This window comes from Protopterus annectens, chromosome 13.part0 (genome assembly GCF_019279795.1).
Source record: "Protopterus annectens isolate FY-2018-M chromosome 13.part0, PAN1.0, whole genome shotgun sequence".
Taxonomy (NCBI): Eukaryota; Metazoa; Chordata; order Ceratodontiformes; family Protopteridae; genus Protopterus; species Protopterus annectens.
The window spans coordinates 1,107,086,021-1,107,158,109 of NC_056747.1; positions in this window are offsets into that span (position 1 = coordinate 1,107,086,021).

Sequence of the window (72,089 nt, forward strand, 5' to 3'; positions counted from 1 at the left end):
TAGAAGAGTTGAATCTCCCCAAATCGTATCTAATTATAATAAGACAATTAAAAGACCTATCAATAAGTTACCTTAGTAAAGGGAATGACATAATTAAAGAAGAAGATTTAAACATGTGTCTGAACTTATGGCAAACCCTTACACAGGAATGTAAATATATAACTGCAGCATATGGTTTGATTAAAGAAATAAAATATAATAATCAAATATTAATTTCCAAATACTGGAGAGAAATTGTTGACAATTGAAGAAAGTAAAATACTAAAAGCAATTCACTTAACCATAAAATCTGTGTCCCTTCAGAAGCTATTATTTACCCAATTGATGATATTTAATAACGCCACATTATCTGCGTCTCACTCTACACAAATTTAACTCAAAGAACTCACCAAAATGCCCATATTGTATAGATCAAACAGCCGACCTCCTACATATGTTTTGGAGTTGTAAATGTATTTTCAAACTCTGGAATTCCTTGAAACTTCAACTACAAAAAATGGGATATCAACATTCCACACTCTCCTGGGAATTTACGATTTTGCATATTCCACCACCCAACTTGGAAAGAACCCAAAGAATTATACTAGTCAATATTTTTTTGTTGATGAAGTTATATATAGCTTCCAATTGGTTGAACCCTTTACAGGCATCATGGCAAAATTTCAAGATAGTAGCCACCAAACATATTCTAGCACATAAATTTCTAATTAGTGATTATAAGAAAAATGTAAACAATACAAAAATATGGGAACAAATCTTTAACATTGTATTAGCTTAAACTTCCATTCCACTATTCTCTGGGAAAAACTGAATAACTGTTGAATTTTATTGAGATAAGTCTTATATGGTTACTAGTTCTTTTTTCTTCATTATTTTTTTTTTTAGAAGTGTATAGGTATGTATAATGATTCTATGTAACTGTTGGAAGCATTCATGTACATATTGTAAGTAGTTGGTAGTACTGTATTAGTTGTTTGGAAAAAATAAAATAAAGAATTATTATTGAAAAAAAAAAGAAATTGTTACACCCAGTGGCTATAGTGTTTTACAAGCAGAGAGGTACAAAGTCATAAAACACCAGGATTTGCAGGCAGAAATGAGGGCAATGTGGAAGAAGGATACCCAGACAGTTCCAACAGCAATAGGACCAATACATACCTCTCAACTGTCCAGATTTTTGAACAATGTCCAGATTTTTGCCTTCTGTTTTATTTACTTATTTTACATTTGTTTACCGGGATAGTCCGACTGGACACATGTCCATTTTCAGCGGAGGCCCGGGGAGAAAAGCTCCACATAGTCAAACATACAAAAGGTTACACAAGAAATTAGAAAACAATTAGAATATATATAAAAAAGTGGTAATATACCTTATGTACATTGGTTTAGAAGTGTTCCCTAGTAGGGACTCACAGTTCTCATGGACAGACATACAAAGGTTACACAAGAATTTAGAAAATAATTATTATATATAAAAACAAAGTGGTGATATATCTTATGTACATTGGTTTAGTAATGTTCCCTAGTAGGGACTCACGATTCTCATGGACAGAGACAATTACAAGTAAAATTGTAACTCACAGTTAGTCCCTAGTAGGGACTCACAGTTCTCATGGACAGACGCAATTACAAGTAAGATTGGATACATAGCATGATGATGTAGTTAGATGTTATGACAATTACTAATTATGCTATGATAATTACTGATTATGTTATTGTTTTATAACTTAATCCGGGTTGGTACACGGGCATAGCCAGTTTTCAATTTCAGATACTGTTTGAGTTTTTTTTTAAAAGACTTTTGGAGGATTGTAGGGTTATATAGTTTGGCAAGGCATTCCAGGTTTTGCCAACAAAGTTGGTGAACAGGGATTCACCAGCTGAGTTATTAGCTTTGTGGGTTTGGACCAGTAATTTGTCTGCTGACTGTAGGGATCTCAGGTTGCTATATGGCTTAATAATATTTAAAAGAGAGGGAGTATCTTTAGGGTGGTACAGAACTTTGCGCGCTATTAAGAGTTGATTGAATTGAATTAAGCTGGGCAGTTCTAGCCATTCTAGTTGTTTCAGGTTCTGGCAGTGATGGGTTATATAGATGGAGCCAGTGGTGAATCTGGCAATATGGTTGTAGCTATGGGACAGCTTACTTAGTTTGGTTTTATTGAGGTTTGAGAGTACAGGTGAGGCATATCAAAAATTAGAGAGTAGGTGTGATCGGGCGATTTCAGTCCTAGCCAGTGGGGTTAAGAGTATCTTGTTTCTATACAGTGATCCAAGCTTCTTATTTATGGTCTGTATGGTTTTGTCGACCTGTAGGTCAAATTTGAGATTATTGTCTATGATAATCCCTATAAGTTTAGTGTGTTGATCTGGGGAGATAGTGGTGCCATTGTTAGACGTGACAGAGAATGAAAGTGTGGCAGATCTACTAGTGGGGGTGAAGAGTAGAAGTTTAGTTTTATTGAGGTTCGGTAGTAGGCATTGGTTAGTGAGCCAGTTCTCAATAGTGTTAAATGTATTTTGGGTTAAGATTTGTAGCTCGGATGGGGAGGTGGCTGAACAGATGAGAGTGAAATCATCTGCATATTGAATACAGGTAGCTTTAGGGATAGCAGTGTGAAGATTATTGATAAAAATAGAGAAGAGTAGTGGGCCTAGTATGGGGCCTTGAGGGACACCAAGTGTGAGAGGTAGCTGACTGGAGAGTTTGCCCTGCCATAGTACTTCCTGTTGTGTACCAGTTAGGTAGGACTGGAACCACTGGATAGTGTGCATGTTGAGGGAAATTAATTTTAGAGAAAGAATGAGAAGTTCATGGTTGACCATGTCAAAGGCTTTTGATAGGTCAAGAAAGAGGGCAGAGGTTAGCCTATTGTCATTCCTGTTTTGGTTTATGGCAGTAGTAAAGGAAAGGAGGGCTGAGGTGGTGCTGTAGTATGGCCTGAAACCAGGCTGGAAGTCAGATAATAAGTTATTCTGTTAAAGGTATTGCATTAGTTGCTTGTGTACACATTTCTCCATTATTTTGGCTAGTGGGGAAAGAATGGCAATGGGTCTATAGTTGGACATGTCTATTGAGCTACCACCTTTATGGAGTGGGATGACGTGGGATATTTTCCAGAGGGAGAGGATAGCATTTTTGGATAAGGTTCTGTTGATAAGGATAGATATGGAATATGCAATGGCATCTGCAGCTATTTGTAGGTACTTTGCAGGGAGGAGGTCAGCAGCGAGGGTGGAAGGTTTTAGTTTTGTTAGGAGAATTTTGATAAAACTGGTGGATATTGGTTGGAGGCTAAATTCGGGGTGATTTGTGGATAAATTAGGTGTGTGGTTTAAGTTTGTGGAGGTTAGGTGATTTGCTAGGGATTGGATTGTTTCGGTGAAAAAGTTATTATAAGTGCTAGCTATGATCTCTGGGGAACTATGGGTATGGTTAGCCAGGGTTGAGATGGTAGAATGTCTTAGATGAAGTAGTTGATTTAAGCCTGCCCAGATGTTTTGGGGGTTGTTTTGGTGTTTTTGTAGGAGATTATAGTAGAAGCTTTTTTTATCCAGTAAACTAGATTTTTTTGCGTCATTCCTGAGTTGACGGTATTTTAGATGGTCAAGTGGGGCTTTGGTTGTTCTCCAGCTGGCCCAGGCTCTCTTTCTAGCTTTGATTTTTAGATTTGGTCTCTTTTGTTAGCCTTGGTGCTGTGTTTGATCTAGATTTTATTGTACGTGCTGGAGCAAGGGAATCAAGGATACTTAGGAATTTAGTGTTAAAGTGAGCTACAGCCTCTTCTAATGGTAGATTTTTTAGTTTTGACCAGTTAACTGTTTGTAGTTTGCTTAGGAATATTGCAGTGTCAAAGTTTTTTCTGTTTCTCACTGTTTTATTTTGGTCTGGTGAGGGTTTCCTACCTTATGTTTTATGATATAGGTTAGAAAAGTGTCGCTAAGGTTGTCAGGGAGAATGCCAGCAGTCTACAGCTGGGGTTGGTTGTTAACTAGGATCCAGTCCAGGATACTTTCCCTGTTGATCAGTTTGTTTATCCTAGTGGGAGCGGTTATGGTCTGTTTAAACCCAGATAAGTTTATAGGAGTGATGGGGGGGGTCAGAGGAGCAGGGGTGCCAGTTGGTGTTAAAGTCACCAATAATTATGGTTTCTTGGGGATAAGTAGTGGATAACCAGTACAGGATATCCTCTAGGGTATTTAAGTTGTTGCCTGGTGAAATGTATCCACAGATGATGTTTAAACATTTGTACTGGTTAATCTGTAATTTGGTTATGAGGAGTTCAGCATTGTTGAATCGGGGTGGTTGAATGGTGTCCCTATTAACAGTTCGAGTGTTTTTCTAAAGGACTGCTATCCCACCTCCTTTCCTAGTAGCACAGTCTAACCGGTGTATATTATATCCTGGGGGTAGTATCTTATTGTCAGTAGACTAGGGTTTAGCCAGGTTTTAAAGACACATAATGTCTGGGGAGTGGGTTGCTAGGAGGGCGTGTAGGATGGGAATCTTATTGTTAATACTTCTAATATTTAGGTGAAATGCTAGGAGGGAACTAGTGGGAGTAAAAAGAGGTAGCTTGGCTGTGGGGGTTGTGGTAGGAGATTGGAGGTTATTAGGTGTGGGTGGGCCAGGGTTGGGATGAATATCTCCATGTTTTATAAGGTTATAGTGGCAGGATATTCTAAGCTTTAGGAGTTTATTAGTTTTATATAGTCTTTGTCTTTAGGATTGTGTTTTGAGGTTTTACAGGGGTGATATATTATTGAGGGTCGTATATTCGGTTTTCTGGGGATGGCACAGGGTTTGGTGTTATGTGTGTAGTCGTGGGGGTCTGTTTGACCTTGTGGGTAGTGAATACCATGGTCAAGTATTTGTTCGTAGGCAGTAAGATGGTAAAATTTATTTTATTTATTTTATTTTATTTTATTTTACATTTGTTAACCGGGGGTGTCTGACTGAGCTGAAAAGGCCCTTTTTCAGCAGAGGCCCAGGGAGAAAAGCTCCACAAAGAAAAATTACAGACACATTTAGTTATTTAGACATGATCAGTATACACACAAATTACAAGAGACATGTTTTTACAGTGGTATGTGGCACAAACAGTTACAGTGGAGAGAACAATCAAAAAAATATTAATTTTAAAAATAAAGGTAAGTAATAGATTTATGGTGTACGGCTGAACTTTGGAACGTAGGTAGAATACATACATAGTACACAGGTGCAGTACATACATTGTAGATTAGCCAGTGTTTGTGAGTAAGATTGAAAAACTATTATCAATTGCTCTAGATTTAGTATATATATGTTATCCGCTTTCACTAGCCTGGGGAGCAATCATGGCACTGCCAACTTAGCTTGAGATGTTGCCTGATGAGGTCTTTAAAGGAGGCTTTGGATGATGTGTTTTGAATGCTAGTAGGGACAGAGTTCCATTTTTTAGCCACCGAACTACTATATAGTGCATCTCCACAGCTATTGTAGCTGTTGGTGACTTCTAGTAGTAGTTTGCTTGATGATTTAAGAGGCCTTTTGGCTGAGTGATGTTGTACTAAGTTTTTGAGGGAAGGACACTTATTGGGGAGGTAATAGATAGAATGACAGAGGCAGAGCTGATTGTAGGTTAGGAGGTTGGGCAGTTCAAGCCAGTGGAGCTGTCTCAAAGCAGTACAGTGATGAGTTCTATATGAGCAATTTGCAGCAAAGCGGGCAATTCTGTTATAGCAAGCTTCCATTTTGCTTAGTTCAGTTTTGTTGAGATTAGTCAGAATGGGAGATGCATAGAGTAAGGTGGATAGAAGTTGGGAGCGAGCAATGGCTGATCTTGTGTTGTTGGTAAGAAATGGTTTGATACGGTAGAGTGACCCCAGTTTGGCATGTACTTTTTTAATAGTTAAGTTCAGATGACTATCAAATTTTAGGTGGGAGTCTATGGTTATTTCCAATAGCTTAGCCTGTGCCACTGGAGCAATTGGAGTAGCATTTGTGGAGTAGATAGTGAATTGACTGTTATAATCATAAGCTGAGTTTTCTTTGGATTGAGGATAAGTTGGGCTTTGATAAGGTAGTTTTCAACGTCAGAGAATGCTAGTTGAGTTGTTTGCAGGAGGGTGGGAATGTTTTGTGCAGCACAGATTAAGGTAGTGTCATCTGCATACTGAATTATAGATGCATGCTGTGTGGAGGTGTGGAGGTCATTTGTGAAGACTGTGAATAGTAGTGGTCCTAAGATAGAACCCTGTGGGACTCCTATAGTTATGGGCAGCTGAGGAGAGAGAGAATTTTCCCATTTCACAGCTTGGTACCTGTCAGTTAAGTAGCTTTGGAACCAGGTAAGAGTGGAATTAGATAGATGATATTGGTTTAGTTTGTTTAGCAGGATTTGGTGTGAGACTGTGTCAAATGCTTTGGACATATCCAAAAAAAGAGTTGACACTTGCAGGCCTTCATTTTTGAGATGGTTTACTGTGTCTGTGAAGCAGAAGAGAGCTGTAGTGGTACTATGGGCAGGTCTGAAACCATGCTGAGTAGGTGACAGGATGTTGCAGTCTAGGAGATAGTTTAGCATCTGGGTATGGATGCATTTTTCTAGGATTTTGGCCAGGGGGGAGAGTAAAGCAATGGGTCTGTAGTTATTAAGTTCAGTGGAGGTCCCGCCTTTATGTATGGGTGTAACATAGGATATTTTCCAGAGTTTGGGCACATAGTTTTCAACAATTGATCTGTTTATGAGAGTGGAGACTGGGATAGCAATAGCATCTGCTGTGAGTTAAGAAATAGCTGGGGAGTAGGTCGGCTGCTGCTGATGAGGTTTTTAGTTTGGAGAGCATGCTTTTGATTGAAGTGGTGGAAACTGTTTTGAGGGTAAAGCTTGTATTAGTGTTATTTGTGTTGGGGGGATAGTGAGGAAGGAACTGTCCTGTGATACTAAGGATAGAACTGAGTTCACAAAGTGGGAGTTGAATTGTGTTTCGATGGGAACTTTAGTGTCAGGGGTGGTTGGTTTGGGGTAGCCTTTTGGGTGGATTTTAGTAGCTGGTTTACATTTTTCCAAAATTTTTGCGGGTTGTGTTGGTATTTAGTTTGTAATGTTGTGTAGTAGGATTTTTGTCCAGCCTAATGCATTTTTTGCATGGTTGCGCAGTTCTTGGTACTTAGTTAAGCTTTGTGTTTCTTTGTTTTTTTGATAGTAATGCCAGGCAGTGTCTCTGGACTTGAGGATTTGTTTGGTTTCTTTACTACATATAAAGTATATTATGTTGTGGTCACTTAAGGTGTCTGGGAGACTGCCTGTGTGAGGGTACAATGTGGGGTTGCTAGTTAGGACCCAGTCAAGGATGGATTCCCTTTTAGATTTTTTATCACACCTAGTTGGAAGTTGGACTAGCTGCTGGTAGCCATGGAGATTTATTAGATTACTTGGTGGTTCTGATATACAGGTGAACCAATCTAGGTTGAAGTCCCCCAGAATAAGGGTTTCTTGTGGGTATGTGGAAGAACACCAGGATAAGAAGTCTTCAAGGCTAGCAGGTGTATTACCAGGTGGAATATAGATCACAATTGTGGTGATGACCTTTTTAGGGTGAAGTTGAAGTTGTGAGATAAGTATGTCCCAATTATTGGGGGAGGGGTAGGAGTTTGGTAATTGATGGACAGTTAAGTTGGACTTGTAGACTAAGGCAGTTCCACCCCCTTTACGAAGTGGTCTGTCTTGTCTAATGATATTGTAGCCTGTAGGGAGAACTTCTGAGTTAGCTATGTTTTTATTTAGCCAGGTTTCTGTTAAAGCAGCTATGTCTGGGGAGTAGTGTGCTATTGTGGCCTGGAGTTCAGGTATTTTATTTTTGATACTTCTAATATTAATATTTAGCATTAAAAGATGGTTGGTTTTGCTGCTGTTGTTGATATGCCCAGGGATGAAGAAAGTGGGGGTGTTATGTTCTGACATTTGTGTTGGAGCAGTTTGTGTTGGACAGGATGGATTTGGGCCTGAGTTGGGGTGGATATCCTCACTTATGGTGAGCCTGGAGTTAAATTGGTTATACAGATGTTGGAGTTTGGTGAGGAGTGTGAGAAAATATTGTGTTTTTTTGGAGTAGTAATGAGAGCATATGTGTTTAGTTCTGAATTGGTCTGTTATGTAGTTCTTGAATAAGTGTGGGCAGATATTATTATAATGTGTGGTGTCTGTGTATGAGAGTGCATAATGCAGTGTCGTGCTACTAAGTTTAGGGATATTGCTAGAGTGATAACTTGTGGTGTTGTAAAGAATTATGAGAAGACAGACTAGATTTAGTTGTGTAATAGTCATGGTTATAAAGTTTATGTTGTTTCTAGGTGGGGGATCTGAATAGGAATTATAGGGTTGCACTATATGTGGATGGGGAAATAGTGTGGGTGATGCAAAAAATGCCTAGTGGGAATGAGAATGATTGAGAGTATTTTGTGTGGAGCATGTTGGTGTGGTATAATGTGATATGACTTGAGGAGCTGTGATTGGTGGAGGTGATGTGAGGGTGAGCTGTGGGTGTGGCTATGATTACTATAAATGTAGAGGTAGTGGGGGCAGGAGGGAATAGGGGCAGGGCAGGGAGCGGAGAGAGCCCGAGCGTTAGCGGGCTTAACGGAGGGGCAGAGCCAGAGCCAACCAAGGCAAGAGAAAAAAGTAAGTATCACTTTACAAATCTGAACACTTTTAAAACAAATTCCTGAGGTCTAATGGCTTACTGGCTAGCAGAATGTAATTGCTGAAGAGCACTTGTGTCCTGGTGGGAGACTAGAAATTTAAAGATGGCTCCATGCTCAGCAGGATTCTAATATAGACTTTGTATTGGGGGAGGGAGATAGCACAAGGGGTGTAAACCAGGTGGAATGCAAAGACACCAGAGAGGCAATCAGTGGAAATCAGTGAAGGCCTCAGAGGGGGTAAGTAATAATTCAAACTACCTGTAAAGTGAAGGAGAGAAGAGACAGCAAAGTTTATTAAGGTTGGGAGTGTGTCTTTACATTGACTTGCTGATTAGTAACCAGTTTGTGCACAGATTAGAGTAGGGAGATACATTAGCAATGATAGAGATGCAAATAAACAGGTGATCCTCCAAGTGATACAAACTAAGGCAGAAAGAACTGAGAAGGCTGCTTGATGGTTAATTTAGTCACAGGGATGTGAATTAAATGTATACTGTCTATTGGACAGTTAGGATTACTGTACTATCGGGGGGGACACAAGAAAATAGAAACAGTATAGGCATTAGGGTAATCAGTATTTTTTTACTTGTTTGCATTTTGTTAGGGGGGTGGGCCAAATTTGATGGTTGATTGTACTAACAGGGTGTGGAAGAATGGAAGAGAAGAAAAATGGGTGTGGGGGGAGGACTGTTCAATGACTGGATCTTAGTATGAGGGGAGTGGCTGAACATAGTGTAAATGTAGGAGTAGTGGGGGCGGGTGGAAATTGGGGGCAAGGAGAGGAGCAGAGTGAGCCTGAGCGCAGCGAGGGCAAGCCGAGCGGGGCTAACACTGACTCCAAGTATTTCCCTGGGCTTATGGTATGTTAAGGTAATGTTTTGGCTGTATTTAGATTTGTTTCATTTTACACCAAATTTTTAGGCTATTTTTAATCTATAGGTTATACACTTGCAGGATAAATTAATAGCTGCAGGGTATAATTTTCTGGGCTATGTGAGGGAGTGCAGGGTGAAATTACTGTTGTAGCAGTTTAACCTGTTTGAGGAAAAATGGGGGTGGGGAAAGAGAGAAGGCAGTAGGAGTGGTTAGAGGGGGACCTTGATTGACTCAAGACACCACAGCAGAGGTAAGTTTACTTTAAGGGCCTAAAACCTGCACTCAGCACTTAATGTTATTTATGTTTAGCACTTTTAGTCTGTTCTCATACAATGTTGTTTTTTGGGCAAGTTATTAAGGATTAAAGTCATTAAATAATGACAGACATTTGAGTTTCAGACTTCATATCCATCAGGAGATGCATGCTAACACAACCCCTTTTATTCTAAAGTTTATAAGAGCAATATTTAAAATTTGTCCCTACTTTGGGGCCTTTGTCCCCCCATTATTTTTGGCTTTGTCCAGATTTCTTGTGCTAAGAGGTTGAGAGGTAGGGACCAATAGGTCTCATAAAAAGTACTTACAGTCTTAATTAGTTATGCTACCAATACATGAAACTCCATATGACTTGCAGAAGTCAGTTCTGGGCAAACTGCAGATTCTGCAAAGAGCACTTTTGGCTAACATCAAAGATTGAAACAATACTAATTTCACTTACTTTAATCATATCCTGACTTAGTAATGGGGTCAATTTCTGTGATAACTTTAGATCCCAAAAGACTTGAAGAAATTAAAGGAGAAACAGCACATTTGCCACTGATTATTGATTAAGCATTTGCCGTTTTGGATTTAACTATATTGCTTACAACTGTTTATAAATGAATGGCTTGCAGGATGTTTTTGTGCCTGCTACCTGATACGAATTACAGCATCTTCAAACTGGCAGCACTACGGAGGTGAAACGGCAGCTCTAGAACTGTTAAAGGGTAGAAGGATGGGAGGAGAATATTAGCGAATCTGCAGCATAAAGGGGTGCACTAATGTGGGTCACGATGATAGAACTGCAACTATTTAGGAGGGAAAGGGACTTAAAATTCAATAAAGAAAAAAAAACTTAGTATAGGGAAATCAAATCTTGTATGATGTGGAGGCAAAAGTGAGCAATGTAAAATGTTAGATGGGTCTCACTCAGGAACAGTCATGCTCCTAGACATAACGATTTGTTTACTGCCAGATGATGATCTCTGACTTAATTTTTAGTGGAACTACAGGACTTTCAGAAAGACAAAAGCTTGTCATTTGGCAATTAGCCAATACCCAATTGCTCATGTACAGAAGTAAATCAACTCATGTTTGCATATGAACCATATACATATATGCCTGCATTTTTTTTGTATGAGCGCAATCTCTTTTGTTGAATAGACTATGTTTGCTATGAGGGGGCATGGATATCCAGTGTCCATACAAATAAGCAAGGTTACAACTAGCTAGCTAATACCAAGAAAGCTCTAAAGGAGGAAACATGTATTTGTTAGTAAAATGTGGGTGACAGAATTGAAGGGCATTGCATGATCAGTAAGCAAATATTACACAAATGTAACACCTCTGTGTTCTAATATTATGTTCTTCTGAAATAATTGGAAAACTAATTTGTAGAACCAGTTATCCTAAAACCTAACTAAAAAAAGGCAGAATGCTTCAAAAGCTAAGCGAGCTCCATTAAAATGGGCACATAATTCTAGCAAACAAGCTGTTATGAGGAGTGGGGTTACTGAGTCATAGTTGCTACTGGTAAGAGTGCCTTTCTTTTGAAATGGAGTAAAATGTGAGCTATAATTAGACTTGAGATACAGTAGAGTCAGTCAAGAATAATTTTAGGATGTAAATGCTAAGGAAAAAGAACAGGTGAGAATGTTTATGAAGCGAAAATCACATAAATCTGAGGTGCATTCATGAGCAACCAAAGACATAAGGTTATGTAAAATGTTTTGGACAACCAAAGACATAAGGTTATGTAAAATGTTTTGGACAACCAAAGACATAAGGTTATGTAAAATGTTTTGGACAACCAAAGACATAAGGTTATGTAAAATGTTTTGGACAACCAAAGACATAAGGTTATGTAAAATGTTTTGGACATCCAAAGACATAAGGTTATGTAAAATGTTTTGGACAAACTCTTTGGAAGAGTAGAATGGGAACAGGTACATGACAGAGAGGTAGAAGAGGACTAGGGTGGGATTCAGGGGAAGGGAGATGCTTAACCTAGAAAAATAAAATCCCCCAGCCACTTAAGCACTCAAGCAAACTCTAAAATGGCTTTATAATTTAAAAGCAGACTATGGATAGAAAAGTAAGAGGTCTGGAAGGGAATTAAGGAACAAAACTTTTTAAAAAAGAGGCTGCAAAATAAGTAGTGATTCTGGTTGTAAAATAAAGAGTGTTGTCTAATGTCATTGTTTTAAAAATGCATGAAAGTTTGCATTGGATCGAGTAAGAAAGATTTCAGAGGAACGTTCCCTTTTGCCTGAATACTGTTAGCAGCACCACATTGGGGGTGGTGAATGCCCTGTGTTTGCTATGAGGGTGTAATATTTCCATATTGTGGAAGTAAAGTATAAACAGTGAGCATGGTTAAGTAGGTGATAACATGCCAGGTAAGTGACAGCATAGTTTGTTGGTATTGTATACATGGCTTACTAAGGGAGGCCGTGAGGAGACATAGCCAGCTGTAACAGCTGAAGGGATGGCTATTAAATGCTGCAAGATAAATTTTCTGCAGGGAAGATTCTGAATGGGTTGATGGCAATATCCTGATAATTTTATACGTGGTTAGTATCTGTGGATGTTGGTCAGTAATTGTATTTATATAAATTACATGCAGCTTGTATCTCAGAAGCGCAGCAGGGCAAAAAGAGCCACAATCTTTTTTTTTGCCCTCCATGACACTGACTAGTGGACAAATCTCAGAACTCCTCCTTCTCACTTCCTTGACCTGCTTACTGCCCCATAACGGGGCCACCATTTTGGTGCAGACTGACAGGTTGGAGGGAAATCCTGGGGGTTGACTTGCAAATCAACTTTAGGGTAATGTGAAGAGAACTTCAGGGAGTACCAGTGTAGTGTCCCCCTAGCAGATGTAAGGACTTGTTTGCTATTTCCTAATCCTCTCTCCCACTATCTGGCTCTGATGGATGCAGAAACAAAGTAAATGCCTATAACACTGGGCCTGTAATGTGAGTGTTATTCACAAACCCACACCCAAGCCAGAGTACAGGGTACTGCTTTAGCAGGCATACTGTCTTTGCAAGACCTTAGGCCTTGAGTCATTAGCTGACTACCTGCCAAGTGCCTTTCCAGTAGTGGAATTCAGATTGCATCCCTCTTCTTAGGATGGATAGGTGGGCCTTGACTGGATGCTTGCACCTGTCCCTGCTAGTCAGCTTTTATGGCACCTAACCCTCTAGACTAATTTAGGTTTTGGGGCTATAGTCAGGGCCCTTTCTCTGACTGCCTCACACAGCAGTTTATAATTGCTTCACAGGGATAGCATCAACAAGTTTACAAATATTCAAGTAGCGCAGACTGTAAGTGCTTTACCAAATACCATTGTTATTTCTTAAATAGTGCTATCAAATCACAAATGCTTAACCTAACTTTGATGACCCCAGAATGTTCCATATTAAGATGAAACAGATTGGCTGTCTTTCTTGGATAAACCCCTTTATAGCAAGCTCCACATTCAGAAGCGCAAAAATAGTTTGGGGTAATGGCATGGCCTCCTTATCTCTGTCTTTGCGAATTGGAACTATTGGTGCTTGTCTCCATTTAATATGTTTATTTGTCTAATTCTGTCTAGAAAACTAATGAGTATATTATTAGAGTCCATCACACTAACATTTCTTATTTTATTTATGGCACCTGTGATATAGTCTTTGATTTATGCATTTGTTTGTCTGCTTTATTTACTTACTAGGTAGGTGAAATGGTCCAATAATGCTTTTCAGTAGTGACTTGGCCTGAGGGCAGATGGTTTAGAAAAAAATATTAAAAATCATATTAACTCACGAATAATAATAATAATAATAATAATAATAATAATAATAATAATAATAATAGATACTGACATTGGGGAATGTGCTTGATGGTGGAACACTGGTCTAATTGAAGCAGAAACGTATCAGTTGCTGCATTTTCCAGTTATACAGGTATTGCAGTTACGTGTCTGGTTAAGAAAGTAATGAGCTATGAATAAAAGTGCGACAAAGACACAAAAATAGGGACAATTTTTAAATATTGCTCTTACAAATTTAAACATTTCATAGAATAACAGGTTTTCCATTAGCATGAATTTTCTGATGGGTATGAAGTCTGAAACCCAAATGTCTGTCATTATTTTCTAATTTCAATCTTTAATGATTTGCCACTAATTTGCCAGAAAAAACACAATTTTATGAAAAACAGATAAAAAATATGGGGCAAAACTCTGGACATTCTGTGACGATCTGTACAGTTGAGAGGTGTAATGTATGACTAGTTGCAGTAGGTTGTGAACATTTTGGAAGCAATCATGGAAACTTTAATTGCCTAAGTAGTCAGTGAAGATTTACAGGCAGTTTTTAAAGTTCAGTTATGTCATTCTGCTTGACAAGCATGCACAACAGTATTGTAGGTTTTTATATGTTATGATGAATTGCTTTTGTTAGTGTCTGTTGTACTGCTTTTGGTGATGTCTTTATTCTCAGTGGTTCTCTGATCATGGGGTTGGTGTATATACAAGTACGGTGTATGTGCCTCCCTTGCCAATAAACTGTTCCAAAGCTGAGATCAAAATTGGCCTCTGGTGATCAGTGTTGTACCCTGGAAAAAATTCTAAACAATATACAATAGATATGTGTTCATTACTTTAGGTTCAGATTTGGTAAATTATGGATTGATGGTTGTTCATAGGTTAAGCACTAGACTAACTGCCCTTGTGGGCCATTTCAAGCATATCCAATTTCTCTTCTAAAGGTTATAATCAAACTTTGCATCTTGTGTTGAGGAGGTAAGCACCTTAATCATTATACAAACCCTAAGCCGCGGTGCTGCAGAGATAGTGTTGTTGCCTCACAGCAAGAGGTTCTCCTGTTCGATTCTCAGCTGGAGCACCTTCTGTGTGGAGTCTGCATGTCCTCCCCGCAGTCGAGTGGCATCCAAAAGACATCGTGAATGGGTGCACCTTCATTGAAGGTTGGGCGTCGAGCTGGCACCGTAAAAATCTACTGCCAATCATTAGCGGACTGGAGTTCCGCTCTGGCGACCCCTAACTGGGAAAAGCCGAAAGAAGAACAACAACCCCAAGCAACCTTCTCTGTGGTTTTCAAAGGTCAGTGTAGTCATTTGTTTTATTTTTGCCTAATTACTTGTTAATGGTGTTTTGTGTCACACACGAGCGCGCACACACACACACACACACACACACACACACACACACACACACACACACACACACACACACACACACACACACACACACACACACACACACAGAACAGTGCTAGCCAGCTGGTGGGATGAACACTGGCCTGGCTCTAAATGATTGCCAAAGTGACACCCTGACCTCATGTGCTGTTTTTGGATGGATGGATGGATGGATGGATGGATGGATGGATGGATATATAATATCTATCTATCAATCTATCTATTTTTCTGTATATCTGTAGATGGGAGTACTTGATTTTGCCAAGAGCATGTGTGTGTTTGACAGCTGTTATATATATCTATATCTATATCTATATCTATATCTATATCTATATCTATATCTATATATCTATCTCTATCTATCTATGTATAGATAAAGAGAAATATATATAGATATCTATAGATGTAGATATAGATATAGATTTAGATACAGATATAGACACAGATATAAAAACTGCAGGGAAAACTGGCACTTGTTGAGCACCGATGTAGCCAATCTCAGTTGAGACTTCACAGTAATCAAGCTGTTATAAACTGAAATATGCAGTTAATTAAAATCCAGACTGATCGAGTTATGGAAGACTAACAATGTTTGTCAGTCAGTTTAAGGGTAGAATGTGTTAGAATGCAACTGTGTTAGTAAGGATGTTTATCTAATGTTATGTTGGTGGCGGTGTTATCTGTTTTTAGTTTGGAAGATCACACAGTGCTTGTGTTGTGGCATGCCTTTGCAGTAATGATGTTTAGACTTGTTGTAATTTGTCATTAGCTTTATGGGCTCCCTCCATACTGTTTAATGACTTGTGCTCTGCTTGTTTTATAGGTATTTGTTCTGTGGTGCAAGATGCTTTCCATTAGTAAAGATGGAGTGCAAAGGGGTCTTGTACTCCTGTCTTCCCTGGTATATAACTGCATAACTTTGCTATACTAACTATGGGTACCCCACAATGTAACATGAAAAGCATACCATATACTTGGACATACTGGAGTCACTTGCCATACCACCAAACACCTTACTCATGAGTGATTTTAATTATCCTACCATCGACTGGGAAACATACACAACCACAAACATGTTGGCTCTGAGATTCTTGAATTTTCGCAATGCAAATGGTCTGGAATAGCTAGCTAGCATACCTGCAACAAGCTCAAATGTCCTGGACTTAGTATTCACTAACACAGGAGAGCATTGCACCTCCCCCTCCCCATCTGATGTCCTCCCTGGTAAGACTGGACCATAAATCAGTCTCGTTCAATGTACTTATAAGACCAGATACCCCATCTAGCTCAAAAACGCTTAAGAATTTTTCAAAGACAAATTACTTCCTACTAAGTGATGGTATAAGACGTTTCAAAGCCCTCTCAAACGCAGATAACAAGGACTCCTATGCAGAGGTGTACACAAATGCCCTGTATAATCACTTAAGCAGTTGTATAGAATAAGCTGTACCTGACTGGATTAAAACCAGGTCTTGCCAAAAAAACAAGCCATCCTAGTGGACCCCTAGTGTAAACAGGCTATACAACAAGAGAAAGAAAGTAATGTCCATGAAGAAGAGGAAACTGTCTCAGCAGAGGAGGAAAGCCCTCTCTAGCTTAAACAAACAGATTAGAGATCTTCTCAAGTCCTCCAAAGCTAATTACAAAGTAATAAATCACCTCCCTACCTAAGGATAATCACAAGGCATTCTTTAACTACATCTGAAATCTAAAAAGGAATACCGAGCTATGTGCCAAATGGGTTGTGGATGGCACCACCCATACTCAGCTGGAGGTAATAGCCAACCTGCTAGCTGACAGATTTGGAGCAAACTTCACCCCCCCCCCCAGTCATCCTCCAAAGTATACCTGCCACCATTCCTCAGCCTATTATCTCAAGAGCGCATGTCATCTCGGCACTCTCCAACGCCAAAAACATATCATTAATGGGACCACACAACAACCCAGGTTGCCTTTTAAACAACTTAAAACATGAGCTAGCAAGCCCACTTGGATCTCTGTTTAGCCACAGCCTGTGAACTGGCTATGGTCCGGCAGAATGGAGGAGAGCAACAGTAATCCCTCTGCAGAAAGACGGACCATCAACCGACCTTAGGAATTATAGGCCCATAAACTTGACTAGCCTCTTCTGCAAGGCCTTGGAAAGAATCATTATGGAACTTACTAACAAGGACATAGGTAATCTCCAAACTCTGGACCCAACCCAGTTCAGATTTGTTAAAGGAAGATTATGCCTGTTAAACATGGTTGACTTCTTCGAGAAAGTCACCAAGGCCCTGGACGAGAGAAAGACAGTGCATACCACCTATCTTGTCCTAGCCAAGGCATTTAACACAATCTCCCACTCAGTATTATAGAGAAACTCTTCCATTTGGGAATTAGCCCCTACATTACCAGATGGGTAGCCAGCTGGCTCACTGACACAATGCATACTGTCAAAGTGGGTGATTTCACCTTTAGCAAAAGACCAATCACCTGTGGCATACCACAGGGTTCTGTGCTGGGCCCCTTACTATTCTGAATTTATTCCTCAGAAGTCCAGAAAAACTTGGATGACCTGTGGCTGACCAAGTTCACTGATGATTGCAAACTGGGAGCAATCATTGAGTTCCCCAATGATGTTAATATACTGCAGGCAGGGTTAACACAGACAAATGTTTGGTGCCAAAGCCATGGAGTAAAGCTAAATGCAAAAAAATGCATTATTATTCCATTTTGGAAAGCTGACAGCCCTGTTAATTACATTATAGACAGCACCCCCCTAAGTGTAGACCCAGTGGTACATGACCAGGGTACTCAGATTGATAACAATCTGAACTTTGACCATCACTTATCCAAAGTAGTAAGGAAATCCATCTATGTGGCACATCTTCTAAGTAAAGGCATCTTATCTAGATCTAAAGATTTTATAAATCCCTTATACTCAGCCCTCATAAGACTAATAATTGTGTAGAATGCTCCCTTTTGCATGTACCTCACCAGATAACTGTAACAATAGGAGAGGCCACAGAGGTTTCTCACCAAGAAATTACAAGGTACACAAAACAAGTCTTATGCAAATAGACTGAAAGTAATTGTATTCTGTCTCCTACAGGTAGGTAAAGGGTGAACTGTGCCTTGCTTACATGGCAGTCTCTGACGTGGCTCTGATGGAAATACTACACATTTGTAAATCAAACTGCACGGAGGTCACTCACTCCAAAGATCTTAACCTAGCCTTTGAAATGAATAGGTCATGCTGAAGAGATAGATACATCTCCCAGAGACTGCCACATCTCTGGAACAAACTTCCAATTCATGTGAAACAGAATCCCTCCCTGACCCTCTTCAAACACAACCTAGATCAATGTATAGGTGACTGCAGATTCACTGTTGGGGTGGTACCCGTGTCCCTCCTGGATAGAGGAAGTCGGTATTAACTACCATAGACCCCTACCAAACTTCCCTCACTTAACCAGCAACAATTGGGGCAACTCAGGATAAATATGGCTTGGCTTGCTGTTTGTTGACCATCTTTTGATAGGTGTAGTATCAATGTTTATTTTAGATGTGAGCTTGATTGAAACACAGAACTCATTGATGATTACCATTAATCATCACTAAAATCATTGACAAAAAATAATCGCAAATATAAATGAAAAGGTTACATTTGCGATTAACAAAAGTAAAACAAAAAACAACACCCTTGAATATTTATGCTTCTTTAAATGAGTAGTGGCTGTCTTAAGTTTATTCTGTTAAGTTGCATGTGTTTCTTTAAGAGCAGAAAGATCTCTGACTGTATTAGTGAGAACAGGTTTGTTTTACGAGCTAATGAATGTAATTTAAAAAAGAGCTGATAGAAGCCCAACCAGAGAGTATTTTAACATGTGACATCTGTTTGTAAGATTGAAAGTCAAATGTATTTGCTTTGCTTTTGAATTATTCATTTGTATATAATAAGCTGCATTTCTGAGTTCCACCCTCAGTGGATGAAACTGAATGCACCGAGAATTGAAGTCTTGAACTACATTTGTCACCCCCCCCAATTTATATACACCAACTCCGCAGTTGCACCAGTTTGAAGAAAGGGGAAATTTTCCTAGAAATGGCATCACTGACAGCAGAACTTGGCAAAAGTGATTTCCAGTGGGGGAACTCTGATCGTCAGCGAGTTGAATCTCGATCAACTGAAGATCAAGAGTTCAATCTTCATCCACCAGTAGGGTAATGCCATTATTTGTTAGCTATCAGGGGTGCAGCACTGATCAAAATGGGCCATTTTTAGCCTCATCTTGTGGTTATAAAAGTTATAGTACTCAAGAAGTTAAGCATACAATGACCTTGTTATTTGCAGACAACGTTTAGACAGGCAAATATGCTATATACAGTAGACTCATAATTATGGTTAAAATAGTACAATCTGACCTGCATAATGGTTAATTACAACATAAGGACTTTACCAGCTTAAGGTAAGATTGTATCATTGTAGTTAAGGTGAAGTGGAATCAAATAGTATAGATGAGTTTATAGAACCAGAGGTGAGATGAAAGGGTTAAAGATGAATGTGGGAGAGAAGAAGAGGTGCTAGAGGTCACAAAGGGAATTGTGGGTGTAATGGGGTGAGGTACAGTATGAATGACATGTAAGAGGAATGCAGTGAGATAAAGACTGATGCTTGGAAGTAAGAGTTAGTTTTTGCTGTTTATACCACATATGTCGAGGGTAGAGGAAATATGGCTATAGGTGGTAGGTATTTATGTTATTTCCCAGATAAGGAAACATGTACATTTTTCTCCTTAAAAAGGTACTTTTAAGCAGTAGACAAATATTTGGGTAAGTGGGTATGGCTTTTATTTGTATAGGGAGCATTTCCCATATTTTAGGGACTAAAACAAAGAACGGGTGCTCTGCTGACTGCAATTTAATTTGGGATGTTTGAAGGTTATGCATTCTTACTGGTAGTGGGTAGACCTTTCTGATATTCCTTCTCCAGTGAAGGGGGATGAATTTAAGTTTATAAGTTTATGGACAAACAATGTCAGCAAGAGAGGAGTTCTTTATTTGATGGGGAATTGGTTAGCTTTAACCATTGTAGTGCACTGATGTTCTCTTTGAAAACACAGGGTTATGGTGGTTTGGTTCTTTTCTGATGCTGTGGAAGATGATATTTCAACTGGGAAAGCAGGACTTCTTTGCTTAAACTGCCCTGAGAAAGAAAGAAGGTGAGAAATAATAGGATTACAGGTTCACAGAAATTACAAAGCAACTGAGCCTAGAAGACCATTTCCACCTTGACATTGCCCACCCTCATATTGTACGCTTTCATCTCTAGAAGGGTGAAGCAGGTTAATCAGGCGATTAATTTGTGTGAGCGATGCAGTTATCAATGATTTTGAAGACTGTGAGGGTGTCACTTTGCTTAACATGCAGGGGCAATTTATTTCAGAGATGGAGAAAATATTGGGTAATAATTCTATCCTTTCATCATGCTCTTTTTATATGTTGGTAGAGATTTAAGTCCTTAGTTTTGGTAAGAGTGAAGCTGTTGACATTGGAAAGATGCAAGAGATCAAAGAAGCAGAAGGAACTGATTTTGATTTTCTAATGAGTGAGAAGTTTTTCAATCATTTCAGGCTTTATATCTTAATTTTGTAAAGGGCTTTACATTCTTTGGTAAGCCATTGATTAATTAAAGGTTTAAGGAGTCTAGAGACTTTGAGAAACCATTTGTATTCTGAGTATAGTATAGTATTAGTAAGGGAGTTAGTTTTAATCTTGGGATTGTGTTCAGCTATTAAGATACCCCAGTTTGTTAGAGGGGAGTTCAGTTTTCACAGCTTCAGTTACTTCATGTTTTGCCCTTTGTAGAGTACAGGTTATTGGGCAAGGGTCATTAATGGAGACAAGAAGGACAGAGAGAGATATTAGTGAATAAGTAAAGATTATTTGAAAATACAAGATCTAAGAGGGTGTTCTTACCAGTTTTAAAGCTCTGTCTTCTTGGAGTGTCTACTGGTTGTGATGCAAAGGCAATGATGCTGTCTATTTTAGAAGGGTAAATAGATGATGGTTATGTTAGGTGCACTTCATGATGTCTTCTAGAAGTGATGCAAATGTACTGTGGTTTTCTGTGTTACCTTTTTAAAAGGCATGGTTATGGCTAACCAGCTTCATTTTAATATATTATTTTGTAGTAAAAGTGTAGCTCCAGTTACCTTTGCACCTGGTCTGGCATTGGACAAATAGGTGTAACCTGGGAAGTTGCAGCTTAAATCAGGTGCATCTTGCTTCACCCAGGACTTAGTAGCTGCTGAAATGTCTGGTAAGTGACTGAATGAAATAGCCATCCTAGCTTATATGGCATGTTTCCTGCATTGATCATGGATATCCTGAGTGGTTCTCTAGTGAGGATTTTGAATGTGTTACCTTTAGTTAATAAGTGGGAAACAGTACCTGGATTAGCTTCCAGATAGCTTCAAAGAAGAAATATGTTCAATGGCAGGGTTAGATATATTGTGAAACTAAGAAATATTGCTTTGAGGGGTCTTTCGGTAGAGGAGAAGTTAGGAAATGAAAACCTAGTATTCGGCATGTCTATATGGGGTGACTTTACAAGAGATAGTAAGTGTTGTGGGGATTTGGAACATTGCCCAGTTATGTCAGGAGAAGTTGTGGAGGAGTCATTGATGAGGTGGCGGGGGGGTGGGGGTGGCAGGATGCTTTTTAAAGGGCATGAGAGTATTATGGCTAGTGAGAGGAATACTGTTCTGAGATTTCTATGTTGTAAGTGGCATATTGATTTTTTGACTCCCTGACAAGATAGCAACTCATTTGTGATCAATTCACAAAAAAAAAAAAAAAAATCACAACCGAGCAGAATGAGATAATGCGACAGCACTCAAGAACAGAAAAACAGAACAAAAAAAGCATTTTTTTTTCGGTGTGGCTACCCACACACATCCCACACCCCGTGTGTGTGTGTGTGTGTGTGTGTGTGTGTGTGTGTGTGTGTGTGTGTGTGTGTATATATATATATATATATATATATAAATATATATATATATAAATATATATATATATCGCACGTGTGTGTGAGTGTAAGTGCATGCGCGTGCGTGCGTGTGTGTGTGCGTGCGTGCATGTGTGTGTGTGTGTGTGCGTATAGATATATATATATATATATATATATATATATATATATATATGCCAACTTTGAGGTCGACTATCACAACAAAAAGGGAGACATCTGGTACAGTGATAAGTCAACCTTTCTGAGAAAAGCCTGGCAGTCACACACCAGTGACTAACCATATGGGTGTCAATCACTACACTAATGTTTCACAAGCAAGCCTAGCTCCTAATTTCTTATAGGAACATAGGTAAGTACTAGTATATTAGTTTGCAGATTATTACAAGCCTAACCAATAACTGGAGATCAGAATCAAACCCTGTATCTTATATCTGTAAGGTTGAGACCTTAATCATTATGCCAACCCTCCCCATGTGGACTGGATTAGTAAGACTGGTATTTTGTTGGGGAAATGGAAATGTGTTGTATAGTTAATTTTACACAGTATAAAAGTGGGGTAGTTGCATAGTGCAGTAGCATTGATTTAGGAAAGAATAAATCTGATGAAAATTTTAGTGGGGTATTAAAGATTATGTGCACATGCTTGATGCTTCCTGAAGTGTTAAGTGTGCATATGGAGTGGGATGAATTTGCTGGCACTGTAAGAGATGTAAGCCAGTAATTTCTTTGGTGATATGATGAGATTATATGCATGTGTATTTTGCTGAACTATTTGATTATTACTTTTGAGGAGATTTATGGACCTGTAGTGTGTTAATATTGTTTTCTTAAAAAGCTAAAGATTTAATAGTCCTCAGCAGGGAAAAGTTTGAAAGGACATTTATTGTAAATAGAGTGATATTTCTTTAACGGTGTAATGTTTCTGAGAAGTTGTACTTGCTTAAAAAAATATGAATGAACAGACTCCGACCATGGAAAATGAAATAATTTAATATATTATAATAAAAAGCACCCAAAAGTCATTCCATAAGTGCTGTAATGTGAAATTCTGGTGTCCAAAAAACTGATACTCTCCCCATTCCATGAGTGCGTGAATTCAGTATCAGTGTTTTGGACACCAGAATTTCACATGCAGAAGGTGGTTTTAAATCAAACATATTTAGGAAAGAATCCTTCTGTAATGCCTATTTGCATTACACCAGTAATCACCCACATTTCCAGAAAAAAAGCTTAGTAAAAGGGCAAGCCATTCCTGTAGCAGGAATGACCTCTGTACGAGATGACCTTTGGGCAGAATTGATGGAGCTAAAGGCCATGTTTTTGGACAGAGAATAGCCTGAGCTTATGACTCAATGTATAATTAAAGAGGTGAGTGAAGGATGGGGAAGCAAATACCAACCACTTCTAGGAAAGGAGTTGGATAGAGTGAAAGTGAACAATAGAGGTGGGCATTATGAAAAAGCCTAAGTCTTATAACATAATAGTTAATTGAATGACCTCAAGAAAATGGTCATTAAGAAATGGCATATTTTTAGGGTGAACAAAGAAATTAATGATTTAGTGGGGCATGAGCCCGTCTTTGTATATAAGACGGGGAGGAACTTTAAGCAATTACTGGAAAATGGGTTGGAGCAAGAAAATGTTAGTAATAAGGGAAGAGTACCATGTGGAGGTTGTACTCAGTGTACTTATATAAACAAAGAAAAAAACTTGGAATTGAATAATGTCCTGCACAATAAGGTGGTATTTGTTAATGGCAATTGTATCACAAGTAGGGTGGTTAAGTAACCGGGGGCGGAGCCTAGATGGCTATCTGAAGGCAGCGTTTTTTTAGAGCTCCATAAACTAGTATCAAATTCAGGAAATTTCTCTAATGTTTTTTCTAACAAATCTTTATAAATATTTAGTTAATAGTGTAAAATAACTAATTACAAATTTTGGTGGGTTTTTACAAGAAATTTCCTGTCAAAATCCTCAGGAGTCTTTACACAGCAGCTGAAGAGATGAGTAACCTGAAGAACTCTCACTCTGAACTGTCACTAAAAAATGAACTGCAAATGGTGACTACCACATTACAAGAACTATCTATAAAAATGGATGATTTCAAGGTTACTCTACAAAATCTAAAAGAGAACTCTCAGAAACAAACAGAAGTCTTTAAAGAAATGCTTCAGAAGCATCAGTTTAAGTTAACAACTATTGAAACTTCTTTATCTGACATCGATGGAAGACTTAAAGAAGAGGAGACACAAACATAATTTCTCCTGAAACAAAATACCTTGCTCTCCAACAAAGTAGTTGACTTAGAGAATAGGGAGAGAAGATCAAATATCAGGATTTTTGGTCTACCTGAGAATACAGAGGGAAAATACATTATCTCCTTTTTAAATTCATGGCTACCAGAGACTCTAAATCTTAATGAAGGCATGTCATTTGGCATAGAAAGGGCACATCGTGCTTTGGGAAATAGAATTTCAGCATCATCCTCTTCTTCTGCCTCTGTGCCACCAAGATCAATTATAATAACATTTTTATCCTTTATGGGCAAAGAACTGGTCCTGAAAATAGCATGGAGGAAAAGTTCAATAAAATATAATCAACATCTAATAAGATTTGACAATGACTACTCCACTAAAGTTCTTGAACAGAGGAAAAAGGCATGGCCACTAATAAAAATTCTGAAACAGAATAATATCAAAGCTCAAATAGCCTTCCCTACAAAGATAAGGATACAGTACCTAAGTGAGATGAGAAACTTCAACACTCTGGAAGAAGCCGTTCAATTCATCAAAAATAATAACATTATAACCATCCCAGAAGAAATGGAATGGACATCCCCGTCACTGAAGAGATCCACTGAAAAAACTAGTTGGACTGATGTCAAAAAGAAGAAACAGAAAACTGAAACTAAACTACCTACTTCGGTGAAGTCTCTCAAAGTATCAACTGATACCTAATAACTAAAAGACTTTTAAATGGACTAAACGTGTTACATAACATTCATTTTCATAAATATAAGTAATACTAGAGTAAAAGAAAAAGGTATGTGCTTCTATTACCTCATATAAAATTCATAAATCTAAGTTATATTTTAACTAAACAATCTATTTCTAATAATGTCATCCCTCTCACCTTGCTTTATGCCTCATTATCTATCTTTATATATATATAGATATTTACCCTATTTATCTATTTATTTAGATTTCCTTTTCTCTATAAATATTTGTTAATTATCAGTATACCTATAGTTAGTGTTTAGTCTAATAGTACTTCACTTGCAAAGTATTATTTCATAGTTATGTGGTAATTGATTTATTATTTCATGCTTATTTTGTTATATAGTATATTTAACCTAATTACTATTAATGATTGATAGATTTTCCCATTGCTTTGTTGTGACCTAGACACTGGGTGAGATTTCCCTTAGTGGTGATGTAATTGTGTATACATGTTGTAATGTCCTGTGAATGTTATTGCTGTTGGGTATCTGGTTGTTCAAAGGCTTTCCACTCTAGAGTGGAAACAAACTGTCATATAGATGTTATTGTCTCACTGGAATAGAGTGGAGGACTCTCTGTCCAACTTGGGTGAAGTTCGAGTGTTTTTGTTGTGGAGGGGAGTTTGTTCTTGGCCCTGGCTGCATTGGAGTGAAGTGACGAGCTAGCATGTTGGTGTTTGTCCGTCAACTGGGGATCTCTGGTTTGGCTTGTATGATTGATATTTTATATTCCTTTGGGTTAACAAGATTTGCTGTGGGCTATGGATGAAGTTCCCTGGTGGATTATTGGACGGGTGAGTCAAGCATTCAGCAAAATGTAGTCTGCGAGGTTTACTAAAGGTTTTTTTTTTTTTTTTTTTTTTTTTATTGACAAGGAAACATTGATTGCTGTGAAATCGGAGAGATGTCCATGTTTGGCGAGGTGAAAGAGAGGTGATTGTGTTTTTGGCTTTAGTTTCACTGTTTGAATGGAACCAGATGCTTAAGGCGACTGTTGGTTGATTTCTGAGTGAGACGGTGTGTGTAGTGTCTGGTGTGAAGCTTTCGGAAGGCGCTCTTCGTGCCTTATTTAAATAAAAGCTGATAGGGAATGAGTTAATGTTTTTAAACATAGATATTTTCTCTCAGGAAACAGTTTGAGTGGGGAAAATCAATCTCGAGAAGTAAAAAGAAGCTTTTAAAATCTCTAGCTCTCACGAGCTATGTATACAGTTATGTACGTATTTAGCTATTGAATATTTATTGTAGCTATAGCAATGTACGAGAGTTGATGTGATTGGCCACCAGTATGTGTATTCTTTAAGAAGCCTGATCACTTATAGTAACAAAAATGGGCCGAACAGCTTTTCATGATTTTACATTTATTTAGGTAAAGGAACTTAACACAGTATGTTTGAAGCATTTTAGTAGAAGTAAACATTAAATCTAAGTATCTAGTCTATTAGAAACACATGAAACTCTTGTATATAAAAGTGTTCTGTTATATTAATGTCTGACTCCATCTATATATACATCTCTAGGAAAACTTTACACACAACTTTAATATCAGCTGACATAATAAGAGCAAGATTTATACATTTTGATATGGATTATTTGATCAGTCCTTTTAATATGTAGACTAATATACATATTCTTTGTCTGTTTGATTTAGGATATGATAATCATCAGTAATAGCTATTATATGTTACAAGTTTGTCTGACAAAAGTGTTAAATATCTAATGAGTTGAAATGAAGTATTTACTTTATATCTTGGAAAGTTGTGCTTCGAGCAAGTTCAGAAAATTGAATATTCATTATTACAGACGTTATGTTTATATATATATATATATGTATGTATAGGTATGTGTGTATGTATATGTGTGTATATATTGATATATATAAACATTTACTTCTGTTGCTGAATGATAAATCATATAAAATATTTTAATAGATTGTATATTTGGAGCTCTAATGAATGAAAAAAGGAAGTTAGTGGGATAGTTCACCAAATGTACCTATCTGATGAACTAGGAATGTATTTCATTCCATGGTGGGCAAGTTTTAATGTACAAACTAGTTTAATGTTATTTTTATCTTTATTTTTTATGTTATTAATTATTTTTACCAAGCCTGACTTAATTCTATTTGATTATATTAAAGTTAACATCTTACACAGAAATAGATGGATATTTACAAACTATTATTTTTCTTTTTATTATATGTAGAGGAGATGATTTCAGGAAAATATATTGACATTTTAAATACTTCTTTAAAATAACTTGGCATGGATATCACATTACTATCTTTAAACATAAATGGATTAAATAATCCAAATAAACGATCTAACTTACTAAGATATTTAAAGATAAATAAACCCCAATTAATCTTTTTACAGGAAACTCATTTCAAAATTAATGATAATTTTAGTTGGAATCCAAGTGATTATAGGACCTTAGCATGCTCTAAATTTAAATCTAAGAAAAGGGGAGTAATAATCTTATGGAGGAATAATTCCCTAAACCCTGAAATAGTATATAAATATATCGATAACGAAGGGCTTATAGCTATAGTCATACTGAAGTTGAATAATAGGTTATGGACATTAGCTAACTTATACTGGTTTCCTGGTATTGGGACAGGAACAGTTAAAAAACATCTAGACCAAATCATAAACATTTCCAGAGGGAATCTAATAATAGGAGGTGATTTTAATTGTCTAACCAAGACTTCTCAAACTACCAACAAAAAATCTCCACATTTAACAGCTACTGCAAAAATACTAAAAAAATGGACTGAGTCATTAAAATTGATAGATACCTTTAATGTTATTGATAATAACTCCTTGACATGCTCTCATCAAAATTATAGGTTTGGTACTTGAACTAGAATAGACAAACTTTTTATATCACAAGATCTTCAATCCAAAATTACTTCTTTTTCAATAATCCCATGCCCTTTATCAGATCACAATTCACTAGTTCTTAAAGTACAAGTAGATTTTTAAACCACATAATTCGGAAGTAAATATAGTAATGGTATGGGATTCATTAAAAGCTTATATTTATGAAAAAGTGATTGGCTGGTATTAAAATAAACTCAAAGAATGGGAATCTGAACTACAAGAATTACAAAGGAAACACATTATATAAATCAAAAATCACTCTAATACAATTGAGAACAAGAAGGAAATAGAAGAACTAAATAAAAGATATATTGATATTTTAAGTCATAAAACTAATTTAGCCATAGAAAGGTTAAAAATAAACGCTTATGCTACTTCTCCAAAACACCTATATAACTTATCTGTTAAAGTCAAAATGCAATCCAAATCCAATTCTGTTGTTAATATTCTACACGAAGAAAAACATAAGAAGGTCTTGGAAACAGGAAATATATTAGATGCGTTCAAATCTTATTACAGTAATCATTATAAAGATACATATAATACAATCGACCATTCCTTGTTAGGAAATATGATCTCTAATATTAAATCAATACCTGATAGTTTACAAAGAAATTTACAAAAACCTATTACACTCAAAGAAGTCGCAGAAAAAAATAAAGATAGTAAATCTGGTAAATCTCCTGGAATGGATGGTTTAATTTCAGAAATTTACAAATTATTTCCCAAAAATATAATCACCTTGCTACATAAGACATTAATTGAGATTCAAACCCATGCAATTATTCCCCCGTCATGGAAATACTCTCTAATTATACCTATTTTAAAGGAAAACAAGGACGCTAGCCTTTGCAGCTCATATAGGCCAATTTCACTACTAAATAATGATTATAAAATTTTTATGTCCATCCTGGTAAATAGAATAAAAAATCAATTAAATGACATCATTAACGATGACCAGACTGGATTTATTCAGAATAGACATACACATGATAACATTAAAAGAATATTGACTGTAATAAATTACAAATAAATTTTTACAAATATTTCTAAATAAAGAAAATATAGAAGCCTTGATAATAGGACTGGATATTGAAAAAGCATTTAATTCCTTAAAATGGGACTATCTAATTAAAATTCTTGAAGCTTATGAATTCCAGCTTTCCTTTATCACATTTATTAAAAAAGTATACGAAAATAATTTAGCCTATGTCAAATTAGGACCCTTTACTTCAGAACCCATACAAATTATGAAAGGTACTAAACAGGGATGCCCAATGTCACCCATTTTATTTGCACTGGCTATCGAACTATTGGCTATACTAATATGAAACAATCCAAAGATAAAAGGACTAAATATATTTGACCAATATAACTCTAAGGTCATGCTCTTTGCTGATGATGTACTTCTCACTCTATTGAACTCAAAAGAGGCCTTAGATGAACTAGATATTCTATTAGAGACATTTTATAAGATTTCAGGCCTTTGCTATAATAATCAAAAGTCTAAATATCTATTATTAAATAAAAAGGACATTCAAGTAGATGAGAATAGTATCATAGGAATGCAAGCTACAAAAATAAAATACCTAGGGATATATCTGTATGATAATATACAATATATAATACAAAATAATTATAAAAGGATTATTGACATAATAGATTGTCTAGTGAATAAATATAATAATCCATTTCTAGTCCTTGAAGATAGACTTCAATTGATTAAAATGGTTCTTCTCCATAAAATTTTATATATAGTCCAAGCTATTTTGTTAATTCCAGAGAGATCTTATCTTAAGAAAATAACATCAACACTACTAAGATTCTTATGGTACCCTAAAAGAAACAGAATTGCTTATGCGCATCATATAAGACAATGGGATCAGGGAGGAATACATTTCCCAGACATTGAATCATATATAAATGCTACATTACTCAAAATTGTGATTGAATGGTTTAACTCTAATTACCCATCCAAATGGAAAAAAGTACATACAATGATTCTATTAAATGAAAATAAACTTACTAAAATATTACTATTATAGATACGGATAATATACTATGGTATTCATTGTGTATAAATCTACAATACAATATATCTAAACCAACAAAGACATTTGTAATAAATCATTTATACGATCATTTTAGAAAGTTTATAAATATGAACATGGAATTAAATATCTGGTTTCCAACATTAATCCCCTTCAGCATTAAAAAAAGTTTTCCAGATAGAATTCATAAAGACGTATTTATGCAATGGGAACAGAAAAAACTAATTTGTTGGCTTCATTGTATAAAAAATCAAAAAGTTCTGGCTATACAATATATGATGTCAACGGATCTACCTGACAACATCGACACTTCATAACACCGACAATGACTTCACCGGCACCACATAATCGACAGTTCACAAACACAACACCTCATACACTCGACACATCATAACAACAAACAAAACAAATCCCCTGTCCAAAACCCACACACACAACACAAGCACACCAAAATCCTTACAAACCAACCAAATTCTTGAAGCTTATGAATTCCAGCTTTCCTTTATCACATTTATTAAAAAAGTATACGAAAATAATTTAGCCTATGTCAAATTAGGACCCTTTACTTCAGAACCCATACAAATTATGAAAGGTACTAAACAGGGATGCCCAATGTCACCCATTTTATTTGCACTGGCTATCGAACTATTGGCTATACTAATATGAAACAATCCAAAGATAAAAGGACTAAATATATTTGACCAATATAACTCTAAGGTCATGCTCTTTGCTGATGATGTACTTCTCACTCTATTGAACTCAAAAGAGGCCTTAGATGAACTAGATATTCTATTAGAGAAATTTTATAAGATTTCAGGCCTTTGCTATATTAATCAAAAGTCTAAATATCTATTATTAAATAAAAAAGGACATACAAGTAGATGAGAATAGTATCATAGGAATGCAAGCTACAAAAATAAAATACCTAGGGATATATCTGTATGATAATACACAATATATAATACAAAATAATTATAAAAGGATTATTGACATAATAGATTGTCTAGTGAATAAATATAATAATCCATTTCTAGTCTTTGAAGATAGACTTCAATTGATTAAAATGGTTCTTCTCCATAAAATGTTATATATAGTCCAAGCTATTTTGTTAATTCCAGAGAGATCTTATCTTAAGAAAATAACATCAACACTAATAAGATTCTTATGGTACCCTAAAAGAAACAGAATTGCTTATGCGCATCATATAAGACAATGGGATCAGGGAGGAATACATTTCCCAGACATTGAATCATATATAAATGCTACATTACTCAAAACTGTGATTGAATGGTTTAACTCTAATTACACATCCAAATGGAAAAAAGTACATACAATGATTCTATTAAATGAAAATAAACTTACTAAAATATTACTATTATAGATACGAATAATATACTATGGTATTCATTGTGTATAAATCTACAATACAATATATCTAAACCAACAAAGACATTTGTAATAAATCATTTATACGATCATTTTAGAAAGTTTATAAATATGAACATGGAATTAAATATCTGGTTTCCAACATTAATCCCCTTCAGCATTAAAAAAAGTTTTCCAGATAGAATTCATGGAGACGTATTTATGCAATGGGAACAGAAAAAACTAATTTGTTGGCTTCATTGTATAAAAAATCAAAAAGTTCTGGCTATACAATATATGATGTCAACGGATCTACCTGACAACATCGACACTTCATAACACCGACAATGACTTCACCGGCACCACATAATCGACAGTTCACAAACACGACACCTCATACACTCGACACATCATAACAACAAAGAAAACAAATCCCCTGTCCAAAACCCACACACACAACACAAGCACACCAAAATCCTTACAAACCAACACTAACCCTTACATACACAACTATCTACAACCCTAACCGAACCCTAACCCTAAGGTCCGCTACTATCGACACACCTAACCTAACCTAACCCTAACTCACTTAACCCACCCCTAACCCAAAAATATCACTACTGCACCCTTACCTAACCCGCCCTAACCCTAACTCACTTATCCCACCCCTATCCCTACAGACTGTCAACATCGCACACTTACCTTACTCGCACCCTTACCTAACCCGTGCCCTAACCCTAACTCACTTATCCCACCCCTATCCCTACAGACTGCCAACATCGCACACTTACCTTACTCGCACCCTAACAGCCGTCACTACCGCATACTTACACATCCTTTCCCCATCTCAGTGTTCTCAGCGTCGGTGTTTTCCTCCATCGGTCTTCTGACTTGTCGATCTTCTGGCGCCGGTGAAGTCGTCGGTGTTATGACGTGTCGATGTTGTCAGGTAGATCCGATGTCAACTTATGAATTAAACTCTAATGAATGGTTAATGCTTCAGAATATATTGACATTCTCCAAGGATCTATGTAGAGTATTAAATAATTCATCATACTCATCTTCACCTAAGTTTATAAGTAGATTGTTTGAAATTATTTATAATAATGAAAATATGAAGAATGGAACTTCTTACTTATACAACTTAATAACAAACTACAAAACAGCACCTAAAACAACATATTGGCAATTTATTACTAGAGGATATTCGATTCAATTAACCCCAGAAAATAAGTCAAATATACTATTTTCAGTAAAATTAACCTCCGGGTCTCAGTATTGGAGAATATTTACCTGGAAATTCCTACATAGATCCTTCTTGACTCCTGATAACATTTCAAAATTCAGTTCTTCTTGTAATGGAGTATGCTGGAGATGTCAACAGATTGTTAAAGCTGACTGGTCTTATATTTTTTATGAATGTAAAAATATTAAACCCTTTTGGGAAAATATTAATAACTTCTTACAGGCTATTTACACAGATAAATTTGTCTTGCCCAAAGTTTTAATTTTACTGAATATATCTGAAGAGGTTTATCAAAAAAGAACTAATCTTTATGTTTTATGGACAATATTAGCTATAGGTAGGAAATGCATAACAAAGAGGTGGAAGTCTACCATTGTACCTGGAAGAGAAGAATTTCTATGCTTATTAAAGAAGTCGGTGTTGATGGAAGCTAAAACCAAAGAATTAAGATTGTTTCCAATATCATTAACTAATAATCCTTGGAGAAATGTTTTGTTATTGGTTGATACTGTACAGATGGATCTAATCTCTTCTTAAAGAAATCATTCTTAAGTTAAATATCTTTATTTTGTTTAATTTGCTATCATTCATTTATTCATGTCAGGCTGTATGTAAATATGTACATAGTTTAACTCTATAGTTATTATGATTATACATAGTAAAAGTATTTATTATTGTTGACTAATAATGTTGTTGTTGTGTCTTTTGGCTTTTTCCCAGTTAGGGGTCGCCACAGCGGAACTCCGGTCCGCCAACGATTGGCAGTACATTTTTACGTGCCAGGTTGCCGGCCCTGACGCACAACCTTCAATGAAGGTAAGCCCATGCACGCATGTTTCCACACAGAAGACACTCTAGCTGAGAATTGAACAGGACAACATCTTACTGTGAGGTGACAATGCTACCACAGCACCACCACCGCAGTTATTGTTGACTAATAATCAAAATAAAAAAATGTCTGAGTAAAAAAAACAAGTAGGGTGGTTTACCTAGCTAAATGTGAAAGCTGTACAGGATTTTATATTGGTAAAACAGAAAGAGCATTAAAGATGAGAATTTACAAACACCTTTATGATATAAGTAGGAAAAAGACACAAATGCGCTGTACAGACACTCCCTAGTTTGCCCCAATTTCAGAAAGTTTACCTTTGGGATATTGGAAACAAATAAAATAAATCCAAGGGGTGGTGGCTGGCAAAGAACACTTTTAAAATGCCAGTTTTTTACCTGGATTAAATGACCAAGTGTCCATTGGACCTATTTTAAGAGAAAAGGCTGACGTTTTAACATGAACTGTATGTTGTGTATTGTAGCTATAATGCTGATTGGCATTAATGAAGTGAAAGCAATTATGTAAATGAGTGTACTATCATTTGTTATATAAGATGGTTGGAAACTAATTGATTTTATCTGATGAAGTCTCCTTTAGAGATGAAAGCGCTTATGGAATGATTTTTATGTGCTTTTTTTATAATATATTAAATTATTTCATTTTCCATGGTCGGAGTCTGTTCATTCATATTTTTTAGTAGTTTTTGGTGGATACCACTTTTATACCCAGCAGATGTCCATTATCATTAGGGTCGCTGCAAAAATATCCCAAATAACAAACTAAAACAATGAGTGAGAAAAACCTTCTCACTCATGGTTTTAGTTTGTTATTTGGGATATTTTTGCAGTGACCCTAATAATAATGGACATCAGCTGGGTATAACAGCCCTGTGTTTCTAATGCTTAGTCAAACCCTCTGCTTGTACTGTGCTGATGAGGTCATAACAAGGCCGAAATATGCATATCCACAGCTAGTGGGGTTTGGCTTTATTGGCCTGAAATTGTCCATCCATTAAAATGAAGAAACAAGTCATGGACATTCAGAAGTGCCAATTAGCTGAAACACCTGATGTTCATAAGGTTCATTTGGATATATCTCATGTGCCTCTGATACAAGAAGTTTAGGAGATCACTCGGTGGAAGTTCCAGCTTTGCTAGAGTTTTCATTTTGTTTTTACTGGTTGTTTTTTTCAGTGACCTTCTCACTCATTGTTTTAGTTGGACACCACTTTTGAATCTTTTTTAAGTTGTACTTGCTTCTTTAAGAACAAAAAGATACTTGGTTGTATTACTGAGAGCAGGTTTGTTAAATGAGCTATTGAATGCAACATAAAAGGACAGATGAAAGAAGCCCAGCAAGAGAGTAGTTTCCCTTTATGAAAGAAGTCATGGCTTTCATAGCAGTTGCTGTGGAAGACAGGATCAACTACAGTGATTGAAGACCTGGCAGGAGAAATTAAAAATTTTTCCTGATGGAAGACTTGAGAGAAACCTGTCTACAGAGACTGTTTCCTGGCAGTATAAGAGTTTAAGACTGCATTAAAGTTCCTTGCTGTGCTTTTAATTAAACAACAAGATGTTTTTGTTTGTCAGAACCCGCCTTTCTTTTGCACATAATATACAGCACTTTATAGGACTGTTGGCCACAGGAGCTTTAATATTTCAGAGGTTCTTAATCTGAAAATGTCATCCCTATTAGGACACAATACATATTACCTCTGGTAACCTTTGTACCTGTACTGAGTACTACCATTCTTACGACACCAAAACTGCATGGTCACCAATTGCATCGCTCACTTTTGCCTCTTTGTTTGATCAGTCTGTCCAATGCTGAACGCTCCGCTTGCACGTCCTTGTCAACGGTTGGGTATGCTCCCTTCAAAACATTTGCATGCCAGATCCTTGCTTTTCCTTCTGCATAATCTTTCATACCCTCCCCTTTCCAAGCTTTAGCTATCACTGACCTTACTTCTCCAATAAAAAGTTGAAGTTGTAGTATTTCATCTCCAGCCCATCCCTTCCCCTTGTGCACCCCCAAAAAGGCATAAGTTACACTGATCTGCTACCTTCTTCCCCAATAATTTACTCCAGACTACTCTCAGACTCTGCCATAATGGTGCAACCACCCTACATGCCCATCACATATGCATCTAATAAGCATTTTCCTCTCCACAGCTCCAACAGTCTGCGGATGGATACCATCCCCTCAGTGTGTCTCAAATGAGGTTCTGTACCACCTGTGCATCATTCATCTATACTGATCCACAGCATGACCGACCTCTTTTAACAATTTCATCATTGCTAATATTCCTTTCCAAAACCCTTCTTCTTCTTCCTGTATCACATCCTATTTACTCCACTGATCCCTCAGCTTACCCAAAGCACACTCATGTGCATGCTCCCCACCTGCCTGTAAATTATTCCAGTTCTCACTTTTTTACCTGGCTTTGTTTTGTTACCTAAAACTAATCCCACCTCATAATTTATTATTTCCCATCCTGCATCTTTACGCTTCTCCCTGTAATATGATGGGTCTTCTGATTCCTCTGGTTATTCGCTCTAAGAATTCCATGATGTAACAGCCAGTCTCCTTTCTGTAAATTATATTTTTCTTTGAGAAAGAAAACTTAGCCATTCATTTAACTGTTCATGCCTTAGGGTCTTTCACCTTTCTTATATCCTTTGCTTGCCAAACTACCAATCTTCTTTATATTACGACAATTCAGCCTAAATACCTAATACCACTATCCTGTTTGTCCATGAATTGCAGTTGACCATCTCACAGCCTATTAATCGGCTTATCAGTACCACCTCCTATCTTCCTCACTGCCTTTATACTACTAACCTTCCAGTTTTTTTCCCGGCAACCCATGATAAATTTCATTTTCTATAGTTTTCATAATTTGGACAGTATTTATAATGATCAGAAATTACCTGAACTCCAGCATGCCCCATCCCCCAGCTTTCCTGTGAGACCTAAGTCTATCCTTCCTGAATCTTCTTCTTTTGCTTTTCCACATAAATCTGTAGCAAACTAATTGGATATCATCTATAATCTTATTTAATGGGTTGATTAGAATATACCACCCAAAACAAAGTGCATGTGGAAAAAAATCACTGTGTGAACTATTTCTGTCTTACCCTAAGTGTAGCAAATCTGCTTGTCAATGAGTTTAACATTTTCCCTATTCTTAGCTTCAGATATGCTCAGTTCTTATCTCTAATCTCAGCTATTGTTTTATGCACTCTAAGCTCCATGCACTTTTCCTTCCATCTTTTCCATGAGCAGAGAACATATCTAAGTCCATTTGATTCTGATTTTTGAGGGTGATAATGAAGCCCTGACTCATTTCTGAAATCAACAAACATCTCTAATACTCATAGAAGTTGCACAGTAACTTCTTCTAGCAGCATCATAAAACTATCTGCAAAGGATGTGTTTTGGTCCATAACTGGGATTGGACTGGGATCCTTAACTTAGACTTGGGAGGCATCAGACGGGGGAATCACACAGGCTACCAGGTAAGGTAGATACAGTTCTGTATATACATATGTACTGTAAATACCTATGTGTTTTCTTTAGCAGTGAATCTGAAATCAAGAAAATGCAGTGAATTCAAGAATTAATGAATAGATAGTTACAAACTACAGCAACCCAGATAACCTAAGATCAGCTAGTACTCTGGTGGTGGAAACAATGCCGGGGGGGGGTAGGAATGAGGTTCCAATGTCAACTCCCCATTATTGAGCAGTGACCTACTCCTCTTTGTTGCAGACACCCTGTGTAAGATGGATGTTAACATCATGCAACATGTAGACTGGGATGTATGTGCCCTTTGTTCTCTAAAGCAGTGCATATGTGCTGTAGCTGTCACCATGCATATATGGAAGGCACACATGTTAAAGACTGTGTAGCAGGCTCTTTCTTTGTTGACTGTACACATAAAGCTTCTGAGGGGCAGGGGACATTGCCTGTCTCCACTGATATGGAGAATCTACAGGTCTGAGAATGGCTCATTGTAGATGGAGACATTATACAGGTGTTGGTTGACACGTATGACCCACAGGTTGGAACAACAGGAATGTGTGGCCTTTCTATACCCACAGATAAAAAGTTAAGTGCAGTGCTTACCATACAGGTCACAGAGACTTTTCTGAAACAAACTTTGAATACCCTGGATATCTATTTTTAGTTCTTTGCCCTCATTGTCTGCTAATCATCAGCCCCCCCCCAGGCAATCAGCCCATTTGTTACCCCATCATACAGGTAGTACCTCATGGGGGTGGTTCAAGATTTGTTGCATATTGCCCTTGCCTTTGTGCATGCTCCCATGACAGCCTGTGGGTGTGATATGCAATGGGCATCAACATTGCACTTTCTCATACTTTCATAATTGGGCTGACATTGTTAGAACTGCCTCACCTACCCACAGGAGGCACTGTGTGATTGTTTTCCTGGTCTCCACCAGGGAAATCAACAATCTTATATAGGCTCGGGAACATACCTCCCCACCCCCAAAATGAGCCCATGCTCCCTGCCTGTGCCATAAAACAACTAATCAGGTATTCGGATTCAGATCTCTTGGGCTACAATCAGGGCTTTATCACTGTACACAGTTGGTGCAGGTTGGGGGACACTTCAGATATTCTGCAAGCATCAGCCTGTAGAATACTCAGGATGTTCTTCAATGCACTGCATCCACATGTGGAGTGTGCACTAGGTGAGAGATCCACTACCACGTGTGGCTTTTATGGTATTATCCACCGCTTTGTAGTATTGGGACCACAGGTTGCACCCATATGGCAATAAATGCCCCACCCAGTGCTATGGACAGCACTGCATCAATAGGAAGACCTACCATCCCATCACTATAAGATAGTGTATGACTCAGAGGTGCTAATAACCAATGTGACCTCATAACACCATGGCAGTTCCCATAATTCGTGCCTAATGCATGCAAGTTGTCTGCATTATCATTTTTGCATGGTGGCTTCCCACAGGACCACCTAGTTGATAGGTGCAGGCATGCTAGTGTACCAACATAGCAATAACCATATGCATTACAGGCACATAATAACCCCCCTCAATCTCTCCCCATCCTTAATGAGTTACAGGTAATGCTGTTTACCCTTGGACTAGTGATGATCTTAAGCAACCCACAAGATATAGCTGAATAGAAGTACAACATTTCTCATACACAAACTAGAAATGTGGTTGAACATGTGTTTGGCCTGCTGAATGCATGGATCTTCTACATGGATACATTTGTGGAGACAGTGCTGTACGCACCAGCTAGAGCATGCCAAATATTTGTGGCATGCTGCATGATGGGCAACATGATTCAGTATATGTTGGTACCAAACCCAGAATGCATACCTATGGTTACCCAGTAATGTTAGCTGTCTTAGAATTGTCAGGATGCACAGTTAGTTTAGTCAAACAGGTAACCTTTATTCATAACAATAAGACAGTTCAACAGGAATGAAGTTAACACTTTAAGCATCTTGCACCAACTGACTGCAGCTCAGAAATACAGTACAATACATTATGGGGTATGTACAGACTTAAAAGGCAATATCATATAGCAGTCTTAAAGTGGCAATGGCTATGTTTCATATTGGTAATATCTACAAACATTTTAGCAGCTTTATTCCACTTATCATCATAACAGGCAAGTCTAGCCATGCAACAGCAGGACTGACAGTGGCCACCTCAGCATCCCCAGCAGTGATACAGGTAGTAGTAGAACACTAGTAGCAGCCACATGAAACACTCAGACATTGTTGTGTATAGTATATGGCAGTGCAGGTAATGTAGCAATATCTAGTTCACCTCTATGGGCCCTGACATCACACTTTGGCAGTGTGGTGTCACACAAAACAAAATGGTGCATGTTGTGTTACTAACAGTTTATACTGGGCAGTACATGGTCAAGCTACACTGTACATCACACATTTCCTCTTACACCATGCAATAATAGAGATCACTACCATTATAATTTGCAAAGATGCTTGGGGAAACATGAACACATTGCATTCTATACTGCCAGGGATTGGGAGACCACAGTGTAGGTGGAGATTACAGGGGCATTGGGAGGGGTGGAATCCATGTCAAATATGATCTCCTCTGTGCTGTCAGTTGGGCTGGCACTATGGCACCATGCAGTGGGGTGAATGCAATGGGCAGCTCAAGGGAGAGGCACTATGTGGCCCTGTACCAGTGTCATAAAGTCTGTGCAGGCCCAGACTAATGAACAAGAAAAGTTACTCAATAAAGGTCTTGGATTTGTACCAAGCTTTTTTTGTAATGAATATAACATTGTGTCTGATGTTATGAGTTTTTGCCATGATCTTAATCTTAAGTTATTCTTTTCAGATCAAACTTCACAAACCTCTCAAAGATCTAATGACTTCAGATTACGCAAATCTCAATTCCAACCCCCTATGAACAAACACGTCTCTATTTTTCAGCAATCAGTGCTCAGGGATTTACATTTTCCACACTTTGAATCACAAATCATGGGTCAGAATATTTCCACAGCAGAAAAAATGGCTTTAGAAGAACTGAGAAATAATCACGATATTGCTATATTACCAGCAGATAAAGGAGGGGCGGTTGTGGTTTTGAACATGAGCTACTATTTAAATGAGGGTTTGGAACAGTTATCAGATACTAAATGTTATATGCACATGTCTATTGATCCTACTTCTAACTTCAAAAAATAAATAGATACATTTTTGAATTTGGTGGAGGAAGAAGGCATCATTACTCCTAATACAGCCAAACACCTAACGGTGATGGACCCCCAGAAACAAATTCTGTATCTGCTTCCCAAAATACACAAATCCATTTCAAAACCACCTGGCAGACCAATTGTGTCAGGAATAGGCTCTTTTACAGAACCTTTATCCATGTTCCTGACACAACATCTCAAACCATTACTTACAGTGGTCAAGGCCAGGCTACAGGATACCACACAGTTCCTTCAAATAATACAGGATACACAACTTGAACCACATTGGCTTATGTGCACCTTGGATGTTAAGTCATTATATACTAGCATACTCCACTGGGCAGGTCTACAGGCGCTACAATACTGGTTAGAACACTCTAATTTCTATCCACCAGGACTCAACACTTTGCTTATATGCATGGCCGAACATGTGCTCAACAAGAATGTTTTCTACTTTCAAGGGGAGTGTTATTGGCAACTTCAAGGTACTGCTATGGGGGCTTCTTTTACCCCCTTATATGCAAATTTATTTATGGCGTACCTGGAAGAATGCTTGATATACAACCCACTTGACAATATATACATGGTTGAAATTGATATCTGGCGAAGATACCTCGATGATTGTTGGATGGTGTGGCGTGCGGACTCTACATATTTGCAGGAGTTTGTGGAATATCTGAATAGTAACATTTGGGGAATAGTATTTACAATTACATACGACTCCAATACTATTGGTTTTCTGGATGTTACGGTTTATAGGAACAATGACCACACTTTGAGCACCAAAACCTACAGGAAATATCCACAATATAATACCCTTCTCCATGCATCTAGTATGCACCCACGCCACACCATCCGTAACATACCGAAATCTCAATTTTTGAGGATCAAACGTATTAGTTCATCTAAGACAGATTTTGAGGTTGCTAAACAGGATCTTCAAAACAGATTCTTAGAAAGGGGATATCACAAATCTGACATAATATCAGCCAGTATATGGTCTGACAACCAGGATAGAAATATGCTATTAGAGTATAAAAAACATCAACCGACAGGTGAAGAGTCGCCATTAAGGTTTGTCACTACATTTGGCAGAAATCATAATGTAATTAGAAACATTCTTATTCTAACTGGAATATACTATTAGCAAACAACCAATTAAGAAATCTTTTGGGCCCTAAATGTCAATTTTCCTACAGACGGGGCAAAACCTTAGGAGCCTTGTTCTCACACTATAAGCATAAGGAAAATGGGGGCGCCATTTACAACAGTTGACAATGTCTGGAGACGAACTTTTGGGAACCTTTCCATGTGACCATTGTGTATCCTACAATCAAGTAAGTAAATTAAAACAGTTCACCAGTGCTAATACAAGTAGAGTCTACGATCTTAGAGTTTTTGGGAATTGCAGTAGTAGTTGGATCATATATCTGGCAACGTGTCAATGTTCAGCATTTTATGTCGGGCAAACATGAAGATCACTCAGGGTTAGGATGGGTGAACACAAAAGTGACATCAGAAACAGAAAGGAGACTAATGCTCTGTGCAGACACACTCTAAAACATTGAAATGCCAAATTTATGTTCATGATCATAGACAAAATAACTGGAGACAGGAGCAACCAACAAGGGTGGCATAACATTTTGAACCACAAAGAAAAATATTGGATAATTCACCTTGGGGCTTTACCCCCCCCCCCGGCCTTAATGACCATTTATAATTCAATAGATTACACATGCTGAAATCACCTGAATCATAGTATATGTGCTATTATTGGGAAGAACATGAACTTATCACAGATTTTCTGCTAATTATGTTATGGACGCTATTGGTTTATTAACCATCGGTCCAGATAAACAAATGATAATGTTCATGTTGTATGTTTTTACAATATTATAGGATATTGTTGTGTTTACTATTTTTTTCAAGTGCCTGGGTAAGATGTGGGTACACATTGGTAAGCCATCGTTATTGTGATAAGCTGGTGGATTATCATTTCATCCAATCATGCCATAACCCCTGACATCTAGCTATATGTCACGTATTCCACTGCTGTATTTATGACAAGACTGTTGCCAGTACAGGTGGGGATATGTTTTAATTTCCTTCAATATCTGTGTGTTCAGACAGTAGACTACTTTTATCTTATACATACATAAGGTAGCATATTGTTGACAGTTATTCATTTCTTTTTTCGTTGATTATTATTTATGATTATTATTATTAATGTATATAATTTTCATTATATGCTATTTTGGTTACAACATATATTTATATGATTTTGTTATATATTGTTTGATATATGTTTTTATTATCTAGATGGTGATGATACTATTAGTTATGTACTATTATATAAATTACATTGAGAAACCAGCCCTAGGGTTGGACCATACCACATTTTCATTGGCTGGTGGTATCTATAAATATTTATGAGATCTTGTGGATGATTAATGGTTTTTCACTGATGAAGGCTGCAAAGCCGAAACCGGTTTGACCTGACATTTATATATTTTGTGGCATTATATGCCTTACTAACATTTTTTCTTGAATAAAAGAATTACAAGCTGCATATGCTGGCCTCTGGTGTTTTATGAGTTAATGGTTTGGCTGAGCATACCCAACTTGCGAGGCGTTTTGTTTTTCACATTAGGGTATCTCAACCACAACAGGGGCCAACTGTGTATCTTATCACCTTATACATCCATGATGAGTATACACAGACCTGCAGTTGCAGGTCATACTTTGTTACAGGGAACTGACGGCAGTACTAGTTAAAATTCTCAGTAAGATGACCATTGTAGCAATGTGGCCCACTGTGGCTGATAATATCATTGTTCCCAGCCTCTATTGTTTTCTGAAGGTCATGTAGAGCCCTGCACATCTGTTGGTTGAGGCTAAGAGTTGCATTCATGTCAGTAGGTGAGAGTAGCTGAGGGGGATGGCGGATGATGCCATGTGATAAAACTAACCTGCCTTACTGTGGGCATCTGAATATCTGAAGCAGTGTACTCATCTTCTCTGTGGGGCCATCTCTTAGTGGTGGCCACCACATCAGTGAAGTTGGAAGCTTCCCAGAGCAGGTAGTCAGTAATGGGGGAAGTGTTTATATCATTATCCTGATTATTGCTCAAGACCATGTCAGTGTGTCTTATGGTGGTGTCTCAATGTACATGTTGGTGTCATTGTCAGACTCCATCAAGGGACTGGCCTTAGACTGTTTTTGTAGCCCATCCTTTACAATGGTCACAATACAGATGGTGTTCCCTTTGCATACAAACACATTATGAACTGTCTGATTCTGTATGACCTGCATGACCCATGGATCACATGATACAAACACCTGCAATGCCTAAGTCAAATATAAACATCTGCCTATGTCAACAGTTCCCCAGAATGTGATTCAAGCTTATGAATTCAGTCTGTTTTTTTTCTTTTTTTCTTGATGTGTGTTTTGGCATCCAAAAATGGCAGAGCATATCTAATTATTTCTATTACATCATAATTTGCACAGTATTTCTGCTAATGAGGGTTGAATTTGCCTTTGTTTATGAATCACTGTAATCAGTAATTAACATGAGGAGTAAATACATTCAGCAGCACGTTACTTGCATGCCATGAACACACGTGCACCAGTACAGTGAGCTGGGCATAACACAGATAATCAAGGAAACCAGTAATGAGCATCTTAGAAAAATCAAACTGGGCATGGAATGTGCCTGTCTTTGGTGTACGGACTTTAGCAGAAGAGGGATGGCAAGCAGCATCTCTGGAAAACATGGGGCTTTTAAGATGCAGTTGAGCTGCTCTGCACTTTTGGTTTGCACTTTTATAGATTTATACTACTATCACCTGTAGAGAAAGAAACGGTTTAAATGAATGATGTCCCCTGGTTGCAAAACTATCTCTATAACCATTCCTTCTCAGTGCAATATATCTCATTCATATTACCCTCAAAACCTCTCATTAGAGGAGTCTGACCAGGTTAATTTCTGGCCTTCTTGTCAGGCCACACACATCAGCATTACTGTGGACACTCACTGATGATATCCTGCTAGGAATGGAGAATTGTCTCCTTACAGGCACCACTTTTATTGATCTTACCAGAGCATTTGACTTGGTTGATCATATAATTCTAATAGACAATCTTACTGAGATTGCAATAATTTCAGATACCATCCCTTGGTTCCAAAAGTATGTCTTTAACCATCACTTCTCAGTACAATATATCTCATACATACCACCCTCCAAAGCTCTCATTAGAGGAGACCCACCAGGTTCAGTTCTGGCCCCTCTTCTTTTCTTCATTGACATTAATACATTTTCCAATGGATTTCCCTCGCCACCCCCTAAGAACATATACTGGTGACATATGGTGCTATACAACACTATCTTCTATTGATCTCAACTACAGATAGAATTCCAATTTGACGTCCTATCCCTAATCCACTGTATTAATGACAAGAAGCCACTGCCCAACTCCACCAAAACCAAAAAAATAACTTTTGGAAAAAATCAAAAACTTTTTAAAAATAACTGCACACTACAAATCATTAACAATCTCAGTAATCAGAGAAAACCCATCAAATCATTCAAATATTTAGGCCTTTGATTAAACCCCTCCCTTATTTTTCAACTTCTTCTTGAGAAAACACACACACAAAATCAACTTACTCTTGTCCTAGGCTAAGGAAATCTCAACATTTGTTTGCAGTTCTAGTAGAAATGCCATAAACAAAGGGATCTTATTAACACACTAGAATATGCTCTCCTTAAGTAGCAGGAGTCTCCAAAAGGAATGCCACTGCTATTCAAAGCCTTTCAAACTATACCTGCCAGTTAATCATTCTGTCACCTAGAAATGAATATTACTAACAGCAGAATGCCTCTCTGTCTAACAGAGAGCAGACCTTCTGCTTAGACACAACTGTTCAAACTTCTGTAAAAGGTGAAACCTCCCTCTCAACTTCCAAAAGAATATGACAAACATCGCCATAGATCCTTAGATATTGTAACCACTCCAGTCCACTCCTGCAGACCCTAGAGCAAGACTATGCAACAGCAGAGACTGCTTTTCTGTTCTGCAATGTAATCTATCAGAAAACCTGCCACCCCATTTTAAAGAACATCCCTCATACTCCAAATCCTGCTGACAATATAAACTACCCAAGGGTAATGCAAATGCTCTTTCTCAGGGCATATACCCTAATCTTCAAAAACATACACTTTCTGCACTTCCGGTTTCTCTTTTGCCTCTTAATCTCTACTCTTCATCAAATAAGTATTTACTTACTGTTTGTGTCTGTTTGCATACCTCTCAACCGTCCAGATTTTCACAGAATGTCCAGATTTTTACTCCATATTTTTGGTCTGTTCCTCATAAAATTTATGTTTTTCTGGATTTTTGTAGCAATTAGTGAGGACTGAATTCACTAAATAATAACAGGCATTTGAGTTTCAGACTTCATATTCTTCAGAAAATGTATGGTAACACAATACCTTTTATTCTAACAATTTTCTAAGTTTATAACAGCAATATTTAAAAATTGGCCCTATTTTGGGGGCTTTTCCATCATTAGTTTTGGCTTTATCCAGATTTTTGTGCTAAGAGGTTGAGAGGTATGGCTGCTACATTTTACACATGTTTTGTATATGTAAATATTGTATGAGGAATTAACATTTCCTCTCTTAATATAATGTCATCTCTTGCTTTGTATGTCATTTTGTGTACTAGATTGTTATATATTTCCAGGCTGAGACTGAAATAGGTCCACAGGGATTAGTGCTCTACTCTAGTCAACCAATGATAAAACAATGTAGCTACCATATGAGGCTAACTCCCCACATCCGCTTTAATGCCTACAGCTCTTACATTGCTTCTTTTAGGACACTGTGGCAGCAATAAATGTTTTACCCACTCCCCAGTGAAAGAGCAGCTGACTTAGGCCGCTCCTATTCTTACCACTGGCTGTTTTCTTTGGTGCATGCACTGCTGAAAACTCAGATTACTGGGAATAAGTAATGGTGTAGAGCCCCCATAGCATGAGGCTGGTAGCTGACATTATTAATTCTGACAGGCTGGGCCTTGCCTCTATTAGTTTTGTAGGGGGAGGAGGAGGCCCAGAAACCCTAAAGTTAGTCCTAAATGCTGAGAAACATCCTGGTTTATGTTCTGACCAAGAACGGCTTCTTGCTAACAAATCATTTGGAAAGTGATGAAAAATTATTAATTTTATCTCTACTTTTTCAGTCCCCCATACTTCCGCATTTTGCATACTGCACAGTTTTAGCCACCAGTTATTATGCACTTTACTGTTGTGCACCACAACATTGGATGCCAACAGTTTTTGCAACTTCTATGCCAATTCATCACAAAACACATTTTTCATTGATGTATCCATAGCAACAGGAGAGAAGAATATGTGCATGTGTGTGTGTGTGTGTGTGTGTGTGTGTGTGTGTGTGTGTGTGTGTGTGTGTGTGTGTGTGTGTGTATGAAAGACTTGGTTAACATATAAAGAAGGATTAATTGCATATGAACTCTTGTTTAGCGTAGTTATTATATTATTTCTTACAAGAAGTTTGCTTTTCCCCCATCACTTATATGTATCAGCAGCATTTGATTTCACAAGTTGGAGTACTTGTGTTTGGGTGTAGTTGTTGGGAAGGGGGCTTTCTCAGGGTTTGGACCTGCAAATATTGCAGCTGTGGATGGCAGTTTCTAGTTATTCATTCTACTATGTATATGTTTCTGACACAGATGTTCATAATTCACTGAGTTTATTGTTGCAATCCAAATCTGTTTGCTCTTTAGCTGAATTCAAGATGTGTTTGTGCTTCTGTTTAAAGAAAGGGCTGTCTGAGTAATGATCAGAGATAGATACTTTGCAGCACCCCCCTCCCAGATGTTTCTTCAGACATAAACACAATCCCTTAAAACTGTAAAACATTTACTGGATACTTAAGGTAATGAGTTAAGCCAATTTTGTAAGATTGGTTTCCCTTTAGCAAAACCGTCTCTGTATTCAATCATTTCAGCTGTCAAATGTTGAAAGACCTAAACCCCTTCCATGGCACAAAACAACTGTTTGCTTTCCTGTGTATTCCTTGAGATTTCATCTTTTATGGAATACCATAGAAATGGTGCATCAACTGGTCTGGGTATATTTCCTGTTTGTCGTCGTGAGCTTAGAGACCTATTGGTCTCTTTCATTTTCTAGTGGTTGGGTCCATTGCTAATTTAATACATATGGTAGAACGTTCAGGGAAAATATACTAATATGGCTTCTTTATTTCCCTTCAGGAACTCCCAAAAATGCATTTATTGTTTTCATGACCTTAGTTTTCAGGGCCACCTATTTTCTTCAAAAAGATAGCTAATTTGCCTGCTTTGATAATTAACATTATCTTTCAGATCTGCTGCAGTTTCTTGGGGCATTTCAAACATATTACTTCTTCCCAAGAAGGTCCACATCAAAATGCATGCTTTAACTACAGCACTCATTAATATTATTTCTAATGTAATGTAAAACCTGACATCCTTATTAAACTGTAAATCTGTTATAAGCTATTTTTTCAGTTATAATCATGTAGCTGGATTGTGTTATGTGCATTTCTGCTGTCAGCTTTTCCTGATTCTTCGTAGCAAAAAGCCATTTTTTTCTCAAATTAAAAGCTCTAGAAGAGACTTCAAAGGTACCCAACATACAAAATGGAAGAGTATTTGACTTTCATATGAAGCACCATCTAACACGCATTGTATTGTTGTGAAATGGCACACTTGTCTCTCTGGAGAATAAATACGTTAAACAACCTGATATTAGGTATCTTCGCTTTAGTCTTGGTACTGATGTTTCTGCTGTTTAATGTGCTGCTTGTGTACACATGGTATACAGTATTATGCTATACTTGACTGACTAATGATTGGATTCCAAAAAACTGTTTATGAAAGTGAATACCAAGTCTGCCTTCACTGATACTGCTTTTGGGAAACGGTCCTCACCCCGGGTGTAAGTCTCTCAGCTCCATTTGTTGGCTCACTCTCTACACCTTAACTAGCGTTTAGCCTGACATTCCCAAAGCAGGAGGATTACATAGTGAAGAAGACTAAAATACAATGTAGCGGACACGACGTGATGCACTAAAACTCTTAGTGTGTATAGAAGCAGGTTGGAAGGGTTTTGGGAAGAACACATCCTATGTAACTCAAACTCGGAAAAGGAACAAAGAAACAAAACATTCACTTATTCATTACAGGTTAAAGCAGCTGTGTATGAGTCACTGCAGTGCATGCCAGAGGAAATATTATGGAGCAACATGCAAACCATTTATGAAAGTTGACACAAGGAAATGAAAAAAATGTGAATGTGTTGACTGTGAATTGTAGCAGGTAGTAGATACTTCTAAATGACTAAAAGGTTCTGAAGTACGTACTGTAGTGAAGTAACCAGATCTTTATGTACTGTTTATAGTCAATTCTGTTATTAAGGGAGAGCCACCATTAGCCTCTACTCCTGTTTAAAGGTAGAAGGGGAGGTTAAGCAGGGTGCCCACCACCCCTTCCTAATAGAAAGGGAAATAGGAAAGGACTGATTTACAAATGGTGATAGAGTAGGCGTTAGAAAACTAAAAGATAAGTAAGTCAGAAAGAACTGATCTAGAAATGGTTACAGTACAGGTGTTGATTCTGTTAATGGAGGAAGACTATAGTAAAACCTTTAGAATGTTTTTGTTTTAGTGCATAATGTATATGTGGATAAACTTGCTTAGGTTCTGAAAGTGGCTGGCCAAGAGAGTGAAAAAGAGATGACCAGCTTGTAAGGAATGTGCATTGGTGTCTTTTTATTCATGGCAAATTGTACGATAAAGATGGTGACATTATACATACAAGAATAGCTATGGCATATTGCAGTCATTAATCCTTGTATTCCTCATTGCAGTCACTTGCCAGAAGACAATTGTAATTGTTATCTACATAACAGGCGGGTGTAATTCTTCTCAATATTCTATAATAGAGGGCATATAGAATAGTTATGTCTGCCAGCTGCAGATAACAGTCATTGCAAATATGACCAACGTTTGAAGGAAAACATCAGCTAGGCACATTCAGTAAAACATGCCTTTATAACAACAGCCAAAGTCAGGAAGAAAAGGTACAGTGCAAGACGAATGACTTAGATCCCCACTAGAGAGTCTAATCCCAGATGAAAATGAGACTTCACAAAGGAGATTCAACTTTAGATGAAGATGGGCTCCAGTGACCCTTTTCTTGTCACACCTATAAGAGTTTCTTTACTCTCCCAGCTGACAAAAATGGTTTAGTTAGTGACTCAAACTGCCTGAAAGCCCTCTAAGAACTGGGTTAATTTGGGACAGACTCCATATATATATATATATATATATGGTTCCCTATCAGAATCCTGAAACACTATAAGCCTGAAAGTCAAAATCCTGAAAACTAATGACTGAAAATGCAAAAAAATGCAAAATCCTGAAAGTCAAAATCCTGAAAACACAAAATGGACATGCTGACGTCACTGTGGCTTTGCTATTGTTAGCCCTGTGGTGTTAGTTCATGCGTTGGGTCCAGGTAAGTGTGCGGTTGGTTTTATGTTAGGGTTAGATGCAGTAGTGACAAATATTGGGGTTAGGGGTGGTTTAAGTGAGTTAGGATATTAGTGTCTTTATAGTGACAAATTAGCATTATTTGTGTTTTCAGGATTTTGACTTTCAGGATTTTGCATTTTCGAGATTTTGCATTTTCAGTCATTAGTTTTCAGGATTTTGACTTTCAGGCTTATAGTGTTTCAGGATTCTGATAGGGAACCATATATATATATATGTATATTCCATAACTTGAGAAATAAGTGTTCTGATGAAGTCTACGGTTGCGTAGATGAAAGCTCTAAACCAGTTGTTTTTATTCTTGGATCGTGACAGCATTACTAGAACTTCATTGTGTTCTTTTTACAGTTGGATTGTTGCGAGTTCTAGTTTTTTGCCATTTCAGTTATATTCCATAACTGCAGTAGTGGCCCTAAAAAAGACTCCATCTCCTTAATGTCTCATAATCAGTTCTACATAATATTATCATTAATATTAACTATCAGCTGTATCTAAATTGTATCTAAATTGTATAATGCATCTTGGAGCTTTTCTCCCCGGGACTCCACTGAAAATGGGTCAATTCGGCCCAGTGAACTTCCCCGGTAATCAAACTGCAAATAAATAAATAAATAATCAGTTCTACATAATATTATCTTTAATATTAACTATCAGTTGTATCTAAATTGTATCTAAATTGTATAATGCATCTTGGAGCTTTTCTCCCCGGGCCTCCACTGAAAATGGGTCAATTCGTCCCAGTGGACTTCCCCGGTAATCAAACTGCAAATAAATAAATAAATAAATAAAATAATCAATTCCCCAAACAAAGAGTCTCAAGCACTGAGCAGTCTAAGGAAGCAAATTTATACATTCTCCTCTTTTATTTTGAGGGCCTTAAACTATATCTCCCATGTTTAGATTCTTGAAGGACCTGTTTCGGGATACTAAGCGGATTCTATGGGGGAGGGAGGGGCTGTTGCCAGATGGGGAAGTTAAAATTAAACTGAACTCTCAAATACCTAGACTAGCTTCTGTCTTGATCCTAACCACGCACCTGGCACACAATGTCATTGATGATTTAGCAAGGATGGGAGGAACATGACTTGCACTATGACACCATGCATAGCTTAATTTCAGAAATGTTGAGAATATGAAAGTCAATTATATGAATGATGCCACTGATAGAACCTTGCTATTTATGCCAGCTGTAAAACATGAATTTCAGAAGCTAGAACAATAGGGCAAGAACCTCATACCTGTTGCCATTAAGTTTGAGTCTCTCCAGTACGAATTTCTGAGGATGCAGTGGAGCCCTATACATGGTTCTAGTTTGGGTAGCAGTAATTTAACAATAGAGGTTCTAGAAGGAATCACAAAGGTCATAGAAACTTTCAATATGATCACCGACCCAAAGGAAATTAGATTTGTTACAGCCACCAGGGATACCATGGGGCCCTTGGTTGTGTGTGAGTGTGTGGTTTAGAGGGAGGGAGTTGGACCACAGTCAGCTTCCATGATACCTGGCCTGGCTGTCATCCTCTGGATCAGTGGAAGAAGTCAGGATATGTCTGTCTCTCCACTTGTGTATGTACATGGTATTTTTTTCTTTTCCAGACCATAACCTCTTCCCCTATCAGGTGTCACATCTTGTCAAAAAGTTGCAGCAAAGAAAGAGTTGTGGGCCCTCATTCACAAAAAGAGCCATCCATTAGGATCCATCAGCTCACCATGGGCTAGTCTTTTACTCAAGGTTCTTTTTGGTACCAAAGAAAATGAAAGACTTCATGCTTATTCTAGACAAACAGCCTAAACCAGTTAATTCCAAAAAGACCTTCTACGAGATCACAGTGCAGTTGATCTTTTTCACTTTTGTCTGAAGGATATTAGATGTTGTTTTTGGACACCCATGCTATATCTTTAGAACATCATCCTTCATATTTTGCAGAATCCAATGGTTGTGGTTGTTCTTTGACTCCAAGCTTCCAGACTAATGGCACAGACAACTTATATGGTCCCAAATGTCAGATACTACATGACAGTTGATTCTGTGGCCTCTCAAAGTTCATATGGATCATCTTGTATATTCTGTTAGTTTTCCAATCCTAATATACCAAAGATGCAAAGGCCATTCCAGTTGGTGGTATCATGTGTCCAGCTTGGCTCTAGGCAGAACTTTTCAATCCTCCAGTGGATTCTTCTGTTCAAGGGTGAAGAAGGCATTATCAAGGGCAAGTAGTCCAAGGTTCATGACTCGAGATGGAGGCCAATCTGCACATAAATGTTCTGAAAGTGGGTGCTGTGCTGTCTACCTTTTCCAGACATTTCAAGCATGGAGGAACCCATTCCTATCCTGTTTTGTTGGGAAGACATCCGAGTTAAGGAATGAGTCTTTGCCATCAATTGACTATTCATGGCCAATCATATCTCAGACAAAGCCATATTTTGATGAGAACAGCTCAGACATTGTCTGATAATTCCCCACAAGTGTTCTCTAAATCTGTATATAGCATGAGCCCTGTTCCACAGTTAGTGGAAGCTTTGCATCCCAAATGCAGCAACTTCTTTTCAATAATACCTGTCTTGGAAGGAAAGCCTAGAAAGGCCCTAATCAAGAAGTGGCCCCTGTGTCTTACTTATGCTTCCTCCCCTTTTCTTCTTATTTCCAAGTTTGTGGAGAGGCAAAATTGCACAAGACCAAAGTCATGCTGATAGCCCTGTTTCGGCCTTGGCAAGTGTAGTTTTCCATTCTGTGGTCTCATCTCCTGAAGCAGCCTATTTGTGTCAGGTTGTCTAGGAGTGCCCTGATTCACCAGTCCAGCAGGCCTCATCAGGACCTCTCATCTTAATGGCATGGCTTCCCCATTTCCAGTAATGGCCAGAGACCTGCCTTACCTATAAAAGTTGGGTCAAGTTTAGTCTCTTCAGAGACCAAACTCATGGAAAATGTAAAAGAGCAGGTGGACTCATTTTTTGTTGTGGGTTATAGCCCAAAGCGTAGACACTTTCATAGGCCGAGTTCCAAGCATTCTTGACTACCTCAGATTTTTTATGAGTCAGACCTCAGATACTCTTCAGCCAAAGTTCATTTGACAGCAGTCTCTAATTTACATAAAAGGAGTAACTGATTATCCTTAGAATCTTTGAAAGCCTGAAAATGTTATTGAAGGATATTTTTATACAACCTCTTGTAAAAAGACTTTAATCTTCCCTGGGATTTCTATTTTGTCATGGAAAATTTCTCTCTACTGATATTTGAACCTCTTGTGGTGGCAAAACTAAAACCTGTGTCATGAACAACTCCCTCTTTTTGAAATCACATCAACCGGGAAAATCTCTGAGCTGTTGGCTTTATATGTGAACCCTCCTAACAGTGTTTCAAATAGTGTCCATTATAACCAGTCCTTCCATTATGCCTGAAATAGTATCAAGGAACAATCTTAATCAAGTAATTCATATACCTGGATTTTTCCCAAACTATTCCAACAAAGGTGAATTTTTTTTTAGATTTTTTTGGATGTTCAAAGACAACTTGATTTTACTAAGTGAAAAAAATCTTCAGAAAACTAGGCATCAAGGTATCAAAATTAACTTGGTCCAAATTGCTTTCTCACTGCATTTCTTTATTTTTTAATCAAAAACACGATTATTTATTTATTTATTTATTTATTTATATTTGTTGACTGGGAGTGTCCAATTGGACGTAGGTCCATTTTCAGCGGAGGCCCGGGGAGAAAAGCTCCACAGTTAAAATATACAGATAGTAGTTACACTGGATTTACATAGTGATTAACAATTTGATTAACATAGCAATTAATTACAAACATAGTTACAGATAAAGAACATATTACATCAGTAGACAACTAGAATCTTTATCTGCGAAGTGCATAACAGACATTAACAATGGTTACAATAAAAGTTCCTGCTGTATAATACGTAATAGGCTTATGAGCATCCGAGCTTGCTATAATCAAGGTAGTTAGTGGGGTGGAAAGAAAGGTAGTGGTTGGATGGGGCAGATGATATTAGAGTGAGAGTTGCAAGGGCATAGCCAGCATGTTTTTAGGTGTGCTTGTAGTAAAGTTTTGAAGTGGGTGCATGATGGTACGGAGGTAATTGTGGGTGGGAGGGAGTTCCATAATTTGGCTATGGTGCAAGAGAATAGTGCTTCACCAGCAGAGTTATTGGCTTTAGTGATCTGCATGTGATTTTTGTTGCTGGATAAAGAATTGAATTCTGAACCTAAGGTCCACTCTGCTAGATTATGGCAATATCTCAGACATTCTTAAAGAATTCATCTTTGAATGATATTTTTGCAGTGGCTATATGGGCATCACTGAATACTTTTGCAAGACCCTACAAGCTAGATGTAATCTTTACATCCGGGTGTTCCTTTAGTACAGCTGTAACCTGAGACACTGTTTCATTAGGATCAACTGAAGAATTTAAGTTTGGAATTTTCTCCTCTTGGTAATGAATATGAAAATTTCAGTCCAAGATTTGAAAGTCACATACCATAATAATCCATATTGGTAGTTCTGCTTGACCTTCTGCATATTCGTAAAGCAGGGAGCACCGACAATACCCATTCTAGGAATCTAGGAATCTATAGCATTATCTTAACAGAACCTGTTGGCAGGACTGCTACCTCTCCCAAAATATTTCCTACCTATGGAGTAAGATCCCCTCTCCATACTAAACAAAGTAGCTCACTCTGTTTAAATCCAGTCTGGAATAATGGATGGGAATCACTCAATTCAGCCCTGGTTTAGTTCCTCAGACCTTTATTTACAGACGGAAAAAAAAAAAAAAACAGTAAGAACTGCAGTGGCTAGACTCTTAATAGTCTGTTTGACTGATAGCCTGGTGCACACATATGAACATATAAATACATGGACAGTTTGGTGCACAGTCAACCAGCATGTTTTAGGATACGAGAGGAAAATGGAGTACTTGGTGAAAACCCATGTAGACACAGGAAGAGCATGCAAACTTGGGATTGCAAATCAGCTATTGGAGCTGTGAGCTAAAGATCTTTCCACTGAGCCACCAAAATATATGCCATCTCCCATACAGAGGACAGAACTCCTCCTTTATCACCCCATGGTCCTACTGGTATGACTGCAAATGTCCTAGGATGAAATTCCAGCTCATGATACTTCTGGAACATTTAAATGTCATCTTATCTTTGGTTACATTTCCCCCACCTGCACTAGTGTGACCATATAGACATTGACAAATGGAGGAAGCCTGTGATCAGGATGAATCCAGACTGGCTGAAGGGAAAACAGCAGCTTCAGTTTGCTGATTAGGAAAAATGCTAAGAATCATACCAGTTGCAGAAAGCTCAAAAAAATCCTGGCTAATGGACTATAGAAATCAGCAAAGCTGGATTGGTAACACATAGGACTACATTGTACACTACAGGGTCATTGCTAGGGAGTCACTATAAGAAAGCAGTCCCCGCTGAATTTGATATAGCTTCAGTGGGAACTCAAAAGCCTTCACCAACACACAAGACCACATTGAGTGCACACCTGGCCAGACAGTGCTATCTCATTGCCCATTCTCAGTGTTATGAAGAGGAACTCAGAGCCACATACCATATGGGGAAGACAAGCAGCAGCAGGGACTACTTGGCATTTGTCAGCAAAGAGTATAAAACTTGCAGTGGATGGGCAATGACTATTCCAAAGGTGGCCAGAAAAGAGCTAGTAAAGACGGCGTGGCACCAGCATGTGCCCAACACTACCTCAGTATCAGTTACATGAAAGGTGTATAAATGAGATGGCACTAACATTGAGGGGGTATCCTGCACAGATTGTCTGGGAGGTACTGCATGGCACCAAGCTAAATGTTGTTCTGGTAATGCCCTATTGACACTGCATGAAGTGCATTATAGCTAGAAGACCGCTTAATGTGCAGCAGCCAATGTCAATCATTCTGGACAGACATCTTAATGTGCAGCAGCCAATGTCAATCATTCTGGACAGACATCTTAATGTGCAGCAGCCAATGTCAATCATTCTGGACAGACATCTTAATGTGCAGCAGCCAATGTCAATCATTCTGGACAGACATCTTAATGTGCAGCAGCCAATGTCAATCATTCTGGACAGACAGCTTAATGTGCAGCAACCAATGTCAATCATTCTGGATAGCACTGCAATTCTCTGGCTAGAGGAGTATGTTTTGAAAGCTGGATCATTCCTCCTCAGTATTTACAAGGAGCAGGAGACCAACTTCACTGCACTTGTGTTCACAGAAGCAAGAAAGCAGGTACTTCTAGTGGATGACACATTCCCGACTAGAGCACCCATCTGCCACCAATTATATAAAATGTACAATAACAGTACAACCAGTAATGTCTTTGGTATATGGTTTGAAGGTCAAAAATCTGAGTTAGCATATACCACCCCATGATGCACACCACTAAGCATACAACATAAATAGCAGTATGTTTCTAGCTGTGAAAGTACTCTGTGTTGTGATAGACGTTGAACTGGCTGCCATAAAATCTGTTCAAAGGATCTTGACTACATTAAAACAAAAGGATGATTGTTCTACTCTGGACAGATTTTTAAGAAGCATCTCCAAAAACAATCTCTTGCACTGCTGTAAGTCACAGATGAGCAGTTCACAATGCCAATAAGGATATTGTTGGTGCTGGCATTTCTGAGGGAAACTAAACTGATTTCAGTTATCAGAGTCAATGGAACAACTGTCTCATGTATAAAGAGGTCATCCATTTTGTGGACTATCATTATGTCCACTGAAAACTCAGAAGTATGGAATAGGATTAGGCTGAATAATGTGAAGACATTGCCACTTGGCTTTGTAATAGATCTGACCATATATGTATATATTTTGGTGTGTTTCCTCTTAAATCACTGTATTTATGTGGCTTTTTCATTGCCAAGTGTTCTGCCACTATGATTGCAGGATCCCCAGGCAGGTTGTTGAAAGGTACCTCTACCTATCTGCAACCTACTTTCAAGATGGGATGCTGGAGTCTTCATTCTCAAAATGGATACAGTAGTCACAGCTCAGTCACGTCCAGAGATTTTGTGGTGCTCAAAATAAATGTTATAAAAAAATCAGTGAAATGCTGTTCCAAGAAAACAGACATGGCCATCACAAGCTGGGAGACACAGGCCTCTCTTTGATCTCATTGGTGTCATAACTTCCTTCAAGAGGTGACCTGTTTTGAAAATCAATGCCTTTGTACCAAAACTGGAAAGGAATCATAAGCACATGAAGAAAAAAGGAAATAAGCCCCAGCCATTGAAGTGTTCTTTCATATGGAAACATTTGCAATATTGGTTGAGGTAGAACCACCTTTACCTCAGGTTCCATTAATCAGCCGTGGTGGAGAGCATCATCAGACTGAGGAATCACTGAAGAGGAGTCTATGGCAGATGAACATGGCTATCATTTACACCACAGTTAACATATTTGCTTCTCAGTCTGTATTATAATCTTTTTCAGACTATGCAACCAGCAGTATTTAAACATATTTTTAACGGCATTTCTAAGCAGTGCACACTACTTATGGCTGCTGATATATGGTGATCCAAAGATATTTCAACTGTCTATATTAATATTTAGGAGCCATAATGTAAACAGGAAACCTCTGCGATTATCTGGTAACTGCCAAAGATTATTCTTTTGTTGAGAATTAGATAAAGGCAGTGTTATAGGTTCATATGTGTTTACCAGGCTAATGACCACAAAGACCTTTTTAACCCTAGCCATGTATCCCAAATCTCTGGCAATTTCTGGTACCCTTGATAAGTGTAAGCAGGGGCTTCGGAGATGAAACATTTAATAGCAGGGGCCTGTGAGATGAAACATTTACAGGTTGCCTGTGTCCATTAGAGACAGAAGTGTCAGTTCAGGGATGAATTTCCTGTTCCCCATCCAATTGTTCAAGTTACACTTAAATTGGGTTAGGGAGGAACTCTGCTTCACATGGATGGGGAGCCTGCTCCAGAGATGGGGTAGGCTCTGGGATGCATACCTGTGTCTCCAGCAGGTCATATTTATATCACAGGCAATGTTTAAGTCTTTAGAATGGGTAATCCGGGTGCTGTTTGTTTTGCTGATATGCAGGAGGTCCATCAGAGTGGGGTCTGACAATGCCCTGTATGCCAGTCATAGATCTCTCCTCAATAACATGTATGAGATAAAATATGGGGATAGGGCCTTGAGGCAGTCTGCATAGGACATTTTACTTATGCCCTATATTCTTTTAGTGAGGAACCTCTGTGTACATTCTAATCATTGGCTATGTTTGGTTAGGTACATACCAAAGTGGGCATTGTCCTCAATGATAGGTCTGATGAATGCCGAATACAGTGGAACAATGACTTCCTTGGACCTAGATGCATGCCTTTGTTTATAAGTTGTGCAACATAGAATGATTTCCTGACTACTGTAGACATGTGATGGTCAAAGCTAGATTACTATGTATGTGTGCCCACAAGTCCCTGACTACTGTGTCAACTCTAAGGGGTGTGTTGTCAATATGATAGTTACCAGGGGTAATTGCTCTGTAAATCTGGGTCTATATTATGTTGTTAAAAGGGCTGTTCATTGAACATCCTTTGATTGACAAGTAAATACCGAAAGACCAACACTTTGAATGGCCAAATATGCGATTTTAACTCCATGGAAAGAAATCGCTTGGCCAACAAAAAATAAAGCAAAACATCAAACCCTATGAAGTGGAGGGCTTCACCCCCCACACCCCCCTAACTAAATATATCAACTCCGAGATCACACTACAGTGGAGGAAAGGGCAAATTCCCAATAAAGGCCAAGCAATTTTTTCCCCTGGGAAAAAAAATTTGCTTACTTGGCTGTTCGAAGTTTTGGTAGTTCGCCATTTATGTGTCAATCAAAGGGTGTTTGGTTAACAGCCCTTTCAACAACGTAAATGGGACCCGTAAACCCTACAGATGACTTGATAATCCACTGAAAGATCTATCATAGTGAAAAATTGTTTAAATGCTAATAAAACCTGCTGAAAGGATTTTATGCAGTCATATATTTTTTAGCATTAGATCTGATGGTCAGGTACTCTTTTGTGGTTACAGCCTCTGTGGAGAATCATAATAGCTGTAGGAATCATTCTCCCCTTAGAAATGGATGGAAAGCCTCTGATGACTAAGAGAATGTGTGTGAGATAGCTAATGGTTAGTGATAAATCAGGATGCAAAACTGAAGTAAGAGCTGTGAATTATACATATTCAGAATTTTGCAGGTTTCACCCGCTGGCCAGTTAGTAGTGCATCGTTCTTTATCTGAATCCAAGGTGTTCTTCAAAAGTAAGGATTATGTGCAGTAAGGCTGGCTTTTCAATGAAATACTGTGTTAACTATGTTGAGAATGCTCATCATTTAAAATGAACTTGGCCTTGATGAACTTTTCAAGTCTATTTTTTGTGTAATTGTAGAAGGACAAATCCATCTGTGCAGTACCACTAAGGCATGCGTCTATAGGCTTTGATGATGACTCTTGCCAATGTTTTAGGATTTGCTCTGCTATCTCCATTACTGTAATCATTTCCATTTTGAAGTTTGCAGGCATGACATACAGGACTTCTTTCATTCTTTTGACCTGATTTTTTTTTCATTTTTGAAAGTATCCAACATAGCTAAATCAGAAACTAATATTTCCATAATTATTTGTGGTATGGCAGATTTATTTACAAGGATTGCATCTGCTGCATTCCAAATAAAGCCCCTAACCATCATCTGTGATTCATAAATGTGTGAAATGCATTGTATATTGTGAAGCAGGTGGTGGAAGTTAGGGCACTACAAGTGTGGACTAGCAGCATTAAAATATTTCCTTTGTCCCTTGCAATGTAATAAATTGATACTGTGCTGAAAAGAACATGGATGAGCAGCATTTGTAAACAAGCAGTGGATAATACTTCTCAGTCTGTAACTTTTACAGAATCACGGCAGTGCCTATTGTCTAAGTCATACCAATCACACCAATATAGTATAGCTGGCAAAACATACTGTTCCTCAGTATCTAATGATACAAGATAGTTACCAACAATGGGAACATTGCTGTAGCCAGATGTCTTCATTTAGATTATATGTACATTAATCCTGTTTTACTGTTATGGCCTGAACATTTCTGTAGATAATCCCCTTTCATGACAGAGGAGAAGGCAATGGATCTATTGTCCTACCACTTGGAATGTCGCTGAGTATTCTGGTACCCTCTTCAATTCCCTGATTAGGTGTCCCCATCAACTTTAAGCTAAGGACCAAAAAAAGCTCTTTTCCCTTGCAAACTGTAACAATGCCACAAACGTAGGACCAGAAAAATCTCTTTTCCCTTGCAAACTGTAGTAATACCACAAATGTATTGGGTGGTATGGAACAGCTAAATACCACACAAAGTGCTGAAGCACTTCAGCCATGAGTGCAAATGCAGTATGTGTATTTAGAAATGCCTAATCAGCATCTGCCAATTGTATCCCTAACACCTTGCACCCAGGACAGATGCCCCCTTCATCTCTCTCTAGCTATGCCTCTCCCACCATATCACTGTACCGTGCCAGTCAATTGTGGACATAACTTTGTCAACAGACATAATGCTATTTACAATATAAGCTTCTGAGAGGACCTTTTTTTTGGTCTTCAGTTTAAAGTTAAGGGGGCGTATATTGGAATACTGTACAGGGTAACAGTATACCTAACTTTGGTTTTGTGATTGTAGATCACAGAGACCTGACTCCATTTTAATTGTGAGGCACCTCAGTTCATTGCACAAACAAGTACGCTGCATGCGACAGTATCCCTGTGGTGATCTATCTGACTATGGATTGTCTGCTGTATAGTAAGATCATGCATCTCTGTCCCCAAAGTTCAGCAGATGTTCAGGACAGTGCTACCTTTAGGACAATTAATATAACTTTTGAAAACACTGCTAGGTTGTAATATGTATACAAAGCACACAAAAAAACACAGTCTCCCCAACACACTGACAGATGGCATCGAGTCTGGTCACAGTTCAGGGCGTGCACTACACTGTGTGTGTTTGTGTATGTGTGTGTGTGTGTGTGTGTGTGTGTGTATGTGTGTGCATGTGTGAGTGTGTGTGTCTCCCCAAAAAATAGACAGATGCTATCCTGCATGGTCACAATCCAGGATATGGATGTCACACTGTGTGTGTGTGTGTGTGTGTGTGTGTGTGTGTGTGTGTGTGTGTGTGTGTGTGTGTGTGTGTGTGTGTGCCCAGAAGTGAATTGTCCCCAAAGCAAAACTCTGCCAGTGGACTTCCGGAAGTGACTGTTGACATCTGTCTTGCAATCTGTTTCTGCTGATCTCTTTGTTTATCTTTGTGGCAAATTACTTTCTTAATTTATATTACATTTGGTTTATTATGCAGTCTGAAAGATCTATGTTGCATGTGAAATTGTGTGTAGTACATCACTGTTGATGTAATATCTGCACTTTTACTGAACCTAATTTAAGATTCAAAATGCATATCACAGATTTCAGAATACACTTCCTTTTATAGTCGAAGAGCCACTGAGATAGATGGTCATGTCTTGAAAGTTGTAAAAGAAATATTAAAATCCAGAAACCAATAAATAACTCAGAACTATACATGATGCAGAGAAATTAAGAAACCTTATTTCTATAATTTCTCTGCATCATGAGCAGTTCTTTTTATATTTATGTTTTTCGGGGGGGGGGGGGTTAACCAACTGGTGGTTAATCAAGTATTAATCAATTGATCCTACTGATACTACTGTTCTGTGTAGTGAATGTAATGTATGTGATGCCATTAATACTGATGGATTTTTGATACTTCCTGACACCTGACGTAGACATACTTTCAATGTTATGGCCAATTGCAAATCTAGGAATTTAGTATACCTTGCTCAGTGTAGATTATGCAGTAGGGTTTATATTGGGAAAACTAACCACATGCTTATGGAAAGGGCCAGGAAGCATCTGATGGATATAAGACATAGTAAAGAGACCAATGCTTTAGCCAGACATGTTTTGGATACAAACAGTGAACACTCATTTAGTTTTTTGGTAGTGAAACTCTTACATGGAGATGGTAGGATGGGAGATATTACTAACAAAACTGAATATAGAGAACTATATTGGATACTGGAGCTTCAAGCAGATCAATTCCATGGCCTTAATGGCAACGTCTCTTTAAGATCTGCTTTGAGACAACGAGGGTTGCATAAATGATACATTGCAACCTTTAGTAATTGCAACATGTGAGGTCTCTTTAAAATCAGCTTAGAAAGAGTGGTGATTCACTGTAGCCTTGAATGATTGTAACATGTGATCTATGCTTTGATATTTGATTGGTTTATTTGTATTTTTAAGACTTTTTATATTAGATTGGTTTTAATGATATATCTGATCTGACGAAGCAAACTAATTTTGCGAAAGCACTTATCATTCCTTTGTTATTTTATTAAACTTACTTTTGCCCCGTACAGTGACTGCTTTATTTCATCTTATAAAAATTAGAAATTATTATTATGTACATAGGTTATATCAATACAATTCTTTCAAGAATAGTAATTTAATTCTTATCTTAAGCAAAGTGAGCAGACTTCTATAAAATATATTTCACAAAATGAAGCTGAAAGCTTTTGTGGACAAAATTTTCTGGATATGCTTAATGCACTTGCTACATGATTACAGCTGAGTGCATCTCCAGGTGTTTCTGCAGTTACCTCCTACTGTGCCTCTAGGCATCAAATATTGCTTGTTCATATTAACAATAATAATAATTCCCACCACACTACATACAAAGTAACATTTTTATCTTGAAGCATACATGATGGCAAACACAATTGTATTAATATTTGACCTTTGTCAATGAGTATTTGTTAGAACTGTAAGGCGATAACTTCATTTTTTAAAGGCTCAAGCCACACCCACTGGGAGTTAAAGGTACACACTCAAAGGAGCTTTACTGGAGGGAATGAAGTAAGGAAAGAAAATTGTTGTGCATAGACATGCACCCTAGCTAATGACATAATCCAAACAAATGACGGTCAAAGAGGTAAGACAAGGAAGCAATGGAAAAAATATTTAGTACCACATAATCTACAACTCATTAGAATTATTAGACACCAAGTCAAGCTAAAATACATAGAGGCAAGAAAAAGTTATTTTAACAAACCATAAACCTTCGAAGCAATACTGTTGTCAGTTCTGGAAAACCAACACCGCTTAATCCACTACTAGAAAAATCAAGCTACTGTATTGCATGCAAAATAAATAATCAGCTTATAGAAATGGCTATCGCATTATTAAAATGGCATAATATCATGCCTTATCAGAAACAACTATTTTCTGTAATAGTGATTCTAATTTCTCTTTGTATTATCAGATACTATCAAGAGAGGATGTATATGAATTCATCAATTCCAGATTACATCAAGAACTGACAACACTGAACACAGTTTATTAAGCTCAAATTCCATTAAACTCACTGAGTTTACCAAAAAGTAATTAAAACCAGCAAAAACAGCATTTTTGTTGGGGGCAACCCCCCCCCCCCCCTGCATCCCCTCACTCCCACAACTTTAATTATGCTAGCTCCAAGATCACACTACAGTGGGGAAATAGACAAATTCTCCTGTCTGCTGATCTCAGACGTACCATCCAGTGTACCGACATGTAATTTGATAGTGAATGGAATGCAGCTGTTCATGTGCATTGTAACAGTCCTATGAGCCACAGTTTGCTAATGACTTCCTTGAGATAAAAAAAAAAAAAAACTTTGATTAAAGGCTTCAGAAGTGAAATTTAACAAAAGCAGTCTCAAATAACACGTTGACATCCATCAAAAATTATTAAAAAATTCAAACCCACCACACTAACACCAAATGATCTTCCTTATAAGTATCTCCAGATAGCGATAAAGGAATTGTATATTCTGTCACAATGGCGGTATACAGATCAGTGAAAGAACTCTACATATCAAACTTCATATGTAAACTATGTACCTATATAAAGATGGGACTTCACTTGAGCTCTTCAACTACAGCTATTTTTGTCTGCTTTATCTAAAAATAGTTAAAAATGAATCCATAAGAAATACTAAATCATATAGCAAAAAACATCTTAACTTCTACAAAAATTTGATTTCATCTTAGCCATAGTACAGAAACTGCACCCTTCCTAACCACAATAAATCATCCAAAAAGCAAGGGCTAATCTTTCCTTACTATTTCTAGATTGATCTAAAGCCTTCTGCACTGTCTCACACCAAGTCCTTCTTGCTAGGTCTAGTTACATTACACTTGAGTAATAATGCAATAAACTGATTTACTAGTTATCTTAATGTTAACTGGTAAGACAGCTACTCCTTCTAGCAATGCATGACCGTAGGTGCACCACAAGGATCTATACTTAAATCATTACAGTTCAGTTTATTCATTAATGGTATACATAAAATAATGCATAAAGTTACAGTTAAAAAAAAAAAGTTGAAAAATATGAAGAAGGCTCTACTCCTAAACGCACAGGACCGATAATAAATCAACTACAATACATTGCAAAACAAGCCTTTAATACTTTAGAGAAATTATTTATTTATTTATTATTTATTTACATTTGTTGATCGGGAAAATCCGACTGGACACAGGTCCTTTTCCTGCGGAGGCCCAGGGAGAAAAGCTCCACAATAAAAACAATTAATTACAAATTACAAGAAGTATAGGTAGGTTTTAACAATAGTAGTAAACAGTTATAGTTTAAAATGAAATAATTTAGTTAAATGGTACAACACTTATATCATTGGTGCCATAAAGACTAACAAGTATTTTAATAGCTGAGCTAGTAGCTATTACCCTTGAATAGCAGTGGCTAAGATTACAGCTGAGATATAGGTTTACAAGCAATGTATTTGGCTGCAATCCGAGATAGTTAGAGGGGTGGAAGAAAAGTATTAGAGAGGTTGGGGTAGAGATGTTAGAGAGGTTTGTTACAGCGGCATAGAGAGGTTGGGGTAGAGATGTTAAGAGAGGTTTGTTACAGGGATAACCTTATAGTTTATTTTTTTTAATTTTTATCATATTTGCAATATTTACAATACAAGGAAAGAATAAAGAACGTTGAAGACATACACTCACCAAATAAATCTTAAATGACAAAAATAAATCTATTCTTATCAACACTGATATTATTCTCAGAGATAATAGTGAACTCAAAATTGTATAACTATAACAAGCTACAAGTGAACTTATGCTGCAAACCAGACGTCTAAGAGTTAGAATAGATCAACACCTCCAATTCAATTAACATAGGTTCATAGGTTCATAGGTTCATACTAGGCTATCTGCCCGAGGGCATTTACAAGCCTAGCCCATCGTTTTGTGGCTTACGCCACCCCTTTAGTATGGGGAACTATACCCATTATTTTGCTGTGCCTCTTTCGAGCAGTGACACTGAGGTAATCCCTGGGGTATATCTGCGATCTCCCATCCATTGGTCAAGATTTCTCTTGAACAAGACCAGCGAGGTGCTCTGCCTCACATGTACCGGGATTTTGTTCCACAGCATAGGGAGTCTTTGGGTGATGAATCTATCCCTCCAGCACGTCCTATTAATAGCCGTGTCGAGGTTTAAGTCTCCTGCCCTTGTGGCTCTGATGGATCTAGATTTTTTGAGGTGAAGCATATTCATCAAATCTGGGTTTGACATGGCCTTGTATGTTAGGCAAAGGTCACCTCTGAGCAAGCGGCAAGCGACTGAATAGAGCTGGAGTTCTTTCAGTCGGGCAGCATAGGACAGATGTTTGAGACCCTTTATCCTTTTGGTGAGGAACTTTTGTGGCCTCTCCAGCTGCTGCAAGTGTCAGGTCAGATACATTCCGAATGGGGCATTGTACTCAATCATTGGTCTGATGAGTGATGAGTATAGGGAGACTATGACCTCCCTTGATCTAGATGAGAATCCCTTCATGATAAGGTGGGCAATGTAGAAGGTCTTCCTAACTACTTTAGCTACATGGGTGTCGAATGACAGACTACTATCAACCTGGGTCCCCAGGTCCCTGATAACTTCTTCTGTGCTCAGTGGATTGCCACCTATTTGGTAGCTAGGGGTAACCTTGTTTTTCCCGAAGGGTATGACTATGCATTTTTTGGCATTTAACTTTAGGCCGTGGCTCTGGCACCAGTTATCCATTTCTGTGAGACCCTTCTGAAGGATATCTGTGTCAGATGTGTTTTCTACTATGGCGCCCAGTTTGCAGTCATCTGCAAACTTTGTCAGCCATAACCCTCCTGTGTTTGCTTGTACTTCGGAAAAGTAGATGCCAAACAAGAGTGGGCCCAGGACTGAGCCCTGTGGGACACCACTTGTGACAGGCTTTGAGTCTGACATGGCGCCAGCAACTCTGACCCTGTGGGTTCTGTCACTCAGCCAGTTTGCAACCCATCTTGTATTGTATAGGTTGACATTTAAGCTGATGAGTTTTTCAATGATACCCAAGTGGGGTATTGTATCGAAGGCCTTAGCCAGATCGAGGTAGGCTGTATGGACTGCCTTTCCCTCATCAATGGCTTTGGTGACTGTTTCGAAAAAGTCAACCAAGTTTAAAAGGCATGATCTGCCTTTGACAAAGCCAAACTGGGTTGGATCCAAAGTCTGCAAATTCCCTATGTCTTTATTTATGAGGTCCATTATGATCCACTCCATGGCTTTGCAGATAAGGCTTGTCAAGCTAATGGGCCGGTAATTTCCAGGGTCGGTGGAGGCACCGCCTTTGTGAAGTGGGACCACAGTTGCAGTGCGCCACTCCCTGGGTACGTATCCAGAGGTAAGACTTTGATTAAACAGCTGTCCTAGCTGTTGGTTTAATTCCTCATTGAGTTTGTGGAGCACACAGCCGGGGACACCATCAGGTCCCATGGATGCTGTGTTTTTTGCTTTGGAGAGAGCAGTTCTCACTTGGGCTGGAGATGTTTGGGGGCTGCAATTGTTTGGTATACATATCTCTCCTTTTGGGGAGGGGAGAAGTTTGCACTGAACCTGTCAGCCAGTATGTTGGCAATGTCTGTAGGATCTGTAATCTTCACATCATTTTGAACTAGCTCTGAGCATATCTGGGAGTTTCCTCCCAGGTTTCTAACATAGCTAAAGAAGGCCTTATGATTGTCTTTTGAGTCTTTAGCTATTTTTCTCTCGAAATTTGCTTTGGATGATTTTATGAGAGCTGTTAGTTTTTACTTATAGTGATCAAGGGTGTCTTACCTTTTAAGGATTTTGCTCTATCTTGTAGTAGCTTCCTCCTTTTGTTGTAGAGTTTGTTTATGGCTGGGGTCCACCAGACTGGACGCTTGCCTTTGGTACAAAGAGTCTTTGTTTTGCTTGGGATTGCCTTATCCATGCAGTCCTGCAGGTGCTGGTAGAAGGCATTTGTAAGTGATTCAGCGGCTTGAGTACTGTTTTCCGCATGGCTCGGGGCCTTAAAGGAGACCACACTAGTCTTTAGAAGTGTGAAGTCAGCTTTTGAGAAGTTCTTTACTGTGGTCTTTTTTATTTCAGGTGGGGGTGGGATGAGGACCTCCAGCGAGATTAGTTTGTGATCTGATCTCACCAGTGAGGGGTACACCTCCGGTGTTGAACATTGTGCTCCCATGTTCGTGATGATGAGATCAAGTATGTTATCTCCTCTTGTGGGGATGGTGACTAGTTGTTCCATGGCATTTGAGTTTATGAATTCCAGGAACTTTTGGGCTAGGGTGTTTGGGCTTGAGTAGTGTTCCCAGTCTATATTAGGGTAATTGAAGTCACCTAGTATGATGGTGTTTGGTGATACATTTATCCCCTCTAGTGTTTTCAGGAAGGCCATGTGAGGTTCCTGAGTTTGTGAGGGTGGCCTGTAAAATGCTACAATTTGCAGAGCAGTCTTGCCTATGGTTAATTGCACCTGGATGGTCTCCGATGCATCGTGCGTTGCCACCAGTCTTGAGGTGTGGGTGTCCTTGATGAATATGACACTAGCAACTGATCCCTCGACATGCTAGAAGGAATAGACAAAAAAAACTTTAAAAAAGATTCCGGGGGACGTGGGTGACCGAGAAATGGGGGGTTGCCTTTTTGGGGTACTATCTATGACAAGAGTGCCGTATCAAGGTAATAAGTACTGTAGGAGCAAGTGCTATGTTTAACAGATAGAGAATAGTCTACTTGGAGTCAAGTAGAGATGATCTTTTTAATTATAGGATACGCTGATTAGATCAGTAGTATAGTTCGAGGAAGGTAGTTTTAAGGGAAAATTTGAAGAGTGGACTTTAGGTAGCCCGAATAGTTTAAACCTGCTTAACAGGAGCTGCCCTAGTGTGCAACAGTGGCAACTCCGCGCTAAATCACGCTAAATCGTGCTAATGTGCACTAAAGCGTGCTTTATAGCAGGGGGCTGGAAAAGACAGGAAATGACCCAAAATGGCCAATAAACTACAAGTTACTGCCTTAAACCACTCCTCTGAGGACAAACAGGCAGCTCAGTACTCCCTACTCCCACTAGTGAGTAAAGAAACTACCCCTTGACCAAACAAGGAAAATGGAGAAAACAGGAACCAAGACAAAGCCCAGGGATCAGCAAAATCTGATCACTGGAACAAACTATTAGAAAAGTATGGAAAACAAGAGTATTTTTTTGTTTTTTTCAAGTTTTTTCAGATAGGCAGAAAATACAATAAATGCTGTGTTTTTCGACTAAATGCTATCAAAAGCTAGTACACTTGAGTGTATTAGCCTGTTGTTTAACTTTTAAGCAAAACTTAAACAAGCAAGTGCAATAAACAATTCAAGCTATTAAAAACAGTAAAACAGGTAATAGCAGAATAAAACAGGCAGAAATAGCAATCGAAAGGCTTAAAAAGTCGAAAATGCAGAAAAAAATACTTAGAATCTGGAAAGTTTGTCTTTTCTGGTCTCTGCTGCTCTAGGAACTCTGCTGGACACCACGAGGAGCTGTGCTGAGTTCTCTATAGCCAGAAAAGCCCGCCAAAGCGTGCTTTATAGCAGGGGCTGGAAAAGACAGGAAATGACCCAAAATGGCCAATAAACTACAAGTTACTGCCTTAAACCACTCCTCTGAGGACAAACAGGCAGCTCAGTACTCCCTACTCCCACTAGTGAGTAAAGAAACTACCCCTTGACCAAACAAGGAAAATGGAGAAAACAGGAACCAAGACAAAGCCCAGGGATCAGCAAAATCTGATCACTGGAACAAACTATTAGAAAAGTATGGAAAACAAGAGTATTTTTTTGTTTTTTTCAAGTTTTTTTTTCAGATAGGCAGAAAATACAATAAATGCTGTGTTTTTCGACTAAATGCTATCAAAAGCTAGTACACTTGAGTGTATTAGCCTGTTGTTTAACTTTTAAGCAAAACTTAAACAAGCAAGTGCAATAAACAATTCAAGCTATTAAAAACAGTAAAAACAGGTAATAGCAGAATAAAACAGGCAGAAATAGCAATCGAAAGGCTTAAAAAGTCGAAAATGCAGAAAAAAATACTTAGAATCTGGAAAGTTTGTCTTTTCTGGTCTCTGCTGCTCTAGGAACTCTGCTGGACACCACGAGGAGCTGTGCTGAGTTCTCTATAGCCAGAAAAGCCCGCCAAAGCGTGCTTTATAGCAGGGGCTGGAAAAGACAGGAAATGACCCAAAATGGCCAATAAACTACAAGTTACTGCCTTAAACCACTCCTCTGAGGACAAACAGGCAGCTCAGTACTCCCTACTCCCACTAGTGAGTAAAGAAACTACCCCTTGACCAAACAAGGAAAATGGAGAAAACAGGAACCAAGACAAAGCCCAGGGATCAGCAAAATCTGATCACTGGAACAAACTATTAGAAAAGTATGGAAAACAAGAGTATTTTTTTTTTGTTTTCAAGTTTTCTTTCAGATAGGCAGAAAATACAATAAATGCTGTGGTTTTCGACTAAATGCTATCAAAAGCTAGTACACTTGAGTGTATTAGCCTGTTGTTTAACTTTTAAGCAAAACTTAAACAAGCAAGTGCAATAAACAATTCAAGCTATTAAAAACAGTAAAACAGGTAATAGCAGAATAAAACAGGCAGAAATAGCAATCGAAAGGCTTAAAAAGTCGAAAATGCAGAAAAAATACTTAGAATCTGGAAAGTTTGTCTTTTCTGGTCTCTGCTGCTCTAGGAACTCTGCTGGACACCACGAGGAGCTGTGCTGAGTTCTCTATAGCCAGAAAAGCCCGCCAAAGCGTGCTTTATAGCAGGGGCTGGAAAAGACAGGAAATGACCCAAAATGGCCAATAAACTACAAGTTACTGCCTTAAACCACTCCTCTGAGGACAAACAGGCAGCTCAGTACTCCCTACTCCCACTAGTGAGTAAAGAAACTACCCCTTGACCAAACAAGGAAAATGGAGAAAACAGGAACCAAGACAAAGCCCAGGGATCAGCAAAATCTGATCACTGGAACAAACTATTAGAAAAGTATGGAAAACAAGAGTATTTTTTTTTTTGTTCAAGTTTTTCAGATAGGCAGAAAATACAATAAATGCTGTGTTTTTCGACTAAATGCTATCAAAAGCTAGTACACTTGAGTGTATTAGCCTGTTGTTTAACTTTTAAGCAAAACTTAAACAAGCAAGTGCAATAAACAATTCAAGCTATTAAAAACAGTAAAACAGGTAATAGCAGAATAAAACAGGCAGAAATAGCAATCGAAAGGCTTAAAAAGTCGAAAATGCAGAAAAAATACTTAGAATCTGGAAAGTTTGTCTTTTCTGGTCTCTGCTGCTCTAGGAACTCTGCTGGACACCACGAGGAGCTGTGCTGAGTTCTCTATAGCCAGAAAAGCCCAACAAAGCGTGCTTTATAGCAGGGGGCTGGAAAAGACAGGAAATGACCCAAAATGGCCAATAAACTACAAGTTACTGCCTTAAACCACTCCTCTGAGGACAAACAGGCAGCTCAGTACTCCCTACTCCCACTAGTGAGTAAAGAAACTACCCCTTGACCAAACAAGGAAAATGGAGAAAACAGGAACCAAGACAAAGCCCAGGGATCAGCAAAATCTGATCACTGGAACAAACTATTAGAAAAGTATGGAAAACAAGAGTATTTTTTGTTTTTCAAGTTTTTCAGATAGGCAGAAAATACAATAAATGCTGTGTTTTCGACTAAATGCTATCAAAAGCTAGTACACTTGAGTGTATTAGCCTGTTGTTTAACTTTTAAGCAAAACTTAAACAAGCAAGTGCAATAAACAATTCAAGCTATTAAAAACAGTAAAACAGGTAATAGCAGAATAAAACAGGCAGAAATAGCAATCGAAAGGCTTAAAAAGTCGAAAATGCAGAAAAAATACTTAGAATCTGGAAAGTTTGTCTTTTCTGGTCTCTGCTGCTCTAGGAACTCTGCTGGACACCACGAGGAGCTGTGCTGAGTTCTCTATAGCCAGAAAAGCCCGCCAAAGCGTGCTTTATAGCAGGGGCTGGAAAAGACAGGAAATGACCCAAAATGGCCAATAAACTACAAGTTACTGCCTTAAACCACTCCTCTGAGGACAAACAGGCAGCTCAGTACTCCCTACTCCCACTAGTGAGTAAAGAAACTACCCCTTGACCAAACAAGGAAAATGGAGAAAACAGGAACCAAGACAAAGCCCAGGGATCAGCAAAATCTGATCACTGGAACAAACTATTAGAAAAGTATGGAAAACAAGAGTATTTTTTTGTTTTTCAAGTTTTTTCAGATAGGCAGAAAATACAATAAATGCTGTGTTTTTCGACTAAATGCTATCAAAAGCTAGTACACTTGAGTGTATTAGCCTGTTGTTTAACTTTTAAGCAAAACTTAAACAAGCAAGTGCAATAAACAATTCAAGCTATTAAAAACAGTAAAAACAGGTAATAGCAGAATAAAACAGGCAGAAATAGCAATCGAAAGGCTTAAAAAGTCGAAAATGCAGAAAAAATACTTAGAATCTGGAAAGTTTGTCTTTTCTGGTCTCTGCTGCTCTAGGAACTCTGCTGGACACCACGAGGAGCTGTGCTGAGTTCTCTATAGCCAGAAAAGCCCGCCAAAGCGTGCTTTATAGCAGGGGCTGGAAAAGACAGGAAATGACCCAAAATGGCCAATAAACTACAAGTTACTGCCTTAAACCACTCCTCTGAGGACAAACAGGCAGCTCAGTACTCCCTACTCCCACTAGTGAGTAAAGAAACTACCCCTTGACCAAACAAGGAAAATGGAGAAAACAGGAACCAAGACAAAGCCCAGGGATCAGCAAAATCTGATCACTGGAACAAACTATTAGAAAAGTATGGAAAACAAG